Raw genomic sequence first — 72,089 nt, forward strand, 5'->3', positions numbered from 1 at the left:
CAACCAGAACAAATTTAAAAGCAGATTTTAGTATAACTGATGTTTTATCACCACTCATTTACCCACAACAAATTCAGTTGGAGTTTAATAATTAAGCTTTTTGTTTAATCATTTAAATTGAAACATGAAATGGCAACACCACAGCATAATGTTGTTCTATGGGTCTACTCCAATGACTTAAAATTGTTTTAACTATGTGTATATGTAAAAATAACTGCCACGAGAAGTCCATTTTATTAGTTTTTTTTCCACTCTTAGCAATTGTTTAAGTCATTTTTAAAAAATATGGTGTCTTCCTAAATAACAACTTTTTGCAGACTTTAGTATTGCAGATAGCAAAAACCAGTCTGATGTTAAATCTGTGTTCAAAGATAATGATGCCAAGGGAAGTATTAATACGGTTGAGATGAACATAATTAGTATCGACTCACTTCATATTCTTAAAGCAAGATTAAATTAATCATTTGTTTGCGTGATCACTATATGCCAGGCACTGACCTGTTGCAATTTCATGGTCTAGAATTATTATCTTTTAACTACATAGTAAAGTGTATACAGTACTATGGGAATACAGGGGAAGAAGACATTAAATTGTCAGAGAAATCTCTCTGAAGGAGGCGCTGCTAGCATTAAGCTGAGAAATAGCAAGAGGTGATCTTATCATACTGATGTGGTATTCCACTACTTATGGGAAGAGGGAACTGGAAGGAAGGTTTTATTTACTAAATGTTCCACAACACTAGAGTTTTTTGAACTTAGGAGAAAAGGAGAGTTTTTGTTTTGTGGTGCTCAGTTCGCTTAGTTGCTTAACTAGCTAGAACAAGATGTAAATATCCCTGATTGTGGTTGTGGAAGAATCCCTGAGCCATTAATATGTCTTGAATGAATTTCAAGACTGGACTTCATCAGTTAAGAGTCATCCTTATGATCCTGCAAGTACCTTATGTTTTTAAACTTCTAACTTGTGAAATGACAATCAAGTAGTTTCTGATGCAGTGTTTTGTTGTGTATTTTGTTTTTCTGCCATACCTAGATGAAGGCTAAATAGGGATACTGGGTCTAAGATGAAATAATGCAAGAGTCAGGTACTGTGCAGGTGTTAGGGATGAAAAAGTGAATGAGACATGGACCTTTTCCTCAAAGTTTATATCCACGTGGACGTAGAACTATTAAGACATTATGCAATAGAGCTGATTGAAGGCATGAAAAAGTTGTTGGTTCTAACTTAACAGGACAAAATTATAGGGACTGAGACTTGGCAAAATGAGGTGTTTTCCCGGGGGGGGGGCAGATTTGGGCAGGACATTCGACACAATGGGAACGGCATGAGCAAATGCGTGAAAACTGCCCACAAGTGCCTGGCACATAAGTGCAAGGCACCTACTGTTCGTTGATTGAAAGCATGAAACTCTGTTGGGCATTCAGGCAAATGCAAGTGGTTCAGAGGCTAGAGCAGAGCAAGGCTGATGAGGAGAGATGTCGGAAAAGGAAAGCAGCGGTCATGTGATGCAAATCTTGTGTAGACCAAGAAGTGTGCACTTAATGAACAGGCGATGGAGATTTGGGATTCAGAAAGGCTAACTCCCAAAAGTAGGGAGGAAGGGTGGGGACACGGGGCAAGACAGAATAAGGGGATCTAGTATGGAGACTAGCTATGGTCCTCAGTCTCTCAAAACAGGATCTGTAATTGTGAGTGTGGAGCGCAGACATGTCAAGGAAGTGTCAAAAGACTTTAGCCAAATCCTTATGTGTGAGTAACTCTTGGTGGGATGTCAGGGAGGAATCATTCATCTTCTTCGCTGCCAGCAAGTTGGTTTCTGAAAAACAAGTGACTATGGCGACTGTGTGTATATTGGGTACTCCATATCTTTGTTCTGCTAGATATATTTCTTTCTAAGGACAAGCGAAGAAGTAGAAAAATAGAGTAAAAAATGTTTACTTGTTTAAAAAATATATTGTTTTTCAGAATATATATTTCTTAGTTTTCCATTTTCTATTTCATACTATTACTGTCAAAAAGAAAAAAAATGTTTTTCCAGCAATATCAAAGTTATACCAATGGCAAAGCTCTTTTGTCATAGATGAGAAGCATATAAGAAGTGATAGTTGCCAATCTTCTGTTTTATATGATTTATTTAGAGAATTTTACCAAACCAAGATCTGTTAGCTCAACTAATTTTATATTTGGTATACGTATATGTTAAATAAAATCAATTTTACATACTGTCCTCTGTTGTCTTTGAATTTGAAATACATAAAAGTAACTCACACACATGTGTTTTGAGCCTGGTAGCCTGAAGAATTATGCCTCTCAAAGCTCCCTTACTGAACATAGTTTTATATATTTGAAATTAAAACTTTATGTGGATCTGCCTTCAGACTGATATGGTCTGTGTTATCCACGTCTTGAAGCCTACCTTGATTATGTAGAAAAGGGTTCTGTGTAATATTGAATGACAAATCCCTTCTCTATTCCACAAAATTAAGCAACAACAACAAATACTTAGAGCCCTGGGCATGAACTCTCTAACCAGGTGTGTAATGCAATCATGCCTGCAGCTTTACTCTGGCCATGGGTGGGGTACAGATGAGGTATAGGTAGGAGCAAGTCCCAAGGTCAATCTTCAAGGGCATTCGTAACATTGCAAAGGACCATAGAAGTCACTGAGCCAGACTCTTATACATCTAACTGTATTTCAGATGTGGAAAATCTGGCACAGAGTTTGAGCTATTCTGTGGTTATGCAAATAAGTCAGCCAGATCCAGAACTTGACTCCAGCTTTCTTTCCACTATACGACATTGGCTCCCTGAGGTCTCCCATGAATTGGACATGCTTTCCTCCAATGAATTTATTAATTTCTTGCAGACTTTCTGTGTCCTCCAAGCAGAATACACAAGAATGAACCAGTTAGACTCTTAGTAGAGTAGTTGCTAAATCTAATGAGAAAAAAATGGTAAGTAAATATATTTCAAAATGATAAGTGGGTGTCAGAAAAGAAGAGAGACAGGCTCTTACCTGTCTGTAGGTGGCCAGTAAAGGAGAGGGATGTCAAAGAAGTTTTCATTGATACCTTAGTTGTAAAGAATACAAAATCGCTCTTTTCCAGGCCATTGCAGGCACTGGAACAGTAAATATAAACCCACATCACAGTTGGATTCCTGCTAGTCATTAAGAACAATTACTCGTGTTTATGTCCTTACTTTGAGAGAAGAGTGCCCAGACCTGTTATAAAGAACTCACAATTCCTTTAAGAAGAACAACTCTGGATGCTGGAGACAATAGGCAGGATCATGGAGGATTTTAAACTGTAAAAGTCTGAAGCAGAAAGAAAGCACCTCCTAAATTTTCTAAGTGCTTTGGCTGAGTCTTATGAGCATGCAATTTTGTGAAACATGACAAATAGGGATTTAATTAGGTTGTGAGGAAAAGAAACACATTTTATGGATGGAGGCTTAAGGATACATGGAGAAGTGGGAAGTACAGGAATCACCTCAGCAGGTCACTTCTGTTCAGCTCAAAACTGCTCCTGAATCCCAACAATAACCCTAGCGCTATCTCTTCTTGACCTCAGACTCTGTTCCAGATATTTCTTTCCACTGAGCTTATAACTGCTGCTCCTATGGCTGTTTACCTACTGTTACTACTACTTAGTGTTCATTGCTTCTGCTGCTTCCTAACTAGCCTTACATCTTCGTATTTCTTTTATTTATGCTCCACTCTACAGGGTCTCCTCTATCCCTCATTTAAAACTGCCAGAGGATTTAATTAGGCTGACTAGTCATTATGTGATATTAGTGGTTACAGTGAACAAAGTTGTCTAACCAGGCTGCCTCATGGGCCATTGGTCCCTCTCATATCCTTTAGGTTTGCTACTTTCAGATGAGGTGGTATCCTTGGGACAATCAGTTGTTGCCAAGTTGCACAAACACAGGACCCAAAGCATGACCATCTATTCTAAAGGAGCTACTTGTAACTGATTTTCCTTCGAAAGGAGACCAGTTTTAGGTTATCAGTTTTGGTTAAATGAGAGCATAATAACTGATTATCACCTTAGAGAGCTCATTTTGCAACACTGTGGAGAACAGACTGGATGAGAAGACAGAACTTAAAGGATACCAATCAATTCTATTAGCAAAATGTGGGAGAGAAATGAAGAAGACTAGCTGTAAGTCAGTGGCAGTGGGCATGGAGAGAATGGACTGATTTGAGGGGTGATAAAGAAGGAGGCTGTTTCATATGGGATCCAACCAAGAAAACAGAAACCAATCTAAGTATTGTCTGGTGGGATGTGTGTGTGTATGTGTGTAATACCCCAGTTTCTCCTTTCCTTTCACTCTACAATCTCCAGTGAGGGCCTCACACTGGCCATCTAAGCCAGAAGCCAGCTGACAGGAGGGCGTGGGAAACAGACTGCTGGGAAAGACAAGAAATGTACCTCAGAGATAACAGGCCAAGACTAGGCACAAGGGTAAGTGTACTGGTTGCACTGGGCCATACTGGCGAATTTAGGAGAGTAGACCCTGGGAGAAGTAGGATGAACCTGGCTTTGGGTATATAAAGTTTGAGTAGCCTAGGGTTCTACAAGTAGAAATATAGAGCAGACAACTAGAAATTGGAGTATCACATGCAAGATAGAGCTTAGAAATGGGGATATATTTGCGATTTGTAATAGTGGTGCTTGAAGCCAAGCATATGAATTAGACCATTTTGGGGGAGTCCATTAAGATTAAAAAACAAGCCTGTAAAGATGGAAGACTAGGGTTATAAATAAGAGGGAGGAAGAAATACCAAGAATAGTTCCAGAAGAAGAATGAAGAATAACAGTACAAAAGGTTAGTGCAGACCAGGAGACACTTCGACAAAGCCACGGAGGAGTGAGTTTTATAAGGTAAGAGTATGGAGAACATCTAGATATAGAAGAGAGATAAGGGCTGAATAGTGTTAAATTTGGATTTGACAACTAAGGCGACTGAGTGATCTTGATTAATAAGCACCCCGCTAATGCTAAGTACGGGGGTGTTAAAAAGGTTGGGGGAGAAGGCAGATAATGGGTTGAAATGGAAGTGGAAATGAGGGTGGACCTCTATTTATAACGTTTTGTGGAAGAAGGGGAAAAATGAAGCTGAAAGACTCAGAAAGCAGAGTATATATCTAACATCTGTTTACACTTCAGCATTCTTTGGGATGGAACATCCTGTAAACTGCTTTATCCCTCATTTAAGAAGCATAAATAATAAGTTAATTTTCACAATTCTTTTAGGAGGGGCAAACAGTCTTTCTATGGTATTATCAGAACTGTACTTTTCTTTCAGAACAGTGATTACTACCAGAGGGTCAGTCAAATCAATGACTGACTCAATTCCCATTTCTATTGGCTTCTTTGAAAAGAACACATATTCAGATGGTAATTCTAATAGTGTCAGGGGAAGTGGGAATGGGTAGAGATTTAAAAAGGAAAAAGAAAAAGAAAAAAAGACCAGTGCATAGGACTCTAGAGTCAGGCTTTCATTTGAACAATCTGTTGAGAGAAGTCCATTACCATTTCTTCCCTTTCAATGATGATGGAGCAGAGAGATCAAGACAATGCAAGACTCAGATTCAAACGCTTCTGGGACGTTTTGGGCAGCGTGACCTCATAAGTATTTCACATTCTCTACAGTTAAAATATTCACGAAGAAATTATACTAGAAGATTAAAAAATCCAAGTGACTAACATGTCCAATGAAAACTGCACAAAATAATGGTTTCTTCTTTCTTTGTCCTATATTGACCCCAATACATGTAAAAGTTTGAGACCATTTTATCTGATACTTGACTGAATCACCTATCTTTTGAAGAATGTTAGTATTTCTGAGAAAATCTCCTGGTTTATATTGAGTCAATGAGACATAATTCCAAAATTTGTGATAAACAGCTCTTGGCTTGGCCTGCGGCTGCCCACAAGGATCTGCTCAGGCAGAAGAACCAGACCTTTAAATTCCGTATTTGTCCAGAAACCTGATCTGAGCAGGTGTGTCACTGCTGGATGGAAACCAAAAAGTAATTGCTTGTAGTTATCCTGACTAGTACTGTCATTCACAGCAGTGGGATGGGAGCTCAACATTCTTGGAAAGCCATAGATGCCCAAGGGTAGGGGAGAATCTTCAGGTTGTGAACACTTCTGAACTCTGGTAAAGTGTCATCAATCAGAAGTGATGGCCATGGCATCTTTTGGTGGGATGATCTGCTGAATCAGAGATGACAACACGTTCAGAGCTCCTGGATGGCTGGGCAGGAAGAGCGTGAACAGGAGCCAATCCAATCTTCTCAGTTTATATGCAAGTTAGAGGTTGAGAATAACAGATCCCATGGGGATTCTGTGATAGAACCATAATGAAAACTGCATTCTCCTGACACTTACTTCCTGTTCTGCTCTGGGGATTCCATGTGGATGAATTGCTTGCAAGCTTGCCAGCTGGTTACAGTAGTCTTCTATGTTGCTACCATTAATTGATAATTTGGAAGAAAATATATTTCGAAATAGTATGGTTGACCCAAAACCTTTGATCCCAAAGTTATCTTCCCACCCAGATAGCAGGGCAGACTCTTAGAAAAGGTCAACTTTTATCTGACCCATGCCACTCCTTGCTTGGTTCTTTCCCTAGCCAGGCTCAAATAACTTTTACTGATTTGTGTTCCTAAGTCAGCACATTAGCATGTGCTCGTTCGCACAAATTTTGCCCGGTATAAGGGACACATAGTAGATCAGGAAGGTCCCTCCTTGGAAGCCAGAATCTGTGGGGCTCACTTACCAACCACATTTGTTCTCACAGGCTTAGGATACTAACTACTTCCTGGAAGGGCAAGAAGGCAACTTATCCTTATGGCAGAGAATTTAGATTCTGCTTTATTCCACTCCTTTATCTCACATGTACTAGGTGTCCATTATATCCTAGGCATTGAACTTGGTGGAAGGGCTAGAGAGGTGAAAGTTAAAAGTTTCTACTCTCAAGGAGAAGGTACGTTGTGACCATAGTGGCTTTAGAAAATATCTAATATTTTCACATTTATTATTTTATAAGGAATTTTCACATACATTAACTCACTTAATAAATATTACCCTATAAAGCAAAGAACAAATGGAGCCTATAAATATTAATTGACTTAATTTTTAACCAGTTAGGTGTTGTTCTTGTTTTATAGTCAAGGAAACTGAGGCTCAGCAGGTTAAATGTGCAAGAGCCTACATTCATAAATGCAGTATCAAGACTCAAACCTTGATATTTTTACTCTGAATTGTGTGTTATTTCCTCTTTGTGGGCAACCAAGTAAATGAGGTCATCAGTTTCTTTCCAAGATCATACTGCTACATCCAGCCAGTTGTCACGCAATATTAGAAAGGGACACATTGACTTCTATGGTCCTAACCTATGCTTTTTGGTTGTAATTTTAAAGTTCAGTGTGATGTGAAAGTTCTTAAAATTTTAAATCTTCACCCAAGGAAGTGATATGGAAAGGAAAGGTGGTCCCTGCCCCCGGAATCTGAGTTTAGTTGACATCGCTAATGTCTGCTTTTAGTTTTGTTAAGGGTATCCATGCAAATTTCACCCAGTTACATCAGACACTGTTCACGCTCAGTGGTCCTCTGATGAGGGCAATATGGTATTCATGAGCTGACATCAAGGTGAACACTCTTTATTCCATAGTAAACTGTTTACAAAGCAGCTTCCTTTTGTGAAGCAATGCCAAGACAGACACAACACAACACAAAGCCAATAATAATAACAATAATAGGTGTGTCACTCTACCATCTGTTTGTTAGTATATACACAGATGCACACACAGTCCCTAAACTGGGCTTCTTGGTGTTTGGGACTTACCCATCAGGTATATGAGAAGGCATTTCTGGGTGAAGGAATTCACATTCCAAGTTCTAGCACTGCAACTCAACTGGGAGAATACTGAAAAGCTGAGACACAGGGTTAGCAAATGGAGCATCCTGGCTCTTCACCAATGGGGAATGGTGCAAATCCTTCCCAAACAAAACTTCCAGGCCTATTGTGAGTGGTAGAATCAAAAACCACGACAGCATGGGTTACAGATTGAAGGACACTACATATTTACAAGTGAGATATATACGTATGTATAGTGTCTATTCAGCAGAAATCTGACATTCTGAGAAGAGACACGTTGAATATCCTCTTCTAGTACTAAAAATGTTCCTTCCAGTCTCTATCACTTGTGAGCCAAGCCCTGGAATCCTTGCTGATGGGGTCCTTGAGAAGCCAAGACAGGGGTGTCAGTCAGGTCTGAAGGGTGAGGCCTAGGAGATGGGACATGTGTCAGAGGGCAAAATGGGAGATAGGCAGGGTAAATGGTTCTGGATGTGCCTGTCAGAAAGCTAGAACTAACCTAGTCTCATAAAGACAGGCCTCCCATCTTCGTGTAGTTCCATTGGGCACCTGTGACATGCCACCCGAATGTTTGCAGAGGTGAGGAAACAAACACAAAGACCACAGCTGCAGCATTCTATCCTGAGTCGGGGTGAATTGGTAGATGCAGGCCCAGCAGCTTCCATTATCTGTGACTCTAAAATGGAAGCTGGGGCTGAGCTCAAAGGCTAAACTGACCTGAAACATCTCATGCTTCAGGTTTAAAATCCATGGATTTGCCTGTTGACAGCTGGCTTGTTCTGCTTCCCAATTAAACTACGAGCTCTTTTAAAGGGTTTCTAAGTGTCTAGTACAGTGCTTAATGAATTCTACAGAATGAGTACGATTTTACTGTCTTCCATGTTTTTTTTTTCTATAGACCAACAATCAAAGTAAGAAAGGTCTCTTCTTTTTAGTTCCTCAGCAGATTTACTCAAATATCTAACCATCCTTTTGTTTGTTTTTTCGTTTTATGCCCCTCCCTTCAACATACACTGAGTACTTGAGAGCAAGGGAGGCACTCTGTCCTTATTTGCTGTGGATGTGAAAGGTGAGGCACCAGATCTTCCCGACTACCTGATGCCAAGGGTGGCTCTGTGTTACCTCTCATAATCTCTGCCTGACAGTGTTAATGGTGATATTCAGGCTGTGGTTTATGTGCATAACATTATTTTGATAATTTCCCATTAAATTAGATGGTAGACAAAAAGAAAAGCTCGGAAGACAGAACAGGTTGTTTTGCAAAAATGAGAGTAATAGGAAAGGCATCACGTAACCAACCTGAGAGCCTACACATAGCACTAACAGGAGTGTCTGCCATGGCAGCGAGGTAGGCAGCGGGCCCACATCCTGGAAAGAGATTGTACTCTCAGAGTGAGTCAAAATCACTTCCAGTTGGTGTATCCCAAAACTTTTCTTTGCAAGTCAGTTAGCTGGGTAACAGAAGAAATTTAGTAAGACAGGAAAGAAAGACCTTTTATGCCTTAAGCACAGAGCCAAGTCCTAAGGAGGACTTTAAACTATGAGATGAGATAGTATGGGGAGATAAGCAAAGGATTAAACAGAAAATTTACAGGGCATAGTGATAAGTTTCTGAAATATGGTGGCTGTTCTGCCTCTGGAGTCCCTTCCAGAGTTTGTTACCAGGATAGATGAGTCCCAGGGTCCTACTCAGTCTTTCAGTGCTACTAGCCTGATGGAGGAATATATTCAGCTCTAAACACAAAGCAAGGAAGTTCTTCTTAATGATCTGTGTCTATATCTATGTGTGTGTGGTTTTGTGTGTGTGTGTGTGTATAGAAAATATGGATACACATACCATTTCATGAACAAAATAAACTTCCAACATCCTGGGCATTATGTCCTCCAACATTATGGCAGTTAATAACTGGGCTAATTATGCTAATGCATGCTAATTACTTCAATGAAAAGTTATGTTCTTCCTTTAGAACTGTGGTCCTCAGAAGTGAAGGATGATATATGGTAATCATCTATGGGATTCTCACTGCGCATATTGGAAATAACCCACTTGCATGCTTTGAGACATTGATTATCCAACATTTCTAAAAGGGTGTAAAAAATCTAGCTGTTTGCATTTACGAGTACATAATTCTCACAGAATAAAACTGCTTTTGTTTTTTAGTCATAAGGGTTTAGTAATTCAGTGGTGCTAAGACACAGGTTGAAATGGAAACATATCTTATTTTTTAAGAATGAGAATTGGAATAGAATAGTAACAACTGGCAAAACATAAAAGGCCAGTGATTTCAGACATGTCCTGGAGATTGTACATACAAGTGGATCAATGCAAATTAAAACAGATATAATGATTTATTAGAAAGATCTGAAGCTTTAAAACACAGACTGCATTGTGGATTATAATGAATGACATTCTACTTTCCCATTTGAGAGCTTACATCTTTATCTTGGGAGCTTACATCCCAGGGTCATGAAAAATTCAAATTAGCTTGTCAGGAAGAAAGCATGAAATCAGGGTGAGAAAGTAGGGGTCAGTGAATTGGAATAAATACATTTGGAATAATTATTCCAAACATATTTGGAATAAACACAATTGGAATAAACACATATACTATAAGTATAAAAAAAGGTCCCATACTTCTGAAAGGGTTTTGAGATATCATTTAGATTGGAGAGTCACCAGATTAAAAAAGGGTCTTTTGGTCCCTAACTGTGTTCTGTATGTCCTTAATTCTTTAACAAATGCAAGTAGTTGCTATGTGTGGATCTGTGCCTTCACTGCCAAATATGGATAGAGGAAGTTCCAACAAATGGAAAACAAAGCAGACCAATGCATGATGCTCTTTTATACATAACTATTCACTTTTCCTTTCTTGTACTAGGACCAAGTTAGATTTTAAACATTTAAACATTGCTTTTCTATCCTTTTGGGAGTTTGTATTTTATGGACAATATATGAAGATAACCTTAATCCAAAAGCTTGCATTTCATATGGAAAAAAACCCACATTTACACGGTATCCAGACTACTTTATCCAACTGTATTTGGTATGTCCCCTCCAATTTTTTTATTGGTAACTTTTTCCATACCCCACAGTCAGTATTTATCTTTCTGGTGTTTGCAGAGCTCCGTTTCTATTTTCTCCCTCACCAACTAGGGTCTTCCAACTTTTGGTGTCCTTTCAGTCAAAGACAACTCATATAGCTTATCTTCTTTCTTTTTATTCATTTGGATCACCTGTTCCCATAAACTTGTAAATAAACTTATAGCAAACCCTAATTAGAGATTTAATTCTAGAAAATAATTCTAGTTGGTATAAGTATTTTAGATCTTCTTTTCCAGGAGCCTTGAGAAATAAAGTTAAAGAGAATATAATTTTTACAGCATTTGAAAAATAAATCTATTTATAGACTTTGGATAATAAAAGTTTCAGAAGGAATCTGACTAAAAGCACATATAACGTTCAGTACTGGAAGGGTCTTCAAATAACTGTCTTATCTCAAGCAAAGTTCTATGGCGTGACTTTAATGCCTGTTAGGAAGCCTTTGTGAGGGGGGAAAAACGAAAACTGGAAATGTAAAACAACCCTTTAGGCTCCTTTCAAGAACATCTTTTGCACTTCAGAAGATGACATCTCTACCTAGTGCTGTTTTAAGGATCTCACAGCAACTCCTAAAAATTGTTTAGTTGAACTTTTCAGAATATGTCTGACACAATTTCAGCTAGTTCAAATGTGTATTTAGAATTAATTACTGGGCATTGAGACAGCACCAACATGAAAATTAAGGGCATGGGAAATCTTTTTTGGGAGAAATATATGAGCAGGCATGAATAATATTCGAGATGAGAGAACGATGATCATCCGTGTAGTTCTTGAGGTGAAGAAAGGACATGTTAAAAAAAAAAAAAAGAAGCTAGGTAGGTATATTCTATCATTCTAGATTTTCTAGCTGCTTTATTTTGAATGCATGCAGCCTATTTACATAAATGAGATGGTATTCACTGACTGAAGGGCAGAACGTTTAGGAAAGAGTGTTTGTTGAGCTTCATGTGTGCATTGGGTATTATGCCACTTGTTTCTAGACACATTTTGATACAGTTGTAGTGGTTATGTCTGCAGGTTTCAAAGCCAAACGGGCTACTGACTTGTACGACCTTGAGTAAATTACTTAAGCTCTTTATGTCTCAGTTTCCCCATTTGTAACAGGAGGCTACATGGGGCTAGTACTTTTGCCAAAGTTATTGTGACAATTAAGTGAATATTGGAAAACCCCTTAAAGTTGTTTCTGGCACATAATAAATGTTCATTATTCGTTAACATTATTTATCATTTAGTCCTCACAATCCCCATTTTTAACTGGGGCTCCAAGAAGTTATTTGCACAAGGTATCACAACCACAAAATAGTAATATAGGAATTTGAGCTCACATCTGTCTGACCCAAAGTCTTTGCTAAGTTCCACACTGTTGGAGTATGTTAAATAAAAAGACATTCATTAGAGTCTTGAACATATAGAGACAACAAACTGAAATCACGAGTTATTGCGGAAAAAAAGCACCTTGAAGTTGGGAGTAAGGGAACCTATGTTACTGTGTAACCCAGTGGATTATTCTGGGCACCAAATCCCTCATTTGTTAAAGGAGGTTCTTTAACAAACATGATCTAGATTCTTTCTAGTTCTAATATTCTGTAAGTTTATGAGAATACAGAGTTGGTTCTTAAAGCCGTATTTTTCTTTCTTTGTCTATCATTTAATCCTGAGCTCAATCTTTAAATGAAGCAAAATTCTAGGTATATGTGCAGAATGTTACACAAGCGTATCCGTGAAAGTTAGTTTTACACAAGCATGGCACCTGATTCTTCAGCTCCACCGCGGCCAGATCTCTCCCCAAACCAATTAGAGGTAGAGTCGGGTCTATTATCGGTCTCCTGATTCAGCTCATCCTAGGCATTTAAACCATTACCCTTTATACATCTAGTACTATTTGCAAATCAGCCTTTTTGCCTTATTTCAAGTCTTTATTTTAAAAAGTCCATAGTTACTCCAGGACATATGGCTGTTTTGGGTCAAATTAGCAGTTTAAGACTTGAAAAGTCCATCAAACGAGAAAAAGAACCTTTACGACGCACCTATACTTTCCCTCAAGTTAAGAGAAGTACGGGTTAAAATCATAACCCTTGGTTTTAAACAAAACACGCCTTAACAAAACACGCAGGATCTGTTTTCGGCATCGCTCCATGCCTACCCGGTCCCAAACTCGTTTTCCTTTCCCCAAATGGCTAAAGTGCCTGTCACTCCAGGCACTTTTACTCCCCTCCCCAGAGCCTTCTCCGGATTTAAACCGTGGTCCCGCCCACTCCCCTTGCACTGATTGGCCAAGGTGCCCCTCCGCGTGGGGCTGCTTAGGCCGCCGCGCGCAACGCCCGCTGGGAGCCGAGCCTAGGCGCGAGGACAGCGCGAGGTCGTCCCAGTGGGCGTCACTCCCCCCCTGCGACGACCCCCTCCACTCCCCGCTCCGACCGACTGATCCCCGAAACGGTGGCGGCGGTTTGTGGTCGTTGGTCCCAGGGATTTAGGACCAACATTTGAAGACCCGACGGGGTGAGAAGGGGATGGGGACAACGGGGTCGGTGCCAAACCGCTGGTAACGGCTGGCGACCCTGCCGCCTGGCCGCAAACAGCCTTACCGTGCTCACTCTCACGTCAAATACGTAGTGAGGACCCACGCCCCGCAGGAGGCGGCGTCTGCGGAATTCGCCCTCCTCAGGCCCCTGCCCCGTCGAGCAGCGGGAGGGCGAGTGCCGTCGGCGCGGCTTCCCCACCCCAGGGGCCGGACGGCTTTGGGCCGGACAGCGTCTGCGGTCGGCGCTCGCGCCGCGCCGTCCGGCCGTCGGGGCGGTCGGGGGCTCCTTCCGCCCCGGGGCGCCCTGCCCTCTCGCCCCCTGATTTCCGCTCCCTCCCCGCCCCGCTTTCCGGCCTCTTCCCACCTGCTGCCCTCCATGTTATTCTAACGCGCTCCTCGCTCGACCGCCGCAGGTCCGGCCACCCGCCTTACCTCCCGGCTGGACGGCCGTCGTGGCGCCCGCTCGTCCCTTCTAGAGGCTTTGGGACGACGCCCGGTGCGTCCCGACTACTGGGTGAGAGTTGGCGGTCACGTCCTGATTTCCCACCGGAGCCGAGCCTGGAACTTGCCTCTGCCTGTGACTCTCTGCCCGTGTCTACCCCTCGTGCTCCCTTGCGTGCTGGGGTTGGAACATCGGGAGGCTGCGGGTCCGCGGGAAAGAGAACTGGGCCCCTCTCACGCGTGACACGCGGCTGGCAGCTGTGGACGGGAAAACAGGCAGTAGTACCGTCTTTATTGGCTAACGTCAGACAGTTTTCGTTACTAATCTGTACCATGTTTTCTTTGGGTTACTGGGACACTGCACCTGGCGTCAGAAGACCTCGGGTTTAATCCTGGCATTGATACTAATTCTGAGAGCTTTGACAAGCCCTTTGATTTATTTGGGCACCCGTTAGGAGAATTCAGTTTAGCTCATGTTGGAGTCTCTCTGAGCTCTCTCTCTTACATTCTTGGTCAATACTCCACAGCCTTTATCATATATGGTGATCCTAATAAGGCCAAAGTCATAGAGGGAATATTAGCAGGAGCTTTTTAAGACTTAGCTTCTCTTACACATTTGTCCCACTTTGTGTTTTGAGGATGGCGATAGAATTAGGAAGCAGGATATGTTGCATGGATAATACTGATATATAAATAATATTTGCATGTCGGTACAATTTTGCTTATTTAAATAAGGGGAAGATATTGACAAACTGCCATTTGGAGCCTTTCAGAATTAAAACTCATTAGATTAAATCTAGTGATAGATTCCTTTCCAGGGTACATTTAAAACATTCTATTTTAAAATTAGCTTGTTTGCAACTGTGTACCGTTGTAGACAGGAAGATGACTACTGGTGCTGCAATTACTAAATTTTAGTGTTGCTAAATATAAGTTTTTGCTTAAGGCACTGCTTTAATTGCTAATTTCACCTAAGATTAGGGTGGAGTATTGGACTTGAATATTATTGCCCATGATTATAATACGTATAAACACTTGAAATGTAAACATACATTACTGAATATATTATGAGATAGGAGTTATTCATAAGAATATGCCTGATTTATGAACTGAAATTAAGCCTTATTATTATTTTTTTAAAGTGTGTTTTTCTACGACCCATCAGCTCCAAATCAAGTAGTTGTTTCAATGTAGTTGTGGAGGGCGCAGCTCAGTGTCCTGTGCAGGGATCGAACTGGTAACCTTGTTAAGAGCACCGCTCTCTAACCAACGGAGCTAACTGGCTGTCCCACGCCTGGTGTTTTTAATGGTGTCACTTTTGTTATTAGAAAACTTAGACATGTGGGTTTAAGGAGGGTTTGTGAAAAGAAATCAAATAGTTGATGTAAAATCTGGCCTGATTTTCATGTTAATGCTTGGTGTTGTTTCCCATTTTATTTACTACTTGATGGTTGGTGAAGCAAGAAAAAGAGGGAAGAAAAAAATGTCATCTCTGTGTTCAAATTTTAACAGATTTCAGATGACAGATTACAGAATACTTTGTGTAAGGAATAGTAATATGTACTATTTTGTAGTAGAATTTTGGTTCTATTTTGGATATCTTTATCTTAAGTTTAAAGAGCATAACACTTTTGTGTCCAAAGCAATATTTAAAAAAATATTATTAGTTACAATTATTTTTTTAAATAATTCAATTTTTAAATCTTTCTAAATTTAAACCTGCCCTTCCCCCACCCCCACAGTATTACTAGAGGTTGTGAAACATCTAGTACTAAAACTTTTTGTACGTTATATATTTAACTTATAGGAATAAATATATGCTCTCATTCTTTAATAAAAAGTTTGAAATGGAATTGAACTGATCCATCTATACCGTTTTATTTTGAAATGTTAGACTTAAATATCAATATATTTTTGACTAATTCTTTCCATTTTCCAACTATGTTGCTATAATGCAGTCTTTCACTGAAATGAGTTGCCACTAAAAAATTTTCATGACCTGTCAACCATGGTCTAAGTGTACCATACTCAATAACAACTAACAAATCTGGAATTTAATACCATGTAATTTAAGGAACACCATAAAGAGCTATTGTGCTTTCTATAAAAGTATTTTTGATACCTTAAAAATTAATGTTTTTTTCACAACTACATTCAGTTTTTAAAAATCATAGTAAAACTTACAAAATGTTCATTTCCACAGCTTAATAAATTTTTATAGTAATTCAGAAGATGAAATTTCAATTTAAGTAGTTTAAACTAACTGACACAAATTCCTTCAGATAAATGATTAATTTTCATTTCTATTTTGCTAGACTTGTACTTATCTTTTTTATTATAATATAATTTCTATTTTGAAAGGCAGTACAAATTTGAAAATTTATATTTTTGTTAACTTAAGGTGCTTAAAATTAATGAAGATATAATTAGCATTTAAAGCTAAAGGCTTGATTGAAATTGCTGCTTGAATATCTACCCTGTAATTAGCTATGCTGTCTTGGCCTTCTGTGTTATAGCTTAGTAGGTTTTTTGCGGGGGCAGGGGGTTATTTTTTTGTTTTTTTTCTTTTACTTTTGAAACTGAGCTGGAGAGTAATCTGAAAGTCTGAAGTTTAGGAAGAAAAGATTTATCTGTGAAAACGAGAGTTTATAGATGGTAGTACAACTTTTAGTGTCTACCCTTTCCACTTTCTATTCCATAAATGTTTTATTCCATTTATGTCATTCTCTTGCTCAGGGACCTCCTTCCCTTACTCAGATTCCTTAGGTCAGCAGGGTAAGGAAAAAAGTTTATAGAACACTTTGGAATGTGAATCTACAGCTGAAAGTGTCAGAGGATTAATTGAGACTGGAAGCTTCAGTTGGTATGTCAGCTTTACCATAAATGTATATGATTGTTGTGCTTCCTTGGAATTTTGATAATTCTCAGATTGATTTCTAAAATATTTTAGAATGAGTATAAAAATATTGTATGCCTCTTTTGCACTTGATTTATAATTCTCTGGTTGAGGTTCTTGATTTCTGGCTCTTTTAGAAATGTATTTTGGTTAAATTAAGTATGGTGTTAAAATTGGTATTTTTAAACTTAATTGTAAATTAGATAAGTGTATCTGTTACTTTTTGCTTTTGAGGTTTTAAGATAAGAATATACTCTCTTCTAAAGAGAAAATGAGATTGGTGACTCTCCAGTGTGTTTTATGCTTCTGTGATTTCAAGTTTTTATAATATTTTTATTGAGATTTCCTGACAGGAGTCTAGCATAAGTTTATGGTCATTCCCTAGTAAAAGAATCTTTAATGTGGGGACTGACCTATTATTTCAACATGAGACCCTAGATATATTTTTAAAACTACAACTTTAGAGACATGGATTAGCCCAAAGTATATGTCTGTAAGGTAGTTGCAGGACTGGCTTGGGTAGATGGGAATCTCTGCCCTCATGCGACCCAGAGTTTAAACCATGGAATGTTTGCAGGTGTTTGTACAGTTTTTATTATTGTTTTTATAATTGAATTTTTAGTTTAGTGTGTGTGTGTGTGTGTGTGTGTGAGAGAGAGAGAGAGAGAGAGAGAGAGAGACTATGCAGTTTACTCTTCCTTATGATACCATGCTGCTCTTTTTATTTTTAGGAAATTAGTCTTTTATTTTGTGTATTGCAGATCATTTGTCCTTGTTTGTAATTTTCTGTCTTAGTTTTGTGGTATTTCTTTGCCTTCTGAAAGTTAATATTTATATAGTAAAAATAATCTGGTAATTTTTTCCTTTGGGTTTGTTTTTTTATGTTTTAGAAGGACCTTCTTGATTCTAAAATTTAAAAAATAAATTTAATCATTTTTCCCCTTAGTTTTGATTTGTAGTAAAAGCTTAAGGTAATCAGACATATATTTTATATCATTGACTCAGTTGTGGAGATTTTGTTAGAAGATGACAAGACTGAAACCTGGAACAACAGTTAGGAAACTAGTATTTTAAGTAAGAAATAATTTTCTGAAAACAGGCTGTAGGGATGGACTGGAAAAGATTGATTTCAAGAGATATTTAGACAGTAAAATATGCAGGTTTTTGTGAATTATTAGCTGTGAGTCAAAGGAAGGACTCAGGGTTAACTCCCAAGTTTTTGGTTGTGACAATTGGAGGAGAGGGAGTATGTTTGTTGTGCCATTTATTGGTTGAGTGGATGAATTGGTAGAGATAAGGTACAACTGGAAGGAGTAGGTTTGGAAGATAAAATGGCATTTAGTATTGTATATGTTGAATTCAGGATGCCTATTGAACATTTCATTCTCAATACTTATGTTCATTATGCAGTTTTATAAATGAATCTTAGCTTAATAAAGAAAACTGGGCTTCCAAGTTTAAGGAAATGAGGTGGATGGCAGGTAGAAACTATATGTAAGCATGAGCTTTGTTTTCTTCAGAATTACTTCATTGGATTCAATATAATAGCTTGGAAGAAGCTTTAAAGACTAAAAAGGTTGAGTGTGTGGTATGTATGAGATGAATGTATTTGTAGCTATGTTAATCATCATTCAGAAATATTCAGATGTTTTAAAACTAGGAAAGACTTTAGAGGGCACCTAATTTTAGCTATATCAATTTATAATTTCTGACTGGGTGGTGAACACGCGTATATAGAAATGTACACTTGAAATCTATATAATTTTACTAACATTGTCATCCCAGTAAATTTAATAAAATAAAATAAATTATAATTTCTTAATATTTTATTTGCATAAGTCAGTTTGGGGTCTTCTTTGTTCCTTGAGGGACTTTCTAAGGTAAAGCTGTGGCAAAAGGTTTGTCAAAATCATTTTCTTGGCAGGAGGGGATGTTTGTGATTAAGTAGACCTTGGTTTGAATTCAGTCTGTGCCACTTTCTGGCTCTGTGATCTTGGATAATTTATTTTTCTTAACCTCAGTGTTTTCATCTGGAAATAATAATAATTTTTGTTTAGCAAGATTGAGACTCCCTTTTAGTTATTGTAGAGCCTAGAGATAATGTGTAGGTAATTCCCTGGCATTTATAACAGGTCTTCTAAATAAACTGAACCTCTTATGATTGTATTCTCAGCCTATTTCTATCTGGTTTTACAGTTTAGTTCTGGAATCCATTATTATAAAGATAAATTGAATGTCTAGGGTGTAAGCTATAGTTATTTGCATATGATTAGCTATAGTTAATCAATTGAAGAGTCCAGTATATGCTTAACAATTAGTATTTGTGTTCAAGGCCAAAAAATGAGCCCCAGAGGTTTTTGTTTTTATATTTTTAACAATAGTTAAATGATTTAATATTAACAAAAACTATGAGATAGCATGATTATTTGCGTTTTACAGATGAGGAAATTGAGGTACAGAGGGGCTATATATCTTATCCAAAATTATATAGCTGGTAAATGTAAAGAAAGGAATTTGAATCTAGGAAGTCTGGCTCTAGAGCCATTGTGCTATAGTAGGTACAAGTGAGTATAACTGCAGTGACAGTTTCACTTACTGTAGAGCAGTGATTCTTTCGTGATGTCCTCTCCACTCCCACTTTCTATCCACTTTAGAGATGCTGATACTCTTCCCTAGGCATGTGTCTACTAGATCATACTCACCCCTACACCTTTGAGAAATGAGTGTTTCTCAAAACAAAACAAAACAAACCAAACCCCACCAAAATGTGCTGCCTGTGCCAACATTGCAGGTGCATGAAAAATTAAGATTTATTGCTCTTTACTATTTATCAAACCTCACCTTGACTTAGCCTTAATATAATTTCAGCAAGCCTTTTACATACAATTGCCTTGTTTAATCCTAACCTTGTGATGATTTGTAGTGGTACTCCCATTGTACACATGAAAAGATGTAAAGAAACTGAATAACTTGCTCAAGGTTGCACGGCTAGGGAGTGACAGCTAAGTATAAAGTTGAGGTGCTGTGGCTGAAGATATTTCATGCTTTTTAAAGTGCTGCACTACAATGACTTGGTTTCTATTCCTAATTAGAAAATTTCTATTGAAAGCCAGAACAGCTTTTCCATTGCGTTTCCCATATTGTGGATTTTAATTTTTGTGTTTGTTCATGGTAACACCAAATGAGAGAAACATAAAATCAAGAAACAAAATAAATGAAAGTACTGATCGTTAGGATCAATGTGCTCTTTATGACAACCCAAGGCTATGGTAATTAAGTTTATTTAAAAAAATTAAAAACATTTTATATACGGCGGCCAACATAGATCCTAGCTCCTCTTCCCTAGCTCCTGCCCATCCATTGATGTAAGTTTCTTGAGCCGCTGCTAAATTAGAGCTGCTGTTTCTGCTCAGAGGGCCAGTAGCTGTGATCTTGCTCTCTCCAGTAGCTCCTTCTGGTAGATAGGGTCCGATTGAAAGCTCAGTTTACTTCAAGCATCTGTTCAGTTTCGGATACCTGCTGGAGCTCCTCAGGATAGTCAACTACAGAAGCAGTACTGACACTGGGTACAGTTGTCTGACAAGTGTAAGGCACAAAACATCCAGTTGGCCTATATGATAAAATACTTTAAACCTTGGGCTGTGTAGATCAACAGTGATCAGATACTTATTGACAGCATTGTACTTATTTTGTTATTCCTGCTTTCTTTTTTCTAACTCTCACTTCTGTTTTCCCACTCTTGTTTTTGTTGCTTGTTTTGTTGTTCGCTTTTCCACTTTTGCCTCTTTTTTGTAGCTTAGGCCTTGTAAAGCTACTGTTTAATTGATCAGGGATGTTAAAAGTTTTCAGCCTCTACTGTGGAGAAGAATTTTGGGGGCAGGACTGCAGTGATCACCAAATGTATCAGTACAGCGATCCTTGATTTGTTGCAACCCAAAGAAATGCTTCATAGATTCCTGGTGTTCCATGTCTTGAACATTGTTTTTATACTTTGTTTTAGGAACTGCAACCATGAATGAAGAAAACATAGATGGAACAAATGGGTGCAGTAAAGTCCGGACTGGTACTCAGAATGAAGCAGCATTACTTGCATTGATGGAAAAGACTGGTTACAACATGGTTCAAGAAAATGGGCAAAGAAAATTTGGTGGTCCTCCTCCAGGTGTGGATTTGTTTATGTTAAAAATACTGAATCTTTAGTGTGGTCATTTACAATTCTGTGTATATCTCCACAAGTATCCAGAATAGTAGCTCTTTTCTTTGTAACTGATACAAGACCTTAGCAATCATTTTTACAGTTGTTAGGGAAAAGAGGTCGATTTTATGATGTTATGCATGTCTTACCCTTAAATTTTTCAATTCTGCTCTTGGTTTAAGAAGCATTTGAAAAACAAATTGGGTTGGGTTTAGAAAGAAGTCAAGATTGGGTCAATGGAGGAAAAGGGTACTCTAGCTATAATATTAAAGAAGAGGAATTTGAAAGAGCAGTTAGTAGAAGAGTGGTGTCTATGCTAGATGCAAATGAGATGTAAACAGGTAAGTAGATGTAATGCTTTGTTTTTCTACCAATAGCCAGTGCAGTTTCTTAAAACCTCCAGTTAACTTTCTGTCAGACTTAAAATGAAATCTTGGCCTCTAGCTACATTAATGGTCACATTACCTACCTCTTTACCTGTCCCTCAAATACATGTTAGCCATACAGGTCTGCGTGCTCTGAGTTATTCTTGCTTTTTCTTCTTCCTGATATATCCTCAAGGCTTATTCCCTCATTTTATTCAGGACTCTGCTTAAACTTCATATTCTCAGAGAAGATGTACCTGAATACCAAAAACACCAACCCTTCTGTGGCTTTATTTTTCTTCATAGCACTTATCACTCATTGTCTTCTCTATTGAATATAAGCTTTGTGAGGGGAGGGGCTTCTATTTTGTTCATTATTGTATCCCCCAACACCTAGAATCGTGCATGACACAAAGAAGGATCACAGTAAATTTGTGGAATGAATGACTGATTGCTTAGTGAATATAAATACCAGAACTTATCTATATTTATTTTTGTTTTTTAGGTTGGGAAGGTCCACCTCCACCTAGAGGCTGTGAAGTTTTTGTAGGAAAAATACCTCGTGATATGTATGAAGATGAGTTAGTTCCTGTTTTTGAAAGAGCAGGGAAAATATATGAATTTCGACTTATGATGGAATTTAGTGGTGAAAATCGAGGTTATGCTTTTGTGATGTATACTACAAAAGAAGAAGCCCAGTTAGCTATCAGAATTCTTAATAATTATGAGATTCGACCAGGGAAGTTTATTGGTGTATGTGTAAGCTTAGATAATTGCAGATTATTTATTGGAGCTATTCCCAAGGAAAAGAAGAAAGAAGAAATTTTAGATGAAATGAAGAAAGTTACAGAAGGAGTTGTGGATGTCATCGTTTATCCAAGTGCAACTGATAAGACTAAAAATCGCGGTTTTGCATTTGTCGAATACGAATCTCATAGAGCTGCTGCTATGGCTCGGAGAAAACTAATTCCAGGTAAGCCTATCCCTTTAACAGTTATTTTTTTTCGTATTCACTGTATTATATATAAATATGGAAAAATGATGGTACCTCACAGATCAAATATTAGAAAAACATCCCTTAAAGAGGAATAAAAATTGTTTAAGGAAGTAAAATAAACTATCCTAAAAGACAAGAAGTTCCTATAAAATAAAACGTCATAATTTATAATTTACTGATTTGCTGAATGTATATACTTACATTGAGCTTGTTAATTTTTGCTTGATAAAAATCCAAAAGATAACGTCTAATTGTTCTAATAAAGATATGTCCTTGAAGTATATTTTTTCTGTTGACTCTTAAAATTAATTCCACCATAAGTTCTGGTTAGGTTTGCCTTTGTAAACTCTCATGTGAATAGGAAATTATAATGCTTAATCAAATATAATGATATGTATTTGAGTTTTTGCTTCTTTGGAGAAACAGTTTTACTTACAATATTTGACTTTTGTTTTAACTGTCTTTAGATTAATTTATTCTTTTTTTTTACAGGCACATTCCAACTATGGGGCCATACCATTCAGGTAGATTGGGCTGACCCAGAGAAAGAGGTTGATGAGGAAACCATGCAGAGAGTTAAAGTTCTCTATGTAAGAAATTTAATGATCTCAACTACAGAGGAAACAATTAAAGCAGAATTCAATAAATTCAAACCTGGTGCAGTTGAACGGGTAAAAAAACTTAGAGATTATGCTTTTGTTCACTTTTTCAACCGAGATGATGCAGTGGCTGCTATGTCTGTTATGAATGGAAAATGCATTGATGGAGCAAGTATTGAGGTAACACTGGCAAAACCAGTAAATAAAGAAAACACCTGGAAACAGCATCTTAATGGTCAGATTAGCCCTAATTCTGAAAATTTGATTGTGTTCGCTAACAAAGAAGAGAGCCATCCGAAAACTCTAGGCAAGTCACCAGCTCTTCAAGCCCGTCTCAATGGTCAGCATAGCCCTAGCCCTCCTGAAATCGAAAGATGCACTTATCCATTTTTTCCTGGAACAAAGCTTACTCCAATTAGTATGTATTCTTTAAAATCAAATCATTTCAATTCTGCAGTAATGCATTTGGATTATTACTGCAATAAAAATAATTGGACACCACCAGAATATTATTTATATTCAACAACAAGTCAAGATGGCAAAGTACTCTTGGTATATAAAATCGTTATTCCTGCTATTGCAAATGGATCCCAGAGTTATTTCATGCCGGACAAACTCTGTACTACGTTAGAAGATGCAAAGGAACTAGCAGCCCAGTTTACATTACTTCATTTGGGTAAGTTTCAAAATACTTTAAACAATGTAGAATATGAAATATTATAGATTATTTATGAATTCATTTATGTTGAACTCAACATGAGTGGTGAGTATTTAACATAAACTTTAGCTCAGTTTTATGAATTCATGGTACATTTTGTTGAGACTTTTCTCCTATAGAATCTTATTGTATTTAACTTTTTAAACATTACTTATGGGGAAATTTGGTTTTGATTTCTTTAGAGTTTGTGGTCCTGTTTCATTAATTTATTGTTTTGTAATGATTCATCCTCATTTGAAATAATAATTTCTGTACAAGTTACAAGATTATTTAAACCAATTTATAAGAGTGTCCCTACATCTTTGGTGAAGTCTACACAGTTAGCTTTTTTTGGGGTCGGGTAGGAAATTGATAATATCAGAAAGGCATTTCTGATATGGGGTCATGTGTAGACACAGCCTTATGCTCACCAATCTGGAAATTTGTCATTATTATTCATGAAAAACAAAAAGCGTCATTAAAAGGTATTTATGACCATTCTCTTCTTTGTGCTTAATAAAATGCAAGTTTCTCTAAAACATTTGAGGGATAATTAAGACAGGCTTTGGGCCATATGCTAACTAAATATTTGGCATTGTAAAGGAATAAATGTAATATCACTCTGGTATTTTATTACTTCCTATTTTTTACTGTGTTAGGGATGTTAGCTACTCTCTCCTTACCAGTTCGTCTCATTTTTTAATGCAGTAACAGATTTCAGTTAGTGATGACTTTGTGCCCCAAATGATATTTATTAGAAGAATAGTGGTTTCTTGAAAATCAATAATAAAAAGGGAAGGTCTCCAACTAAGTATTATAATTGTTTCTTGATTATAATGGTCAAACTCTTAACCTAAAATTGATTTGTTATATGGTTGCAGAACCATACTCCTGAAGCTTATATCTATTGAAAATTGATATTCTCAAATTTGTTAAGAGAAGGCAGTCAAAAGGAAAACATTGTTAAAAGGGAAAATAATTTGTGTGTGTGTGTGTGTATTTTTTTTTTTTTTTTTGTCCATCATAGCCACTCCCATGATGTTATGAATATTTTCAGGAGATTCTGGTTTGGAGATCTTGTCATAATTTTAGGGTTGAAGGTAGGGTTTCCTTCAAAGAAACTTTTCAGTAGTGTCCTCAATTATTGGTTTGGAAATATTTGGTAATTTTACAGTCATCTAATAAGTTAATAAATTCTTTGGTATGATTTCCACTAATGTATAAAATAGGAGCATTTTTCTTTTAATAAAGACAACCTAAGTTAAATATAAAATTAGAAGGATAGCAAATAATTCAAATTAGCGATTTTACAGAAAAATGGCTCGAGTTATTTTTTGGGAATGGAATATGGAAAATTAGTTGCTGAGCAAGATTTTCCGAGGGTACTTGTGTCTGATCTAATTCATGGTAATCCTGAAATATATTTATTTCTACCCCCACTCATTTACCTTACAGATTTAACTTAGATTTCCAAGATTCTTAAAACATGGTCTATTTTATGTCAGATTTTCTATTAAGACATGGTTTGCCTATCTGCTTATAAAGAAGATCAGATGTTATATGGAGCCACAAGTTTTTCATCAGCTTTGAATTTAATATTAAGATGTGTTTTTATTTGAGTCCTAGGGCCATAGTTAAGTCGTTATAACATTTAATTTCCAAAGAAAACCCCCGTTCAGGTATAGTATTCCCAATCTGATTATGTTAATTAGGGGTAAAATTAGCTTCAATAAATGAAATGCTTAGAGGGCACAGGCAGTTTGCCTTATAGTCATCTATTTCACATTTTACCAACTTTATATTAAAGATGCTCATAGTAAAAAATTGAAAAATTTGTGTTTTATGTTATTTTTTCAGTTTGTATTCATTTAGAAAAAAAGAGCTAAGATCCAAATGTAAGCCAGAAATTTTAGTTAAACACTAGGGCTTATTTGGATGCAGTATATAAAGCTAAAGGCCTTGTGTGCAGACAGTGACAGAAAAATCCTGTGGTCGACTAGAAACATGAGTGAAGGTTGAGTTTGAGGCAGCTGAGGACAGAGAGAATTCAGGGAAATGGAAAAGTCAGAGATGAGGGGTCTAGGAAACTGATTAGAAAACAAATGTCAGACTTTCAGAGGTCATCAAAGTTGAGACAGGTGCTCAGGTGCTGTAGACAGGAAGTTACATATTGCCACATGGCAGGTCAGGAATAGAGTTAATGTCATTGTGGCCGTGTTCTGGCTTTTTCCTTCTATTCATATGGGAGCCTCTGGGCTTGAAAGAGTTGATGCTTTTTTGGGTGCAGTTTCCTTTAGATTAAGGTTTCAGGCTTTCATGGGATGGTTCCAGATTGAGAACATAGTGGTAGTGGTGTGTTCGAGGGGATGGGGTGTTGTTATATCTTGCTAAATATTGACATGTTCCAAGCATTGGATTTTTCTGAAATCTTGGGAGGTTATTGGTTTGTTCCTGGAGTCCCTTAAATGGAGTTCATTAAGTATTAAATCATCTCTTGGCTTTATTTTCTTAAAGAATTTGAATCTAATTTCCTAGATAATGAATTTAACTACTATTTAAAGATGTTTTCTTTGGATGTAGTAATTTAAAAAAAATGCTTTGATACTCTTAACCTTTTCAGTTTGAACATTATTATCCAGTCTTACCTTGACGATCTTTGACTATTATATGTGATATAAACAGTCGTTTACCTTTTTATTTCAGAAGTCTTGAAGAATATACTTTTAATGTCAGTAGTTTTGGCATTACCATGCCTATTTTTCAAGTTTGAAAAATAAGGGAGAAAAAAATTAGACTTTATTTAGTTTAATGACTATCATTGGTATTATGAGGAAAACGGAATTTTTTTTTAAAGGGGTGACAGGCATCTAAATGAGTGCTACAAATCAGAGAGTTTACTTCTGGTGATCATTTAGTGCTGTTACCAGAATCCCAGAAGTTCTTGCGTGTATAGTCCCTTAAAATGAATTTTCAAAATGTTGGGTTTTTTTTGTTTTGTTTTGTTTTGTTTTTTTGGTTTAAAGTGAACTCTATTTTAAGCAAAATGCTCCTTATAGAAGAACAACTGAACGCTGGAGTTAATGCCAAAATTGAACCCTTGTATGTTTTTTCAATTTATTTCGAAGTTAGAGACTATCTTCATCTTTATAATGTCAGAGAAGAACCTCCCTAGAAATTCCTCACCCAACCATTAGGATAAGAAATTATGTATTACCTGGTTATTTTTAGGAACTTCTAATAAGGGGGATTCTCAGTGGGTTTAATGGGTAGAATACAGACTGGGGGGCTAGGAGATAGATAGGTTTTATACCAAATATTTGATGTGTGGAGATACCTTGGGTCATTCATATCACAACTTTTTAAATAAGCCTCTTCTATTTCATAGTTTTGTATCTTTGATAAGGGATCAGACTATCAGTGTGAATAATCCTGCTTTTCCTAAAACTTTGCATGTATTTTGAATCTGGGCCTTCCAATATTGCCACTGCTTTCTCTTGGAGGATTCTTCTCAACCTAGGACAATCAAGGAGATAAAGGAAAGTTCTGGAGACTTATAGTTTTGAAGAAGAAAGTCATGGAGAATATTTACTAGAAAGAGGGAGGTAGCCTCAGTGTGTGTTGATAATTCACCTTGTTAAATAATTTATTAACTGATTATTGGCAAAGCATTTTTCATTTCTATGTTTGTATAATACTGATAAAGTAGGAACTTTTTACTTATATGACCACCTAAAGGTTTAAAACGGGTGAAGAAACTGTCACAAACCAGCTTGTGCCAGTGATTTAATTTCATCTGAGTTTTCCCTTGTTTTGGCCATGACTGGTGACGTTTAATTAAAGAACAAATCTTTTTTGAATGCTTCTCATGTGCTTACTGTATTTTCCTAAGCAATTGGGAGCTAAAGATAAATGAAACATTGTTTTTGCTTTTAAGGAGTCACAGTCTACTGAAGAAGGCAGAGACACAAACTCTATGCATAATGATTTGGGGAGTACAAAGGAAGGGCATACCTTCTACCTGATCTGAGTTGTAAATCATGAGTGTATGGCCAGAGAGAGGCACACCATAAGCAAACACTGATTAGAAAAACAACATGGTGGTGGGTTAATAGCAAACAGTTCTGTATAGTGTTTGCTTTGCTGATTTCAGTCAGATTTTAAGAAATAGAAAATTGAAAGGAAGTAGTCTTTTAAATTTGTCAGTCCTACTTTTTAAAACTTTGCAAGTATTTTTTTAGTACAACTATGTTGACATTACTTGCTTTTCCTCTGAGGAAGTAATTTTTTTCTAGATGAATCTGTGCTGATCTGTGTGGACCATTTTATATGTAAATATTCTTCTTTTTAACATCTTCTGTACTTTGTTTTTTCAGTATTCATTTTTGTGGCTGACTTGTATATTGCTTCTTGTATTTGACTTTGTAATGACATATATCGTTAGAATCTTTAATTCTTCCTGGTCATTGAAAGGTAAAATATTTAGTATATAAATATATTCTAAGCATGATAGCCACTGTGCTTGCTAGGCCTTTAATATTTACGTTAGGTTTTTATTTCTGTTATCACTTACGACTCGGTTGAAACTTATGAAATAGAAGACACAGTAGGATAAATGTATACTATTACGAGAAGTTTTGATGTGAAAAATAGGGTGCTTTTTTTCTTATGAGCTGTCATTTCCAGATTGATGGGCAGAAGTGCAAAAATCAAATTTCAATTTAAAGAATTTGCCGATAAATTGCTTTGAAACAAAGAGAAACATTCAGTTTTTTTTAAATTTAAGAAATAATTTTAGGAAACACTTAAGCTAGATACAACATAATGGTGATATATTATAATGAAAAATTTAATTATCAGTAATTAGAAGTAAAATAGTATTACAGAAAGTTATTCTTTTCCAGTTTTAATTATAGATCTAACTGATACTATTTCAAACTGATAATTTAAAGAACAAAATTTGCTGAATTTGCTTTACAATTCACTTAGGTAAATAAGTAGAATCAGCATCAACATTTTATGCATTGGTTTCATATAATCAAGTGGTGAAATGAAAATTCCATTAACTCAACTATGTCTTTGACCCTCCATGAGGGCCCAGTGTTCATGAAAATATATTTCTGTTCCTTTTGAAAGTTAACTATTTCTTTGTGAAAGACCATCATGTAGCATTACTCATAATTCTTATCTTAATGACACTCATATTAATAGACCATAATTATGTAGTACTATGAGAGAAGTAGCTTAATACAGTAATGAGTAACCAAGTAAAAGTATAAGAACCTGTAGTTTCAGCCACCAACAAACTGACTTTCGAGTGGCAAATGAATCATTTACTCTTTGTGGACCTCAGTGCCTTCACTCTAAAATATGAGGGTTTTATTTGGTGACCACTAAGGATTCTTTTGTCCCTCCAATTTATGGTTTTATTTAAAATATGGTCAAAAATCTTATGAAGGACCAAAAATAATACTTGAATTTTTTTATGTCTACCAAGATAATATACTTAAGTTCAAATAGTTTAAAATTACAAGCTGCTTTTGCAAGAGTTAACTATCAATTTAATGTCCCCTCCTTTAAACAATTCAAAGCTTATATCTGTCTACTTCACAGCAGAACAACTGGATCAAAAAAATGAAAAGAGTCATTATTATTTGCATGATGACAAGTAATTGCTTTTTGGTTATTTCCTTATCTGAATTTAATTATAATCAAAACCAAGATTTTATAAAACAATTTAATTACTTGAAGTTTAGAAATTAGTTTTCTTTTTGTAACAGAACCTAGAAAAATGATGTGTATTAAAACGTATCATCTAACCAGTATTTGTTCTATAGTTATGTTAACTGGCTAACGTGATCATGTGATTTAATTTACTTTATATTTTTGTTTACTCATGCTTGATCATCCTGTAATTTCTTAGTATCGTTGGTTAATGCATTCCTAAAATACTTATTTTAATACACTAGTTTTTTTTTAATTAATTAAATTTATTGGGGTGACAATTGTTAGTAAATTTACATAGATTTCAGGTGTACAATTCTGTATTACATCATCTATAAATCCCATTGTGTGTTCACCACCCAGAGTCAGTTCTCCTTCCATCACCATATATTTGATCCCCCTTACCCTCATCACCCCCCCCACCCCCTTACCCTCTTGTAACCACTAAATTACTGTCTGTGTCTATGAGTTTTTGTTTCTCATTTGTTTGTCTTGTTCTTTTGTTGTTTTTGGTTTATATACCACATATCAGTGAAATCATAGGGTTCTCTGCTTTTTCTGTCTGACTTACTTCACTTAGCATTATACTCTCAAGATCCATCCATGTTGTCACAAATGCTCCTATATCATCTTTCCTTAACGCCGAATAGTATCTAATACACTAGTTTTAACAGTAGCTACTGCTTTATTAATTTATAAATGTAACATATGGTTTCATCATTTAATATTTTTAAAAATAATGTATAAAATTTCTCCTCTTGAATCATTGCCTGTTATGTTCCATTCTTAGGTGTCAGCAGCAATTCATAAGTCTGCCACATGGTGTCACTTAAATATATCTCTTAACCTGGCTTTAAAAGGATTTCAATGTTGATTTTTCTCTCCTCTATGGCTAACTTCATTTATGGATTTAGAATCAGCAAAGTCTGTGTGAGAAGCTGCATGTAGTCTTCAGCCTGTCATGCCTTTATTTATGCTTCCTATTTAATATTTAGTAGTCAGTAATTGCTTATGCTGTAGCAGTATAATTTAGTGAATGGACTAGTAAATATAGACAGAAGATGTTCTGGGAAATTACTAGCTTTACTGTGATGAATTTTTTCAAGGGATCACCTGTGCTTTTAACCATTTTAAAATTATTTAGTGTCAGTTGCTTCTAGACTTTTTGGTTAAAATTAGATACAGTATTTGTTCTTTATTAGTTAATTTTGGATATATTATCTATCCTAGATAATACATCGTCTGTCTAAGACCTGGTAGTGCATTACCTGGAAGAATAGTGTACTTCCCTCTGGGGATTTAAAACAAAATAAACAAAATAAAAAATTTTAGTTTCCCTAACTAATTAAAAGCTTTAAATCACCAGAATATTAATAACTACTTGGTTTTTCTTGCTCCTTAAATTTATAGTTTTGGTTTATGATATATTAGTTGCATGTGTGCCATTATTTATCTCACGACAAGTGACATTTGAGCTATAAAAATGGCCTGTATGTGGATTTTTATATGCACGGTAGTTCATACCGTAGTTTTATGACAGTGGTTCATTTGGATAGCTATATACTTTCCTGCATTGCTTTAATTCAGTAAATGTAATTTATATACCACATTGAATGATTTCTACTATAATTGTATCTATAACTTTGGTTAAAAAGTATATAGGAATGCAATCATTAGGAAATATCAAACTGTTATAATTGTACCACATAATAATTTGGTGAATGTACTCTGAAAACCCTCTTTTGTTGTGTGTTTAAACAGTATAGCTTGATTTTTATACACAAATTAATTCAAGGTACTGACACTTGAATAAAAAATGTAAACTAGGACGTACAACTCCAGCTTCTTCCGTACAGTAGATATCTATATTGACTTTTACTTAACAATGCTTTGCTATTATAGTATAACCAAGTCCTCTGACTCTCATTCTCCTGTTCAGAATGTTCTATTGTTTGGCCCCATTTCACCTGACCATAGGTAAATCTTTCTTTAGAAAACTTGAGTCAATTTATTTTAGTTCTTTCTTTTGTAACTATTACAACACTTTTGAGAATATTGATACAGGAAAATTCCAATTGGGAAATACCACATATAAATCATTTCCCCTGAAAGATATAGTGCAGTTTTCATCTCTCCTTGACATCAGTGCTATTGTACTTTTGTTATTCTAGAAATTGCTCTGTGATTTGTTGTTTCATTTAGTGAGCAACAGCAATGTTATTTTAACAGAAAGACCTAAATCAGGCTACAAATAAACTCATTTGTTAGGTGACTTTTAATCAACTTTTTGATCTTTATTAGCTGGAGTTAATGAGTCTAAGGCTGGAATGCACTGAAGTAGGGCACAGCCGCCTCCCAGAACAATGCCTTCTTCAACAACAGCTCAGGAGCACTGAGGGCATCTGTTCTTCTGTCTTTTCATTCACTTCAACATCACTTTCCCACCAACTTTCTACACAGCTACTCCTTCTGAGAGTTTTGCCAGAAGTTCATTTAGGTGGTTTTCTTTTTTCCTCCATATTCACTAGTTGTGACATCTAACTGCTCAATAATTTCTTGAATACGTTTTTCAGTTTGAGCTTCGTCACCCTTTTCTTTCAAGAGCATGGCATCATTTGTGCTCAATGACCCTTAACTTTTCCTAAGTCATGAGGCTGACTCTATTCAAGATTTAGAGTCAATCCTTCTCTGAACACTGAACCACCAGTAGTAATAGCCATGTCTTTAAATTGGTTCTTTATATTGTCGCTCAAACCTGGAGCTTTGACAACTATAACCAGAAGACCAACATTTAGCCTATTCAAAACAAGTGTACTTAGAGCTTCTCCATCAGCATCTTCAGCAACTATGGCCAAGAGCTTATGGTGAACATTGGCAGTTTCAAGAGCAGGTACAATTGACTGAATGCTCGAAATTTTCTTATCACTGAATAGAACATAGGCATCTTGGAATTCACATTTCTGATTTTTCAGTGCATTAACGAAGTATGGAGAAATAAACCTCAATCAGATTTCATGCCTTCAGTGTTTTCTAATTCGTTATTCAGTGTTCTTTTCATCTTTTATGTGATGGCTCCGATTTTGCCAACCCTTTTCATTGCCGCAGAAATGATGTTGCCAATTTTTTTGTCTCCATTTGCAGAAATCGTAGCAACCTGAGCAATTTCTTCAGAAGTTATCACAGGTTTAAGACTGCTGAAGTTCAGCAATTACAGCATCAAGAACTAACATCACACATCTGATACCACTGGATTAGCACCTTTACTAATCTTCTCAAAGCCTTCCTTTTCAAGAGCGTGCTAATACAGTAGCAGTTGTGCCATCCCGAGTTTCTTCTTTTGTATTATTGGCAGCCTCTTCAACAAGTTTAGTGCCAATATTTTTATATTTATCTTTCAAGTCAATGGACTTTGCAACAATCACACTATCTTTTGTTACTTTGACTTCCCCAGCTCTGTTCAGTAATCACTGTTTTTCCCTTTGGCGCCATAGTGACAGCTCATAGTGTCAGACAGCTCCAGCATTGGCTGAAAGGACTACACCTCGAAGCATTAAGGCTTGAAGCATCTGCACCAAATTTTAAATCTTTGGCATAAGCCCAAGTGAGATGAGAAGCCAGTGCCCTGGACACTGGCCTAATCTGGCAAAGGACTTGGTGTAATTGAAGCATTTCTGCAGGACAGTGGCAGGGTGTTTGAGAGGCGAGGTGGGCCTTGGGTGGCAAATGAGGGCTAGATAAGTAATCTCTTGCTTTGATCATCTGAAGAACTTGTCGTGCCCGTTGGTACTTCCAGGCTCTTCCTAGTGCTGCTCGCTCTGCTTGGAATAGTCTTCTACTTGCTCTCATCTACTTAATCTCTTATATTGAGCTTTTCTTGGACATAGTAACCGAGAATGACTTGTTCCTTATCATAGTACTCAGCAATTTAGTAATTTTTATAGTACTGTTTATTTACTATTATAAATTTTGATCCATCAGGTTTATAACGCCAAGAGACTTTGTAGATACATGTTTTTTGTTGTTGTTATGTCCTCCACTGTATAGGTCAGTACTGTCTCCTCCTTTAGTACTCAGCATGTAGTACTTTTCAGATAATGGAAAGTGGTCTACATGCTATAAGGTTAAAAGATAAAGACTCTGAGGAAAGATCAATTTTGGCTGTGCTTTGAACTGAAAGAAGAATGGGTTGGAAAAGAAATATATGAGATATGGAAATGGTAGGTACAGATACAGAATGATTAAATTATACATTGTGGTTAACAGGTTGATACATATTTATATTTTACTGAAGTAGAAATACCGGGGGTGCCAAAAAAATGTATACACATGACTTGTATTCAACTAGCTTATTGTATGATATTTCTAAACTTAGTTGACACTACCATTGCATTTCTTCGTCATTCTTCTGCACAGGTATAGACTGATAAAAATGGCATTTCATTCTTCCTTCCAGATTAGTTTCCTAAAGGAAACTAATTCAGGATGCTAAGATAGTAGTCTTACTATCTGCAAATTCAGGATGCTAAGATAGTAGTCTTACTTGGAATATACTGGAATTCTGTACATTCGGTTATTTTCTGTTTTCAAAAGGGGAAATAACAGCATGACATATCTGAGAATCTATTGAAAAATAGTTTTTCATCTTTCATACAGGTTACTTTAAAATTTATATGGACTTGTTCTTTAAACTGAAAATCAATAAAATCTTCAGATATAAAATATGCTTATATGTACAATTAGTGTACATATAAGTAGCTTTTAAAACTTTTCATCATATCTTTATAGACCAAGACTCTACAATGTTATGTCTCAATGACTATAATGAAAATTAGTATCCTAATTAGTGGGAATTTGGCTCTTATTCTTATATAACAGAAGACTAGAAATAACGCATCTAATTCTAGTTTGATAGAAAACAAGATTCTATCTCTTTGTTTAGAAGATCTTTGTTTAGAAGATTCTTGTTCTTGACTTTTTGTCTTTTCCCTATTTCTTTCTTGCATCTTGATTACCTGAATAATCCCTTTTGAGATAATTCCTCAGAATATGTTAACAATCAGTGCTTTTTAAAAGGAATGACACTAATAAATGGCAAATCAAACTGGACTAAAGTAATGGTAATAACCTTGTGTTCGACATTAAATTGAGATTCTGCTGCTAGTTTTTACTTTTTCTTTGAGGGACATCACCATCTATCATGTATTTTAGCAGAAATGTAATTGTCCTAGATTGATAATTTAAATTCCAGCATTTTTCTTGTTAAACTTGATTTTATTCAAATTAAAGATTAATAAAAAACTAATTGTAAAACTCCAAGTGATAGTATGTGAAGGCATTATGGAGGGAAGACTATCATTTCTATTGAAAATCACCATTAAATTACTCTGAATCATTTTTCTTTCCTGTGTTATTCTATTTTGATAGTAACTTGTTTATAATCAGTGTCTTTTTTGAATCATAATTATAAATGATCAACTTACTGTTTATGTATATCACTACGGTAACTATTGTACTTCCCTCTTTTATTCTTAAGTTATTACATTACATACAAACAGAAAAGTGCACAAATCATGACTATAAGCTTTGCACACCACAGAAGGACCACATCTGTGTAACCACCATATGAAGACTTAAAATATCTACCACACCAGAAGGCTCTTTCATACCCCTCGGCTAGATATTACCCGTCAGCCAGATATTACCCTTTTTCTTTCCAAAGAATAGCTTCTGACTTTTTCTATGTTTTTTTGAAATTTACACATTTTATATACTTTGTCTGGCTTCCTTCAACACGATGAGATTGGTCCATGTTGTTTCATGTAGCAGTATTATTTATTTGCTCTCATTGATGTGAGTATTGCATTGAAATGATAATTTATTTGTTGTTTCTATTGTTGATAGAGATTTGAGGTACTTTCAGTTTGGGCTTTTTGAATAATGATGATGTGAAGTTTCTTGTACTTTATTTTTGGTGCTCAGTTGCATGTGTTTGTTTTGAATATAGAGGAATAACATGTGGAGCGAGTCGTATTTTAAAAATTTAGTAGATAATGCCAGTTTTCCAAAGTGATTATATAAATTTACACTTCGGTAGCAGTGTATGGGGTTCATGGGGTTCAGTTGTTTTTCTTGGATATTATCAGTCTTTTAAAATGTTGAATATTCTGGTTAGTATATTTTGTGTTCATTGAGGTTATAACATATTACTGTTTACCAGTGATATCGAGCATCTTTCGATAGGATTATATGGCATTAAGATATTCTCTTAATGAAGTGTCTTTCTTGTTTAAATCTCTTCTCCCTTTATTGTATTGGGTTATCTTTCTTTTCTTTATTATTTCAGATACAAGCCCTTTTTTGGATATATATTTTACAAATACCTTCTTTCTTCTAGTGTGTGGCTTAACCTTTCTACTGTTTTCATAATATGAGAAAAATGCAAATTCTTAATTTTAGTATGGTTCAATTTATCAATCCTTTAAAGTTTGTGTCCTGCTTAACAAATTTTTGCTTACATTCTCCTAACATTCTCCTATATTATCTTTTAGAAACTTATCTTTTAAATTTAGTGAGGGTGTGTCCAAGTGTTTTTCCCCCCATTATGGATAATCATTTATCCAGCACCATTTATTGAAAAGACCATCCTTTTCCCATGGCTCTGCAGTGCTGCTGTTAGTATAAATCAAGTATGTATGTACATAAACACACACACACACCTATATACACATATACACCTTATTCTGGATTCTGTATTCTATTGCGTTGATCTATTTTACTACATTGTCTTAATTACATAACTTTATGAAAAGTCTTAATATTCGGTAGAGAGTATTTCCCACTTTTTTTTCTTTACAATTATCTTGGCTCTTCTCAGCCCTTATATTTACATATGAATTTTCGAATCAAATTGTAAATTTACAGCAAAAAAATCCTACTGGGAATTTGATTGGAATCAAATTGAATGTGCAGATCAATTTGTAAAGAACTGACATTTTTATAATATTAGGCCTTCTGATTCATGAGCATTATAGATCTCTCCATCTATTTAGGCTTTCTTTAATTTCTCTAAACATAATAGCAGTTTACTGTGTAAATTATTTCTTGCATCTTTCATTAGATTTATTTGTAAGTATTTAATATTTTTCAATGCCATTGTAAAAAATGCCTCTTAATGTCAATTTCTAATTGTTCCTTTGCATATAAATATAATTTATTTTTTGTATATTGAATAAAACTATTTGATTCTAATGATTTGAATCTAATGGTTTGATTCTATTTAAAATTTTCTACATAGGCAATTTTCTACATGTCAGCTGCATATAATGAGCTTTTTTTTTTCCTTTCTGTCTTTATACTTTTCTTTTTTCTCTTACCTTATTGCTCTGGCCAGAACCACTTGTCCAGCATTGAATGCAAATTATGATAAACTTTGTAAACTTTTAATATTTCTCCATTAAGGTATGATGTTTTTCGTAGATTTTAAATGAAATTCCTTTATCACATTAAGGATATTCCTCACAGTTCCTCATTTGCTAAGAATTTTTATCTGGAATGGGTGATGAATTTTATCAAGCGCTTTTCTTCTGCGTCTATTTAAATAATTGTATCATTTTTGTCTGCTCTTTTCACGTGAAGTACATTGATGTTTGAATGTGACATCAACTTTGTTTCTGAATTAAATCAGTTTCATCATGGTATATGATTTTTTTATGTATTGCTAAATTTGATTTTTTTTCTTTTAGAATTTTTACATCTGTGCTCATTAGTGAGATAAGCACATAGTTTTTATCATAAAAACAGTTTGGAAGTTTTTCCTCTTTCACTGTTCTGTGGAAGAGTGTATAAATTGGTGTTATATATTTTTAGACTATGTGGAATATCATTTAAGAAGCAATCTTAGTTTAGAGTTTTCAGCCTTTCTTGTGTAAGGTTATAGCTGCATCACATTCATTTTGATATATTTTATTGTTATCATTATTTATTTCAAAATACTTTGTTTTGATTTCTTCTTGAACATGAGTATAAATTTCTAAACCTATGGAGATTTTTGTAGTTATTTTTGTTTTCTATTTCGCTATGATCAGAAAGTTTGTATCATTTCAGTCCTGTGTTTTTCATTTTTAAATGACCAATTAAAGTAAATATTCCACACCTGCCTTAGAATTTGTATGCAGTTGTAAACTGACAGTGTATTAGTTTGCTAGGGTTGCTGTGGCAAAGTATGACAATCGGGGTGACTTAAGCAACAAAAATTTATTTTCCCATAGTTCTATTAGAACTCAAAAATTAAGGTGTTAGCGGGGCCATGTTCTTTCTGAAGCTGGTAGGGGGGAATTTCCTTGCCTCTCTTAGCTTCTGATATTTGCTAGCAGTCATTGAGTTTGCTTATAGATGCATTATTCTAACCTCTGCCTCTCATAACATGGTCATCTTCTCCCTATGTGTCTCTGTGTCTTCACATGGCATACTTCTCTGTGTTTTTCTATTGTAAGGATACCAGTCATATTAAAGGGTCCACCCTACTCTAGTATGACCTCATCTTAAATAATTACATTTGCAATGAGCCTGTTTCCAAATAAGGTCACATTCTGAGGTACTAGGGGTTAGGACTTCAACATATATTTTTGGGCACACAAGTTAACTCATTTTATATATATATATATGTATATTTTATATATATACACACACATACATATGTATATGTATATAGTACACACACATGTATAGCTATATATGCATATATGTGTATATATACACACATACACACATGTATATACTATATATCTTAATAGGTCAAATTTGTTAATCATTTAAATTTCTTTATTTTTCATGATTTTTGGTCTGTTTATTCTATTACTTTGAGATGGTCAAGAAAATCACCCATTATGAATATAGATTTATATTTTCCTCCTTTGGTTTTTCAACTTTTGTATATTTTGAGATTATGTGTTAGGTACTTAGAAATCTAGAATTGTTATATTTTTCTGGTGAAGTGTACCTTTTATCACTATACTGTGTCATTCTATCTTTATCATGCATTTCTGTCTTAAAGTGTACTTCCTCTGATATTAACATTTTTAGGCTTTTTTTGTTGTTAGAGTTTGCATGTTATATATTTCTCCATTTTTAACTTACTTTTCCTGCATCTTAGCTTTAACACGAGCCCATTATGTAGTTAGGTGTTTTTGTTGTTGTTGCTGTTTGTTTTCGTCGAAAATCTGTCTTTTGAGTGGTCAGCTTGCATTTTTTTTTAACTTATTAATATGCTTGAAATTAGGTTTCTCATTTTCCATTTGCTTTTTATTCCTTGTTCTATTTTCCTGTTCTATTTCCTTTTTCTTCTTTCTTGCCTTTTTTTGATAGATTATTTCTTTGCTCTCATTCCTCTTCTTCTTCTAGCTGTAATAAGAGTCTTCATTATTCTTTTAGTGAAACACTGTACACTCCAGCATGCATTCTTAACTTATTGAAGCCTAATGTTAATTAATGCTTTTATCACATTCCAGACAGTGCAAGGACCTTAGTACACTTCTCTCATTTCTTCTTCTAGTTTACATAGCATCTTGGTATTTCCATGTTTTAAACCTATCTTTTAATCCTATATACCCAATTATAATAGTTTTTAGTTAATATATATTTGCATTCGTTTACCATTATACATATTTGTCATTTCCTTTCTTCTTCATGTTCTCCTACATCTCCAGCTTTCCACTACAATTGTTTCTTTCTTCTGCCTAAAGAATATTCATTTGTAATTTCCTTTGGTGTGGATATGCTTATGACAAATCACCTATTTAATTTACCTGCATGTGTCTTTTGAAAGGGTATTTTTACTAGATAAGCAGTTACTTTTCCTTTAGCCCTTTGAGGTTATAATTCCACTTAACTGTCTTCTGGCTTCCATCTTTCCTCTTGAGAAGTCAGCTGTAATGATCACTCCTTTGAATGTAAACATTTTTCCCCCATCTGCTATTTTTAATGTTTTCTCCTTTGATTTTTTTTTTCAGAAGTGTTACTATGATGGACTTAATGCTGTTTTCTTAGTTTTTATTTTAATTGGGACTTTTACTACTTCTAAAATCTGTGGATCAGTGTTTTTTACTCATTTACTAAGTTGTTTTCAAATACTGATTTTGTTCCATTATCTCTCCTTTTTATATGGTATTCCAATTACACGTTAGACCTTTTTACTGTATATTTCATATATCGTATTCTTTCTGTATTTTTTATTCTCGTGTGTTTAGTCTGCATACTTTCTTCAGATCTACCTTTTGATTCATGCCTTCTTTTTCCATCTGTGCCTTACATGCTGATAAAACCATTCATTTGGATTTATTTCTCAGTTCTAGAATTTCATTTGACTCTTTTTTAAATGATTTCCATTTTTTCTCCCAAACTTTCAGCCCTGTCCTTTTATTTCCTTGAGCATATTAGGCATAGTTATTTTAATATCAAATTCTGAAAACTTGATCTAATTTTTTTCTGGCTCTGTTACTGCTGACTGTTGTTATTGTTGATTTTAGGTCACATTGTTTCATCTCCTTGTGTGACTGGCTGTTTTTTTTAATTGAATGTCAGATATTGTATGTGAAAAAAAAGTACAGATAACTTGAAAGCTAACATGCTGTTATTTTTATTCAGAGAGGATTTATTTTTGCTTCAGAATGAAAGGTGGCCAAGTGATTGGCAATCCCAGATTACCTTAATATAGGCAGGAATTGAGAAGATTTGAATTTAGTCTCAACTGTTAAAGTTGGCTTACTTCTAGTTCAGTTTTACTCAGGATTCCAAGCATACCTCGTTATTGGCTCCTCAGCTTCAATTTTTGTCCTCCTATCCTAGAAATTGTCTGTCTCTTCCCTTCAGAATCCCTCAGAATTCTGAATTCAGATCCCTCTTTAGAATTTTCTAGGCCTTCTAGGGAAACACACCTCTTAAAGATATGTACACCTCTCTGAGTTTCCTTCTTGTCTAGGATCACGATTCCATAATTCTTTACTGCCTTGGTCATTCTTGGTGCTTTCAGATAGATATTTTTGCTTTTAATATTGTCTACATTTTCTAGTTTTCACTGGAAGGGTTGATTAGTTACCTATTTGATCATGTAAAAATCAGAAAATATTGTGACTTTTTTCTACTGAGTTGTTATATGTAAGATGGCTATTTATAAAAATCTAGTTTTATGTGGACCACCAGACATTTTCCATTTGTTCATTCTTTTATGCACAAATTCTTAGCATAGAGCTGGATATACATTTATCAGAAAGCTTTAAGGCATGTAAAGATATAAACACTAAAATGGATGAATGTCCAGAGTTACTGTATATATGGTTAAATTAGGCTTCAAGTTTAATTAAACATAAAGTTTAATTAACAGAGTTTAGTTGTTAATAAGCAAAATGTTTTTTAAGCTTAGTGTTATTTTGGCCACCTATTTCTTTTTAAGACAGAAGGAAAGGATATTGATACTTTTCAAATTCACTTAGATTCTTTGGCTTATGAGAAAATGGGTAATTTCATTTGCCTTTTAAATCCTTTGTTTTATTAATAGAGTACTTCTTGGAAAAACGAACTAAGAAGGACTTAATTTGTATAGAAACATTAGGCTTTTTTCTGATAATGTATTAACTCAATTTTCATTCAAATAGTGAAATGCTGTTCTCTTTGTTCATCTTTGCAGAACTTTAGAAATTATAACTATTAATATTTGTCACTTGTTTCTTTTTCTTTAAATTTATTATTTACTGATCAAAAAGTTTTTAACTAAAGTTATCAAGGATTCCATGCACTTCCAAGATAGGGATAAAACATCAGTCTAAAGACTCAATTCTTTTCTGTCTCCACTGCTTACAGACAGGGAACACAATCTCTTCAGCCTGGACCTATGTAGAAGAATTTGGAGAAAATAAACAGGTAAGAAAAAGTCTCTTAGGAGTATTAAGTTATATGTTTAGTTTTCAGAAAGCCAGTTATAAATTATTATTGTTATAAGAAATAACTAAAATTATCCAATAAAACCTTGCGAAATAGTTTATTATATTTTTGTTAATTATAGATCATTAAGCGAAGTTTTAAAAAGTTAAACTGGTTTCCGTATTTCAAGTCTTCTCAAAACTTTCAACATGATAGTGTTCATTGTGAAACACCAAGATGGTAAAAAGTATTTTAAGGTAGATGTAGTTGGAGTATGTTATGTGTAGATTATCCAGCATTTCTCAAATTTATCTGAAAATGGAAGTCTAATTTTTTTCATATTTATTAATTCAAAATTATTGGTACAATTTAGAATATGTTTATGAGGATTCACTGTTTAGTTTTTTTTAACATGGTACTAAGAAGGATACGTTTTAGTAGGAAGTTAAAGGTAGTTTATAGTTCGAGTAAAGATTATGTCTAAACTCCTTTTTACATGTAGAGGCAAAAAGAATGTTGTGGTTCCCTGGGTACCAGTCTATGTACTAGTTCTGTGTTTTTAAGTAAATTACTTTACCTTTCTGTGTCTCAGTTACTTTGTTGTTAAAGAAGAAAATAATAATACTTATATCTTGTGAGGAGTAAATAGTGCAGATAGTGTATAGTTATTTTTGGCACTTAGTAAGTGCTCAATAAAAGTTAGCTTTTAGTAATATAACTTATGCTGCAGATACAGAGATAGGTATTTGTTATGCTTGAAACTTATGACTTTATAGGTCTCAATCTTAGCATAAAAAAATCAAATACAAGTATGTGATGCTATTCTCAGAAATATCTTTTCCTACAAGTTTTTATTTTTGAAATTTTGAATTAGGACTAATTTTACTGATAGAAATGAAACTTGAAAAGAGTTATCTTTTCTAAGGCTTTCATCTTCTCTTTGCTTTTGCCCAGATAGTGAGCTACAATTTTTGAGCTCTAGTGAAGCCTATATTGCTGTAGCTCAGATCATAATTTTCCTCTTACAGGCCTGCTGTTCTTTACTCTGTTTCTGAGTGGTTTAGAAACTAGCATTAAAAGAAATTTGACATAATTTCTTAATACAAAGCTAGCAAACTGGTAGCTCTAGATTTGGTTTGTTTGGTCTCTCTAGCTTTTTGAAAGGAAAGCAACTGGGCTTAATTTCAATACAAATAGCTAATCTGATTCTCTTTGAGTTCTATTTTTGTTTGTTACATCTTGGCCTCTGAAGGCATTTTAGTTTGTAATCGATTTGTTTAATATATTTCATCAATTTTTCTGTTTTTAAAGTTTCCCTACTACATATTATCACCATTAAAAGTTCCCAAACTGATTTGTAAAGTTGTTCAGTGAAATAACTGTCTCTAAGGTCAAACTACTCTCTACTCCCCTTGGGAGATCATAATGCATATTAGCATATTAAATAATGGTAGTAGCAAACTGTTTAACTGTGTTAAACTCATCTTTCCTAAATTCTTCTCAAGATTTTTTTGGCTACGGGATTCTTGTTTTGAGGTACTTCAATTGTATAGGATGTAGTTTGGGAAACACTGAAACTAACTCAAACACCTAGGTTTGTTTATAGCTATATTGAGTTATAACTGAAATACAATAAAATACACACATTTAAAATTATACTTTGGCCAGTTTTTATTTATTTATTTTTCTGTTAAACAACACTGCAAATCAAGAAAACATTTTCATCACCCCTAATGGAATCTATTCCTCCTCCTACGTTTTTTCTCAGGCAACTACTGATCTGATTGCTTTCACTATAGACTAATTTGCATTTTCTATAATTTCAAACTCTTGTTTTTGAAGGTTTAAATTCTAATCTTCAGATAATTTAGAATGAAACAACTAATTTCTGAAAAATAAAAGTACAGATATCAGACAGATTTTTTTTATGATAATTGTTATACACTATCAAAATTTCACAGTAAAAGTTTAAAACCCAAATCATACTTTCAAAATTATGTGGGAAAATACATTGTAAACTTAAAAATGACTTAGTTAAAAACAAAAGCAGATTTCCCCCAAAAAATTGAATCTGAAAAATATCATTACTGTAGTAAAAATAGAGAATTAATCAACTAGAAATGTATAAAAAAGCAGTTCTAGACAATAACATTCTTATCCAGCCATCCATTACTAAGATTAGCATACTCCTAGCCTCCTATGAATCATCTAAAACAGAAATACTGACCTAAGCTACTCGGAGGGCCTACTCTTAGAAAAAAAACATGGGCCACTTCATGTCTACTTCTTGCCCTTTGCTGTCAGTTGCCTGATAGGAAAAATTAGTAGAGGACAAAATACCGATTTTTGATTTTGTCAAAATGTAATTGTAATAGGGAAAGTAAATGAGATAAAAATACCAGTGAATTTGATAATACTAATGTGTTTCAGCCAAAAGTATCACTTAAAAATTTCTAGTTAGTGATTTTTAAATATTTCATAGGTTTTAAGTTCCTTAATTACTAGCAATTCTGAAAATTCTTCTACTTTACACTTAGCTTTTGGTTTTCTGTACTAGGATAGAAAATACAAAATAATGATAAATGTTATTTATATTTTAATGTGGATGATTTTTTTTTTTTTAATCTGTGTGGTTGAACCTCGTCAGCTGTATTTTTATGTTTTGGTATATCCAGTGCTGTAAAAAACCATTGTTTTGCAGATAAAATTCAGTGGTTCAGTGAAGGAAAGTTATTGAGTTATTTCAGTTATGGCTATTTGAATGTTAGCAATTGAAATAATAAAATGGTGAAATGAGGACTTTTAAAGAATTTTAGTAAGTAGCCCATAAAAATCTAAAGAAATGCTTAAAATATGTATTAAAGTTAAGGAAGATGTATTTTATATGTCAAAATATCAGGTGTTTCACTCTCATACATTGCTGTTGGGAGTGTGAAATGGTATAAGCTGCCTTGGAAAGTAATTGGTAGGACCTCAAAAAGCTAAACAGAGTTATGCATACGTACCAGCAATTCCCTTCCTAGGTATTTACTCAGGAGAACTGAAAACATAGCCACACAAAATCTTGCACACATTATTTCTTAGCAGCCATTATTCCTAATAGCCAAAAGGTGGAAACAGCCTAAATGTCCATTGACTGATGAATAGATAAACAAAATGTGTTATGTGTATACAATGAATATAAAAAGGAAAGATGTTCTGATACATACTACAATATGGATGAACCTTGAAAACATTATGCTGAGAAACCAGTTAAAAAAGACCACATAAATTGTATGATTCAGTTTATATGAAAAATCCAGACTAGGCAAATTTATAAAAAAACAGAAAAATTACTGGTTGCTGGGGCTAGGGGAAAAGGAATGGGGAGTGACTGCTAATAGGTACCGAGTTTTGTTTGGAGTGATGAAAGTATTCTGAATCGTGGCTTTAGTTGCACAACTTTATAAAATCTTAAAAACATCTGAAGCTTTTCGTGTCTTATTCTTTGTAGTCTTTGGGAAAATTTTTCTTCTCTTGATTTATCCTGTGTGAATAAAGTCATCAATGTCAACTTTTAATTTTGTATTTTAGTCTTCTTAAAAATGTGAGAATACATCAGTTGATTATTGCATTTTTAAATTAAAGGCTTACAGTAGGGTACTATTAATTAGCAAGGCACATTTTCAGAACTGAGCACTATGCCCTTAGTCAGTTGTCTGGCTATCTTTGTGAAGTCTTCCTCTGAAGATAGCTCTTCTATCTACATGTCATGAATAGGCCGCATCCGCTCTTGAATGATAAACCTAAAGTGAAAGTGATTTCTCTGAAAAACATTTCTCCACCTACAGAAATGTAACTGTTTAAAGATCTGCTCTTCTAAATCATGTTGTCTATGACTACATTGTTAAACTTTGAAAGGGTTAGTTGTGTCACATATACATGGCTAAAAAGGAATGGACTGTATTTGTGTAATCATCTTTAGGAGAAAAGAATCAGACCTTTTTTTTTAAAGCAATTATTTGAATTATAGGAGCACTAAGGTTTCTGTTTATACTCAATGGTATACTGTTTATACCATAACCATTCAGACAAAGTGGATATTTTAAGAGAAGAATTCTGTAGGAGTTAGCCTACTTTGGTGTCAAAGTAATTCCTTATCCAATTTCAGGGTACTGAAAAGATTTTCTACTGGATGCTTTCAATGTATTTATGTCTTCTTGGAACAAACTGTTTTTATTAATATTATGGTACCATTAATAAAAATACAATCGTTATAAATTTTTTTTAATTGGAGTTTTACAATGCTAGAAATTAACCTATATTTAATTGATTTTCATTTTTTTCCATTTTTTTTTTTTTTAACTAGGTCCTTTCTGATGTTGCTTGAACTTATTCTTCTGCAGTTGATCTTATTCCTGCTGGCTAAATATTAAGTCACATGACAACATTAACTTAATGTTTGTATGTTTTAGGCCTCTTATATAGTTACAGGAAAATATTGGAAAAAACCTTACCTGTGCATTAGATGACCTAATGGTCCTTTTTGACCGTTCTTAGAAACATCATAACTTTTATAAATAATCATTTATAGTATTGTCACATCCTTGGCTTATTTTACACTAAAGAACATAGTTGAGTTTTTGGAAAATACAGGATTTGCAAATTTGGTCTTTAATAGTCACACACACCTATAAACATTACAATTAATGAAGCAGGAAATTATTGCTGCATTAGGTGAATGTTTATTGTGGAACAGTAATATTTCAAGTATAATTGTTTTATTTTTTAAATTTGGCTTAATTTTTAGATTTTTCTATATTATAAGTTGATAATGGTTTCTTAAAGTTTATTTTATAAAGATGATTCAGTTTACTGTTTTATGGTACAAGTAATGTTAAATTGTATGTTGAGTTGTAAAAATGTTTATATTAGTATTTAAATAATGAAATACTGGACAGTTAAGTTTTTGCAGTCCAGGGGTGAATGTTTCTGCTGGCTTGATGCCTGATACAGTTTCAAAAAAAGAAGCAAATATGAATTTGCTGTTTATTTCTTTTCTTCATGGACTAACCCTTAGCATCAGAACCAAATTTAAAAGGAGCTTCATTGTGGAGCAAGAGAAATCAGAGATTTTCTTTTTCTGTGATAAAAAAAAAAAAGATGCTAAATAACGAATAGATATCCAGGAAATAGATATCCGAGAATGCATTTTATTAAGATCTCTGAAGCATTGTCAGTGAAAGAAACATAATACTGACCGATAAAAATGTCAAGATTTGCTGTGCAGTAAATGCTGAAACAGTCTTTATCAACAATAAGTATTATCAGGATTTTGAGTGTGAGAAAATTATATTAAACTGTGATTGTAGTTTTAATGCTTTGTCTCTTTGAATTAAATTTGTATCCACAAAGATATGCAGCATAATTCTTCATGTATTTATTTACAGACTACAATTTTCGTCGCAGCTCAATAAATAGTCTTTCCCCCGTTAGTGCTACCCTCTGTTCTGGGACTCCCAGCGTGCTTCCTTATACTTCAAGGCCTTATTCTTATCCAAGCTATCCCTTGTCACCAACAATATCACTTGCTAATGGCGGCCATGTTGGACAGCGACTATATATCTCCAATCAGGCCTCATTCTTCTGAAGAAAATACTGTAAACATGAGTATGAAAGTTTCTTTGTAAAACATGCAAATTAAAATACTGTTTTATTTTAGAATCGGGTTTGCATATTTGGTTTTAAAATGTGTATACATATATATGTATGTATACAAATATATATATGTATATAAATGATATATACATATATATGTCTATACATACATATACATATACATATATATATACATATACACACATATATATATATATTTCAACATAGTAAAATAAACATCACCCATAATTCAGAATAACCCACAGTTAATAGAACTTGTAAAACATGGTAAGTTTAAAAGTTACTCAGTGGTTTCTTTTGATAATGGTATAACAAACAACTATTCTTTTTTTAAACTTTTGGGATTTTAAATACTTCTGATTCCTGAGTGGGCAATAGAACTCAGTAGTTTATGTTAAATATTTGCTACATAGCATTTTACAATATTGAAGCACTTGCAGACGATAGTTACACTGGATATGATTACCAAGGATCACTATCTGTATTAGAGATTAGAACAGTTATATAACAGAAGCGTCTAACTATTATGTAGAAAGAAATGACGGGCAAAAAGATTAAGATGCAAATTTTATGCAGTACTAAAGAAGAAAATCTACCATTGTGGTCCTTAAAAATAACTATAAATATTTTAGTTAATAATTATTTGTTATAGAAATAAATTATAATTTTGCTGTTAATGTATTTAAGATTTTTATAGTTATGCTTCCTTTGTGTTTTTGATATTCACTGTATAGTTATTTGAGTAATAAGTGTTATATGGTTTTTTAATGTTGAAATCATGTGTTGTTTAATTTTTGTACTTGAATTCAAATTTTTGACATTAAATATGTGATGCTTCTAACATGTATGTGTTTTATTTTTGATTATTATTATAATTAGCACAAAAAAATTAGCTTTCACAATCAGCTTGACCTTTTCTTGAGAACAGTTTTCTTTACTGGTACAGTCCTTGGTTGAGTGTCTTCATGGGACCAAAACAAAGGGCATTGCAGAAAACTGTTAATTTTATGAAACATAGTAACAAAAAATGCTTTTTAAGGACCGAGAGAAATATTTTGTTGATGAACCCAGTGAAATTTTCCCCTTTTACTTATGAATAATTAATGAATACACGTCATTTTGATTGTTTAATAATTCAGTAAGTGTACCTTTATAATGAATTTCTAATGATGGTTTATATAATTGATAGAGACAAAAATCTTTCCACTCTTTGATACTGACATTAACTTTGCTGATCAGCTCATTGTGTAGCTGTATGAAAGGTTATGAGGAAAGTTTAACTTCACCTTTCTTCTCTAGTTTTTCTTTTACAATGTTGGAGTAGGAATGATTTCTGTAACTATGACTCAAAATCTAGAAGCCAAAATAGAAAAGGTTGGTAGGTCCAATTTAAAAAGAAAAGCCTGAATGGGAAGAAGGTACCAAGGGTATCAAAAGACAAATGATAAACTTGAACAATAGTTGCAAATAATTTCAAAGAGGGCTAATATTTAATATTTCCAGATATCAATAAGGAAAAGACCATCTATCCACTCAAGAAAAAAAGGGATGAAGTATATAAATAGGCAGACCGATGGCCCTTAAAAATATAAAAAGATGCTGTATCTCATTCATAAGAGAAATATAAATTAAAAGTTTAGACTTGCAGAAATTCAAAAGTTTTACAAACTTTTGGTAAGGTTCTTAGGAAATGAGCATTCTCATACATTGCCAGTGGAATTAAAAATGGGTTAAGTAATGTAGAGAGTAATTTGGCACCCATCATCCAAAATTACAAATAATTAAGTCTTCTGAACAGCAATCCTTCTGGGTATATTTGCATGGCGTGTGTGTGTGAAATTAAGTATGTAAAAAGGCTATTAAAACATGGTTTGTAACCTGAATACCCATCATTAGCGGACTGATTAAATAAAAATACATTTATTGGTGCATAACTAAGGTGTTACACAAAAGAATAAAGATGTTTGCTCTTTATTCCTAATATAGAAAGATAATATAAAGTGGAAAAGAGCAAGGTTCAGAAATATATGTGTAAGATACTATGCTGTATTTTGGATAAAGAGGGAGACAACATTTATATGTATATATAGTTGCAAACAAAACGAAGGATATACAGAAAACTAAGAGATTATGAGGAAAGCAGATGACATCACACTTAAAAGTTCCCTTTACTCCAAACACAGTGCAATGATAAATTTGTATCTATCCATCTATCTGTCATGACCAATCTAATTTTTTTTTAAATAAAAAGACGTATAACTTCTCAGAAACAAAGATCTCTAGTGAACCATAATCTAAACAAACACATTAGGGAAACCTACCCTGATTTCTTTACTCAGTGACCAGAGGTTAATGGGTTTTGGGTAGGGATCCAGGGCAAAATAAACCCAAGTACTAAATGCAGCAATGCAAGCAGCTAGTCACTTCACCCCTTTTGACTCAATGGGTCCAATGTATTTGGAATGTGTCATTAATTGTGATATGTGTGTGTAAAGCGTGTACAATCTCATAGGAAAAACATAGTGAAGACCTCTAAGATTTGGGACAAAGCCATGTTCTCTTAGGTAAGTAATTCACCTCCTTCTGAGAAATAGCTCTTAACTAGTGATTATGATTGATGGAGACTGACCCCCTTGAATTGTGTTACTTGATTGCCAAATAAAGTTGAGCTCGTCCAGCAGCATCACTAACAAGTGGAAATGGTGTATGACAGTCTAGAGGACTCTGTGCTATGCTGCCGTCCCTCACTTGACCTTTTGTATTATGGAGGGTTCCTAAAATCAGTTGGCTAAGGGGGAAAAAAACGTGGAACCTAGTATTACAAAGATAATGGAGGTCACCCAAAATTAAATCTACACATTTTTCTAGAAAGTACAGAACAATAAAAACAAAGCAACACATGATCCACAACTTCAGCATAACTAGCAACACTACAATTTGCAAACTGCCTTAAAAATAAATATGGACATCAAATTCCAGAAGAGATTTTTTAATGAGATATATTTCACATATGTTGTATTTGTTTCAGGTGTACAACATAACCATTCGATATTTGTATATTGTGAAAGGATTAACAAATCTAGTTAAAATCCATCACTACTCATAGTTAATGTTTTTCTTGTGATGAGGACTTTTAAGATTTACTCTTAGCAACTTTCAAATATACAATAGAGTATTACTATAGTCATTATGCTGTACATTCCATTTCATAATGTCCTTATTTTATAGCTGAACGATTGTATTTTTTGACCCCTTTACCCATTTTGTTCACCCCCAACCCCCACCTCTGGCAAACACCAACTTATTCCCCTGGATCTGTGAGTTCAAGTTTTGTTTTCGGGTTACACACATAAGTGTGATTATAACAGTATTTGTCTTTGTCTAACTTATTTCACTTAGCTCAATGCCCTCAAGTTCTATCCATGTTGCAAATGCACAAATGGGAAGATTTGCTTTTTTATGGTTGAATAGTATTCCGTGTGTGTGTGTGTGTGTGTGTGTGCGCGCGCACACACACTTTATCCATTCATCCATTGATGGACACTTAGGTTGCTTCCATGTCTTGGAGGTTGTAAACAATGCTGCAGTTAAATGGAGTGCATATATTTTTCCAAGTTAGTATTTTCATTTCCTTCATGTAAATACTTAGAGGACTTCTGGATGATATGGTAGTTCTATTTTTAATTTTTTGGTAACCTCCTTACTGTTTTTATAGTGATTGCACCAATTTACGTTCCTGTCAACAGTGTACAAAGGTTCCCTTTTCTCTACATCCTCACCAATACTTGTTACCTTTTATCTTTTTTATGATAGCTACTCTAACAGGCATGAGGCAGTATTATGGTTTTGATTTACATTTCCCTGATCATGACTGATGTTAAGCACCTTTTCATGTACCTGTTAGCCATTTGTATGTTGTCTTTAAAAATGTCTATTCAGATCCTCTGCTCATTTTTAAATCACCTCGTTTTTCTATTGATTTGTATGTGTACATAGGTTGCCTTTTTATTTTGTTGAATATTTCCGTTGTTGTATAGAAGCTTTGTAATAATAGTTTGAGGTAGTCCCACTTGTCTGTGATTTTGCTGCCTTTGCTTTTGGCATCATATCCTAAATATTACTGCCAAGATTGAAGTCTAGAAGATTACCTCTTCTAGAAGTTTTATTATTTCATGTCTTATATACAAGTTTTTACTCCATTTTGTGTGTGTTGTAAGGTAGGGACCCAGTTTCATTATGCATGTGGCTATTCAGATTTTCCAGCCCATTTATTGAAGACACTGTCCCTTCCCCACTGTATAATTCTGGGTCCTTTGTTGTAAATTAATTGCCCCTATATGCATGAGTTTTTTTCTGTGTTCTCCATTCTTTTCCATTGACCTGTTTTTTTTTTAATGCCAATACCATACTCTCTTGATTGCTGTAGCTTTGGAACATAGTTTGAAACCAGGAAGTGTGCTGTCTCCAGCTTTGTTCTTCTTTCTCCAGATAGCTTTGGCTATTCTTGGTCTTTTATGGCTCCATATAAATTATAGGATTGTTTTCTCTATTTCTGTAAAAAGTGCCATTGGAATTGTGATAGAATTACATAGAATCTGCATATTGTTTTGGGGAGTACCAGCATTTTAACAATATTTGTTCTTCCAATCCATGAGACAGGATGTCTTTTCATTTATTTGTGTCTTCAGTTTCTTTTATCAATGTCTTAATTTTCAGTGTAGAGGTCTTCCACTTCCTTGGTTATGCTTATTCCTAGGTATTTCATTTTTTTGATGCGTTTATAAATAATATTGTTTTATTAATTACTCTTTCTGATAATTTGTTACTAGTGTATTGAAATGCAATAATTTTTGTATATTTGTTTTGTAATTCTGCAGCTTTTCTGAATTTATTAGATCTAACAGTTTTGGGTGGTGTCTTTAGGGTTTTCTATAATATCATGTCATCTGTAAATAGAAACAATTTTACTTCTTTCTCTCCAATTTGAATGACATTTTTTTTTCTTGCCTAATTGCTCTGGCTAGGACTTCCAATACTATGTTGAATAAAAGTGATGCAAGTGGGCATCCTTGTCTTATTCCTGATCTTAGTTCCTTATCTTAAGTTACTAGTCCAGTTTCATTCTTTTTCTTGTGGCTGTCTGGTTTTCTCAGCACCATTTATTGGGGAAACTGTCCTTTCCCCATTTTTTTCTTCTTAGCTCTTTTGTTATAAATTAATTGATGACATATGTGTTGGTTTCATTCTGGGCTGTCTATTCTGTTTCATTGATCTATATGTCTGTTTTTATGCTAATACTGTACATCTTGATCACTATAACTTTGTAATATAGTTGAAATCAGGAAGTGTGATGTTTCCAATTTTGTTTTTCCAGAAGGGTTATTTTTTGAGCTCTTGATGCAAACCTCTCTTGAGAGCAAGGAATTTTTGAGGGATCTAGAAAACTGTGTAGAAAAATGGGGGTAGAGACTGAAGTATATACACGCAATCTTTTCATGGAGAGGAGGGTCAAAGGATTCTGAGTGGTGAAGGGAAAAATATGCAAAAGGAGAAATTTAGGATCCTGCAAGACAAATGAGAACCCCCAAAGAAAAGACAACCCATGTCACCCATAAAGAAAAAAATCCATTAAAGAAATGGTACTTGACTACACTGAGCAGAGGGCATTCTTGAACATAGAATCGTGTGAACCACTCAAAACTTCCAACCCTATCTTTGAAATAGACAGATGCAGTCTATTTTTTTTTTACAAAACCACTATAAAAAGAAAACAAATGAAAAAAATCTGATGAAAATTCTCTCAAAAAATGAAACACTAGCAGAAAGCTGTTACACGATACTGTAAACTGAAATATCTTCAAACATTTGGCAATATGAAAAAACCCAAAACAAAACCCACTTAATAATAACTTGTAAGGAATATCTTCCTGAGGCTTCTTAAGGGATCTACTAGATGATGAGCTTTTACCTAAGATATGACCAGAAAACTTTAACAAAAACAATGATGGTGAGCATTTCAGTAACTATTTAATTGTAGATCTAAGGCTAAAAGGTGGGGCTGATGGTAGCAATATAATATATAAATGTATGTTGTAACAAAGTAGAAAAATGCAACTAAAATTGGGAGAAAAAGAGAGGGAAAGAGGAATGTGGAGTTAGCTCTTTGTTTTGTAAATGGTAGGTAGCAGTCAGAGGATGCCATTAATAACTGAGAATCCAGATTGTAAAATGTCAAGAAAACAGGGACTAAAAATTTATCAATGATGTAAGTCAAACGGTAATCACGAGCAAAATTACAAACTTGCTAAAATATTAAAGACAAGCAAAAAGTACAAAGACAAGTCTTATAGAGAAAAAAGAAGCATAACTATAACTTAATACACATAGTAATTAGATCGTAGGATAGTAAGATTGTGAATGGGCTTACCTCACATTGGCTCACAAAACAGATTCCGACCCCGATCTACAGAAGAGACAGACTCAAAGCAAAGCAATTCATAAAGGCAAAATATAAATGGATGGCAAATGTATACCAGGCAAATGGAAATAAAAGTATATATGAACAACTCTATTCATTGCAGCATAATTTGTAATTGTAAAATATGGCAAACAACCTAAATGTTCATACATGGGAAACTGTTCGAATAAACTGGCACATCCACACCACAGACACAGAGTATTATGCAACTGTAAGGAAAGAAAAAACACCCAACTAATAACTGGTACGAAGTAATTTCTATGATATGTTGTAAGTGAAAAACCAGTTTATAAGAGTACCCCATTTGCTACCTTTTGTAGGTGAAGAAATAGCCCCTGTATGAACCAGTGATTCATATCTACACTTGCATTCACTTTTTATAAGCATCTCAGCCCCATCTTCTGCTTAGCCAAGACAGGGTGTTACATAAGTTTGGAGAGCATTATACCAAAAGCCATGTTTACAAAATAATCTCCTGGTTGTGCCAAGCTGTTAGGCCAACAAAAGGCTCTTACAGATAAAACACTAATGAAAGTCTCAATTGCTTCATTGTTTCAGTAATGTAGAGCACTTATGACTAGCTGGAAAGAGTATAATAACCCAAAGAGACATTTATATTCAAGTCAACAAGCATTTATTGAACACATCCTTTGTGCTGTGTACTAGAAAGATGCATGTGAATATGGTCCCTAACCTGAAGGAAATCACAATACTGTAGAGGAAACAAAGAAATAAAATATAATGTGGTGTGGCCAGAAAATTTTAAGAAGCATGTAGATGTTACTGGAACTAGAATTCCAGGGTCATGTAGTAAAAACAAGTTAGTTTGGTGCCTGTGGGGACAAAACCCCAAAAAAACAGTTTCCAGGCTCTCGGCCTCACATAGAAAGGTGCTGGCTCGGGTAGTAAATGGCCATCAACTGTGATCAGATGCCAGCAGCTGTGGCTAGTTGGCCGTCAGCTGTAACCTGTAAGCCATTGGCCACTAATATAACGGCTGTGGCTATGCTAGCAGGAAAAATGGGAGCTAGCAAGAAGGTGGTGGCTGGCAAGCGCGGACTGCTGTTAGGCAGATTATGTAGATCCTGCTTCCTGTGTCTCCAGCCCAGCCGCCAGCGAGAATATATTGGTTTGACTCCCCTATCTATGGCTCCGTGGGTGTTCCTGTTTGGCCTTACCGTGTCCTGCATTCTTGGGCGGGGAGTGGGAGCTGAGACCCTGCATGACAAATGGCGCAGCGAGCAGGGTCCCCTGCGTGACACATGGCGTAGTCGGCAGGATACGGTGCTGGCCAAAGCTTTCCGAAGGGCAGTGGAGCAGTTTGTGCGTAAGCGAGCTCAGTCTGAGGAAGACCAGGAGGAGCAGCTGCCGGAGAGCTCGATCCCCGTGGAGGGGTGGGAAGATGTGGATGGTTCCCCAACCAGCAGAGGCCGGAGAAAGCGGAGAAAGCGAAGGTTGTTGCCGCCCTGTGGGCTGGGAACTGCTTGCTGAGGCAGCCCGGATGCAGGACTTTTAGTCCCAGGAGGAAACGCTTGCTGAGTCCTCCGTGGGACATGAGGGTGAGGTCAAGGTCATCCCTCACCCCCAGGACAGCCCTGGCAAATGACTATGGACTATGGGTAATTGTCTTCTATCCCTAATTTAATGGACGCTTGACTGTTTGGGAACATACCACCATGTAGTGGGACTGGCGAGAATGTTTGCTTCTGTGTCTTGACTGGTCGCCATTGATAATATGTAAGCACCTTGATGTGAGCCGCTGTTGTTCCAGCACAGTACCCCGAGAGGCCCAGAGAGAGAGTGCAGTGCCCTGAGGCCCTGGCTGTGTCCAGGAAGTCTGGCTGTGCCCAGAGAGAGTGGCAGTGCCCTGAGGCCCTGGCTGTGTCCAGGAAGTCTGGCTGTGCCCAGAGAGAGTGGCAGTGCCCTGAGGCCCTGGCTGTGTCCAGGAAGTCTGGCTGTGCCCAGAGAGAGTGGCAGTGCCCTGAGGCCCTGGCTGTGTCCAGGAAGTCTGGCTGTGTCCAGAGAGTGGCAGTGCCCTGAGAGGCCCTGGCTGAGTCCAGGAAGTCTGGCTGTGCCCAGAGAGAGTGGCAGTGCCCTGTGAGCCCTGGCTGTGTCCAGGAAGTCTGGCTGTGTCCAGAGAGTGGCAGTGCCCTGAGGCCCTGGCTGTGTCCAGGAAGTCTGGCTGTGCCCAGAGAGAGTGGCAGTGCCCTGAGGCCCTGGCTGTGTCCAGGAAGTCTGGCTGTGTCCAGAGAGTGGCAGTGCCCTGAGAGGCCCTGGCTGAGTCCAGGAAGTCTGGCTGTGCCCAGAGAGAGTGGCAGTGCCCTGTGAGCCCTGGCTGTGTCCAGGAAGTCTGGCTGTGTCCAGAGAGTGGCAGTGCCCTGAGAGCCCTGGCTGTGTCCAGGAAGTCTGGCTGTGCCCAGAGAGAGTGGCAGTGCCCTGAGGCCCTGGCTGTGTCCAGGAAGTCTGGCTGTGTCCAGAGAGAGTGGCAATGCCCTGAGAGGCCCTGGCTGAGTCCAGGAAGTCTGGCTGTGTCCAGAGAGAGTGGCAGTGCCCTGAGAAACTCTGGCTGTGCCCGGGGAGACAGGTGGTACCCTAAGAAGCCCAGGAAGTCTGGCTGTGCCCAGAAGTACTGTGGTGGTGCCCTGAGAAAACCTGGCTGTGCCCGGGGAAACAGGTGGTACCCTAAGAAGCCCAGGAAGTCTGGCTGTGCCCAGAAGTACTGGGGTGGTGCCCTGAGAAATCCTGGCTGTGCCCGGGGAGACTGGTGGTACCTTAAGAAGCCCAGGAAGTCTGGCTGTGCCCAGAAGTACTGGTGGTGCCCTGAGAAACCCTGGCTGTGCCCAGAGAGCCTGGCTGTGTCCAGGATATTGCATTCACCTCCAGGCTCCTTGCACAGGGCCCCTCGCAGAAGACGCTTGTCGCGTAGATTGTGAGGCGAGACCCTGTAGGGGTGGAGTGTGGGGACAAAACCCCAAAAAAACAGTTTCCAGGCTCTCGGCCTCACATAGAAAGGTGCTGGCTCGGGTAGTAAATGGCCATCAACTGTGATCAGATGCCAGCAGCTGTGGCTAGTTGGCCGTCAGCTGTAACCCGTAGGCCATTGGCCACTAATATAACGGCTGTGGCTATGCTAGCAAAAAAGGAATGGGGGCTAGCAAGAAGATGGTGGCTGGCAAGCGCGGACTGCTGTTAGGCAGATTATGTAGATCCTGCTTCCTGTGTCTCCAGCCCAGCCGCCAGCGAGAATATATTGGTTTGACTCCCCTAGCTATGGCTCTGTGGGTGTTCCTGTTTGGCCTCACCATGTCCTGCATTCTTGGGCGGGGAGTGGGAGCTGAGACCCTGCATGACAGTGCCTCTTGGCACATTTAAACGTTCTTCACAATCACCTTTTCTACCATGATATTGATGTTCTAAAGTATGCAATAGAAACCATTCTTGGTAAAGATAGGAGAAGTAGGTTACAAGTCACCTTCCCCTCCTATTCTGAGGATCTCATGTATTCAATATGTAGACCCCTTATATTCATTCATTCAGCCGATATTTTTTTTATTCCTACTCATTCCTGTTGTTGCAGTTAGTGTTGGGTTTACAGCAATGAGCATACATTGTCCCTCTTCTCTTGCAGCTGATGTAACTAGACAGTACTGACTGACCAATACGTAAAAGCCCTCTCTAGGTCAAAGCTTCTAGATTGCTTGATGAAAGAGATCTTAGCAAGAACCCTAAGGGTCCACACTAATGTCCAGTCCTCACTAGATAAGATGAATATCGGGAGTCTGTGAAATTCTATATAACACAAATGTTAAGGTAAGGCCCCTCAGCTCCGATTACGTAACTGTACTCATTGCAAAAGGGTTCTTTAGAACATACTTCAACAATAGATGATACTTAAAAGGCACCAGTCAGAGAACATTACTTCAACAATAGATTATACTTAAAAAGCAACAGTCAGAGAACATTAGCAAGAGGAATGCAAACCAAATTGTTAACTGTGAAGGTGCCCAGTTAATGCCAGTCCCACTTGAGTAGCTGGTATCTGGCCTTTAAATTCCCCAACACAATCACTGAAGTCATGCACAGTGATTAATGATCGTGAGTGTCACATAAATAATAGGTTGTGTGAACTAGGAAAAACTGTTTTGTAAGCAGAGATGGGGGTGGCACAGTATTTCAGCTAGAAAAATATATGCAAAGATGGCATTGATTGTGAGACAGCATATTGTGCAGAGAATTTCCTGTATTAAATCCCTTTCTGCTTGAAATACATAAAATGGTCTTTGTTTCTTACACTACCAGGGTGGGGAGCATATCCTTTGCTGTCCTTGGCATAGGGCAGCTGAGCCGCCTCTACTGAGTTGCTGGTGACCTTCATCACTCACTATCTGAAATTTTCATCTTGCTAGACAAGTGAGCTGTCAGATTGAAACCTGTGTAGGTCAATGTAGATGAAATGTCAAACACATCTAGGAAAAATGCTTCAAGTTTTGGAAAATAAATGACTAGATTCTTACCTTGTATGACCCATCAAAACAAAACAAAACAAAAACCCAGTGGATGAACAAGTAACATCTTAAAAGTTGATGGGACAATAATGATAATAAAATGAGCCTCAAATCATCACAGCATTATAGGAATCAGGTACAAGCTAGCTCACCTTCTCAGCCTCTCCTTAAATATTTCTGCTCCATAACAATCAGAGATCCCATGGCTGTTCTAAGGGCAAACCAGAAGGCGGAATTTTATGCTTTGTGCTTCGTTTTGTTTGAGTTATGTTGGATGGAGGAAACAGTAACATGTCCTCTTCACCTAGATTTGTCAAAATATATGCAGAAGAATGTACATAAACTTCTTTGGCCACTTCCTGCAAGCCTTTTCTCAGAAGTCCTTTTCAGGTGTGGCCTATGTTTTCTCCCCAACAAATACAACCATTGCTAATATATCTATAACTGTGAAATTACCTGAGTTTTCCTGCAGGGGGAAACATCCTCTAGTTTATGATGAAAAAAAAAAAAAAAAAAAGTAAAAACCTGCAGTAATCAGCAATCTGGCTTAGTAAAGATTTTAAGTGCTTTTTAAAAATCAAAGTTGCAAATGTGTTTGCTTGATTCCTTTTTTTTTTTTTTTGCAGGGGGGAGGGAGGATAATTCCTCATTTCTTTTAAATAAAAAGGACTTTAAATGATTATGTATTGTCTTACGTAAATCTTAGTTGATCATTGTATGATATCGATTGCATGTACAGTTCTTGGTGGCCCACATAATCTAAAAGGATAGCTACCTGCTATAATTTGTTTGCATGTCTCTAGAGCTACCAGTGGAAGTAAAGTCTAAACTATAGAAAAAAGTCTAAACTTTAGACTCTAAAGGAATAAGTAAGATATTCAGGAAGGAATAGAATGGGATTGCTGTTCCTTCATGCAGCTCATCAATCAAAATTTATTGACTGCCTCTCATGTGTGAGACATGGTGCTACATGCTAGGGACACAAAAGTGAAAAAAGGTGGTGTTCATGACTTTGAGTTCAAAGAGAAAAAAATAACCTTTGGCAATAAAGCATTTAAGTTTTCTTTCAATGTGATTTTTTGAATGTTTTTCAGATATATAAATGGGGCATATTTTTTTCATCTTACTTAATCTCTGGACCTAGAGAGGAAAGGTTGCTTTTACTCTTTACATAATATTTCACCTGGTCCACAGCCACCTAATGGCAGCACCCAGAGGCCTTTGCCAGATCCTCAGTTTCCTTGACTTTCCAGTATCAGTTGATGCCATCTCTTAGAAAGCTTTACTTGTATGTGATTTGTAAGATATTTGCATGCGTATTATTTTCTTTAATCCTCCTTCAAACCCTATAATGTTAGCAGTACAATGAGTCACTGCAGTACAGTGAAATTAAGTAAATTGATAAATATCTTTTCTTCCTTGCTAAACCTAAATGTATTATCAAATGTTTTATTATTATTATTATTTAGATCTTTTTATTTTTCTTTATAATCTCCCTCTAGATATCCTGTGTATATCTAAAATTGAACATGTCTATCATCTAACTAACCATATCTCTTATTTCCTAAGCCAATTATTATTTTTGTAGGCTTCTCTGTTACCATGAAATTACCTTTATTCTTCAGGTCATTGAGATTTAAAATACTGATGCTGTTACTCCCATCAGTTTCAAAGTCTTCCCTTTGTACTTCCAAATGTATCTTGCTTTATTTCTATCCTGTTCCCCTGCCACTGACACTCCCTAGATCCTGAACGAAGATTTTTTTCTTGTCTGGGCTATTACAGTAGCCTTCCAATTGAGCTCTGTGTTGAAGATTTTTCTCCCACAGACAAAGTTTGCCATTATATATTATTGACATAAGTATTTGTTTATCACCTATTTTCTTGAGGGCAAAGACCCAAGTATGTGTAATGCTTAGAATGATATATTGAAGTTTCTCAGTAACTATTAATTGAATGAATGTTAGATTGATGAATGCTGCTGTAATAATCGTCCCAAAACCCACTTCGGATTATGTCAATCTTGCCCCAAAGCTTCCAGGGCTAAATTCCACTGTTATTTTCTGGCCTACACTATCTTTTCCAGTTGTCTTTGACAGGTTTCCTTTGGTTGTAAGACACTTACATTTGGGAAAATCAGCTTAAATAGAGGATGTTTATTTTTGAAGGATACAGGTATATGCATCTCACAGGGCGTATAATACAATTTGAGCTCATGAGGAATTATAAGCTTCCAAAGCCAAGGTACCATCTCTCTTTCTCATGGTCCCTCATCTATGCTTTTTTTTTGGTGTCTAATTAATTAACTTCTATGTGGACAGACTTTTATTAATTAATGAATTCAGTCAATACTTATGGAGTGATACTATGTGCTGGACACTCTTATACACTGTTCTGGATATAGGTAAATGGCAGAAATCCCTGGCCTCATGGAGCTTATGTTCTAGATGGGGAGAGAGATAATTAACAGCAATGTAAATATACTGTCAGATAAATGCTATGAAGAAAAAGGGATACGGGAAAGTACCTAAAGGGCCACTTTATATAGGGAGGAAGGGGACATTTGGGAAGATAATTGTATACGGCAGTACTGAGATCCAGTGCCCGATCAAGAAGGCAGGAGTATAAATGCACAAACATTGATCCCAAAGAACGATCACGGTGAGGGGCCATTTGTAGCATGAGAACTTGCCATGGGGTTGTCTGAGGATGGCAGGCCAGTGTTACACAGATCAGCGCCCTGCTACCTTTCCTTCCCTTCCATAGGTGTTGATCCCTAGGGCACTCCTTAATAAATATTGTGAACATGAAACCCTACCTCAGAGTCTGCTTTCCAGAGAATTCTGCCTGTAACAATTGGTGCCAAGACTTTACACAGGAAGCAAGTGACAAGGTGGAGTTTTGGAGACAGGTCACTCACTGTTGGGCCAGAAACAAAGATCTCATCTCTGGTAGGTAGAGTGCAGATAGGTCCTGTTAAAACTTACACTCGTGGTGAATTGGGATGTTATGCTGGTGAAAGGGGATACAGTGCAGTGCATTGTCTCAGGTATTTGAAAGGGGTGAAGGAATATAACTTTAAGAAGAGTGGAATTTGATATCTCCATGTAAGTTTGATTGATGTTCTAAAAAGATGATGATGAAAGGCTGAGAGAATTTTAATAGGCAATGAAAACCAAGTGTGAAAGATAGAGGACCTAGATATCTTACAAAGAAGCTCTCATCTTCTGAAGAGGGAAGTCAGAGAAAGCTGTGGAGACCTGCCTGGGACTTAAATTGTCAGAGTAGCTCAGCTCCAGAGAGGATTCAACTCCTCACCAAGGCAGGTGGGTTCTGGTTAGTGCCCTGGTTGAGAAAGAATGAGACCTTGACACGTAAACTGAGTGATTCCCCTATCCCCAATTGTTGATTTCCCAGATCCCTCTGAATTTTCTGAGCCTGAATTAGCCCTTTGTACGGACGGAGTCCCAGAGAGCAGTTTCCAGGCTCTCTACCTCACGTGGAAAGGTGCTGGCTTGGGTAGTAGATGGCCGTCAGCTGTTACCAGTTAGCCATTAGCCACTAATATAACTGCTGTGGCTAGGCTGGCAAGTGCGGATTGTGGCTAGCAAGTGCGGTTAGCAAGCGGATTGTGGATTGCAGATCATGTTGATCTGACTTCCTGTGTCTCGCCCGGCTGCCAGCGAGACTGGCGCAGGAAGACCTCTTGTTGGGGTACTGGTGGGTGTTTGCTTTTGTGTCTCCACCAGCTGCCATCGAGAATATAGTGGTATGAACCCCCCACCCGTGGCTCCGTTGGTGTTCCTTTTTGGCCTCGCCATATTCTGTGTCCAGCTGCTGGGAGTGGGACCAGAGACACTGCATTACACCCTCCTGTCCCTATGAATAGCTAGCACTCTCCCTTGGTTGGAGATGATCAGAAGCACCCCCTTGGTATCTTCCCGTATTTCTCCTTTGGCCACGAGGCCCACAACCAGGATGAAGTCTCAGCATAACCCAGTTGGACGTGCTGGGCCTGATAAAGGTAATATACCTCGAATGTGCTGCAAAATTGAGCACATACTGGCAGGAGTCAGGAGAGCCCATGAATGGGACAGGACTCTGAGGGTGCTTAGATAAGAAGGCCAGCATGTGAGATTGATTAATGGAGACTCTACTGTTTGTGGGCAGTCTTCAGTGATACCAGATTTAATACTCCGGCAAGGATCCCAGAAGATGGCCCCTGGATTCTGGCGGAGTGATGCCCAAGCAGAAATGTGAAGAAGGGATGGTACGTAGCCAAGGCAGGGAGGTTGGGGATGGGTGGCATTGGGACCAGGCAGTGTTAAGAGGCTTCGCTTGGGCTGCTGGGCCAGTCCTTCTTGGCTGCAATTGCTGCTGCTGCAGCTGAACCATCACTGCAGACCTTTCTGCATGCTTCAGAGACTGTTCTTTAAACCCCTACTCACAAAGTCATAGCCTCTAAACTTTGAATAGCTATTTAACTCTCACTTTATTTGAATGTGACAGAAGTCAATATAAACCTGCTTTGGGCTTGCATGTGAAGTGTTTCTTTAAGACACATTTCCCTGAATCCCCCTTAGCAGATGTCCAGGTAGGAATTCAGACTTGAGCATCAGAAGATTGTCATAAAAATCATGTTCTGTTGCCTCTTCCTGTATCAGCTCATTCTCAAATGATTATCTTAAAACTGAACTTCTTATCACCGCTATGTATATTTTCAATGAGAGAATGGAAGAAGGTTTTAAGTTGGTAGGAAATATCAGGCAATGTGAACAGTCCCTGAAAATATAAGAAAAGGGCCTAGAAATAAAAGGTTTGAGGAACTCCGTAGCTGGAGCAGAGACTGTGATGATAGGAAAGGTGATGTATGAAGCAGAAGAGCTAAGCAGAGGCAGGTTACACAGGGCTTTATAAACCAGGCTAAGAAGTTTGGGCCATAACCTGAGGACAGTGGGACACAAAGGAGAACTTTGTTCAGGGTGAAACCTTATTGTAATTAATTATATCAATATCAAATTACAGCATATTATAGTCTGGAGAATGATTTGAAAGGGAGCATTGTATTAAGCAACTTTTTGTTTATTATTTTATTTAATATCAATTTAATTTCAATTAATATTTAGTTAATTTTAAACCGTACAAAAGTGTGGTTTAAAAGGTTAAAAATGATTGCAAAAAACCGCCATTACTTTTGCACCAACCTAACATTAAACAAATATATTTAAGTAAATAAAAAGAAATAAATACATATTTATAACGTGTTTAATATATAATAAATTATATTTTTACAAATAAAAAATAAATAATTTATTGATTTTTTTGATAGTAAGGGTGTGTTAAGGAGTGGTGGATGGGGGGTGTCTCTATAGCAGACAGGTCCCTGCCCTAGGAGACTTTGCCATTGTTAAAGCTGAGAATCGGACCTCTACTTTTAGGTGACAGAAGTGGCAACAAACATCACGACCCAGAGGTTGTGGCGATCAGAAGATGAGCTATAGTGGTAGGCAGGATTCATGGGGAGGTGGGAACTGGGTATGGTTAGAGCCTTGGAGTTGAGAAGGAACCTGGGCAGCAGGAGGATTATCAGCAGGTGTCAGTGGTTGGTAGTGGAGCAGTTGTGGTCCCACATAGCACTGTGGGCAAGAAAGGGTCCTGCTGTCTCTTCAACCTGGAGTGCCATTTTCTTTCCTCACTTTCCTGTCAAAATTCTGTCTTGTAAAGCTTTGCTCAGATAACACTTTCTCCTGATTCTCTGAAAGCCCTTCCTGATTCCAAGTTGGAATTGGTTTCTCTTCTGAATTCATTTGCATGTCTGTTTTCCTACTGACCTCTTTCTACTTGGTGTGGATGGAGCCAGCCGTGAACATGCCAGTCTTCTCTACTAGACTAATAAGCAGGAATCATAGTTTTGCATCTTCCATTTTTGAGTACAGCCCCTAATACATAGAAAGTGCACAAGAAGGATTTATGTATTTAATCGGAAAGTGTCATTAGTGGTAGACTTGAGAACAGAGTCAAGGGCTCTTGTTCTTCCTAGTGCTTTGTAAAGTCCTAACTAACGTGTGATCCTACACATTTTTGCGAGGTCAGTTACTAGTGTCTGCTTGCTTTGCCTTTTCCTCCTGGCCTTGGTTTTCTATTTTTATTTTTATCTTCTGATTGTAATAACCAATTTTTGGTACGTTTTTCCATCTTTTGTGGAATGAAGCATAATACAAATAAATTTTGAAAAAACAACTGCTTATAATAAATAATGGGTATGCAAAACTTTATCATTAAATATTCAGCGCTGTGAAAAGGGCCATTATAAAGGAAAATGATTGGTACTAGATACTCCAAGTTGTAGGAATAGACTCTAAGTGTTCAGAATGTGTCTTGAGAAAACTTTAGAAGAAAAGCGAGACCTGCTATGTATGTTCTGAAGGTTGGTAACCAGTAAGGAGTGTGTTAGGAATGTTTTGCAGAACACTTCTTTCATGTTTATGCTGGTTATGTTTTGAACAGGTCGTTCTGAGATTTGTTCTTAGAGCTGTGGATGGGACAGAAGCCTGTGAGTTCAATACGGATGAACAATGAAGTAATTAAACTCAACTGATTTCCATAAGTAAAATTAAAGGCAGTCTACGCAAAATAAACATATATTTAAGGAGGTTCAAGTTGGCATATGTAGTGATATTGGGCTCCAGTAGGTACATAAATACAAAATTTCATTGATTCGTTCATTTGGTTAACATGAGTTTCTTTTATACATCTTCATAAGTTGATTTTTTTTTTTTCAAGAAAGCAGAAAAAATCCTGACAGCTGGTCTGAAATTGCAAACCAACAGCCATTTTTCATAGTCATGAGTGAAGCTTTAATTATCTAATGGTAATTAATAATTATGTCAATACAAGCAGATGCTACACCTCAGTGAAAGTGGTTCTCTTTCTTGCTAGAACATGTTTGTGCATACACAATTTTAAAAAGCAATTAGTTTAATTTAATTTTTTTAAAGTAAAATCCGTTTTGGTGAACTTCTCACTCTTAAAAAGTTTAACAGGTAAAAACATAGCTGCATTGGCTTTTACTTTACCAAAGTTGTGTGTAGCAGGTCTCTAAACTGCAGTCTCTACAAACAAAATATGACAATAAAATCATGAATGATTATTGTAAGCAAATATTTCAAAAGTTGTTTTCAGATCTACTGAATGGGCCATACAAGAAAATTAACCTCATTATTTCAGTCACTTATCTATAGCCTCAAACATTCAAGTTTGTTCAACTCATCCATCCCATTACTTCTAATACATCCAATTACCACACCCATTCCAGGTTCATTTCTCCTCTTTAAACTCTTCTCATAAGTATTGTTTCCTGCTGAGATACCATTCATCTCATCTATACGTTTCATAGAACATTTCTTCTTTTCTTTTAATGGTCCGGCTCAAAATTCCACATTCCTGTGAAACCTTTACTGACTCTTTCTGGTCATTGTGATGGACTTTTTAAAAAAAAATTATAGTTGACATACAATATGATGTTAGTTCAGGTGTACAACATACACCTGAAATAATTCAACATTTATGTACCTTACAAAGTGATCCCCACGATAAGTCTAGTAACCATCTGTCACGGCACAAAGTTAATACCATATTATTATTGACTACGTTCCCTGTGCTGTACATTACATCCCTTCACTGGAGTATTAAGGCCCTTATGTATAAAAAAAAGCTTTTGATTATACACACATGTCCCTGACACTGTTCATTGTGTGATTTAGACACAACTTAATTAAGGAACAAGATCACTATTAAATGGATCCCAGTTAATGATTACGCCAATCACAACTGGGAACCATTTCTTTGTTGCAAATGAGAAAGCGGCATTGTTGCTTTGCTCTCAGGCATCTCTCTGCTCTGTCCATCCCTCGTGCTTTATTTATCATTGTTCTTTTGTTCTGTTGTTTTCCTTTTGATATTTTCAACTTTGACAGAAGCAAAATTACAAAGTAAAGACTAAAGGTGATAGAGAAAAAACAGTTACTGAATATGTAGATTAATGATCAAAGTAGGAAGATTTACATTTGTTTTTGCCAGTTTTAATCCACTAATTTATTATTTTTAACTTGCAATAACAGCATGTACTTGAGTATTCTGCTATAAAAACCATGTTTTTTGCTGAAGTTCTTGTGAGGAAAACAATTTTGTATGATGAGGCTGAAGTCATATAGCTCCACTCCCTTCTCTTTAAATTAATAGTTTGTATACATTTTTTTTTAAAACGTAGGAACGAGGCTGACCCGGTGGCTCAGGTGGTTGGAGTACCATTCTCCTAATGCTGAGGTCACCTGTCCTACACACCTAGATTGAGAAACAACGGCTTGAACCGGATTGAGGGGGTGGAGGGAAGAGGAAGAAGGGGGGAAAATAAAAAGAAAACTTAGAAACATTGTTTTATATATATAATTATAAAGGTATATAGTTTTTAATATGCTATATTACATAAATAGAATTTTATTATATACAATATATACTTATACATTTTGTAATTATTTGTGTAATTGCATTAGAAAAGACCACATACCATTGTGATGAAGTATTTAATGGTTTAATGGTTGAAACACTGTCTATTCAGCGGGATTAAAAGGTCCTCAAAGGATAGGAACCTGCTGAGCACTTGTTTGGATTTTCCTTATGCTTAACCCAACCCTAGACACACCAGAGGAAGAGGCAGGGGAATAGGACAGGAAGGGGTCCAGTCTCACATGTTGACTGATATAAAGTACACCTAGCATTATGAGTAAATTCACTGGCAGAAAATCAACTTCGTATGTATAATTATTCTTTTAAACATTTTATAAACCTGAGAATTCTTAACAGGATTGCTCACAGCAACTCATGCGAACACTGAGAACTTGGGAACATGTAGAAAGAAAACTTTCTGTACAACACAGCCAGGTCAAACAATAGATTCAGGTAATAGAATTAAAAAATATATGTATAAGCAGAGGGCAGGTTTTCCAAGATGTCACAGTTATTGTGGGGTCAAGTACTTTACCAGAAAGAGCCCATTTATTTGTTTTACCTGATTTCATGAATGAGTGTGTTGTTCCTACTTATAGCTTGACCTAATGAAAAACAAACAAACAAACATAGTTGTAATATTTACCAGCTGGGTGATGTAGGCTAAATTACTGAATATCGGGGGTGCCAAAAATTGTCTACACGTTTTAAGACATGTTATCTATGCTCGAGCAGTAGTTCACCATAGTCAGAAGTGTCTGGACACTGATGGTAACCACTTTGAGCACCTCTTGTAATAGCAGAAGTCAAACGTGACTTGTATTCATCTTTTGTTATTGGGATATATTGAATATGAAAGCACAGTTTTTTTTCCTGTCTTAAAATGTGTGTGTGTATATATATACATATATATATATATGTATATATATACACATGTATATATATAAATAGTTTGTGACACCCTCTGTATCTGTAGGTTCCACTTTCCACATTTATAAAATGGAACACCAATATTCCATGAGCTATTACATGTGAAAGCAGCAAGCACTATGCCTGGCACCTAACTGGGAAACAAGCTGAAATAACTTCTTAAGAGAGCTTTCCTTAAGTTTTATCAGACAATCAATTATTGAATGTTAATGAGAGGCAGCATTACAAGATGGTGAAGGTGCGAACTTGATCATATCCACATAGCAGTGACCTTGGGCAAAGCACTTAAACTTTCTGTACCTCAATTTCATCACTTATGAAATGGAGATAACATAACCTACCTTGTATTGAGGGTTAAATTATTTGATGTATGGAAAGCATTAATCAGGGCTTGGCAATGGCAAACACTCAATAAGTTTCAGTGAATATTAAATTGTATTCTCTTGCACACGAGAATTTTATTGGCGAGTTTTGTTAAGTGGTACACAGCGGTTCTGCTCACATTCCATTGAATAAAAACTCAATCACAAGGCCACATTAACTGCAAGGGAGGCTGGAAAATATAGTCTGTCTATGGTCCAAGAATAAGCATCGTAATGGATTTAGTGAACTGCTAGCCAGTCTGCCACAACCCCCTTCCAAGTTTCATCATTTCCCCATAATTCCTAGCATCTATCAAGTCTTTTGTTAATTCAACTTCCACAAGTACCTTCTACATCTATTTCCTCCTTCCCATTCTCTTTTCGACACTCCTGAATTAATCATTCATGATGCATCCACTCATTCATTCATTTAACAAACACTTTCCAGCACCTACAATAGACTGAATGCTTTATTAACAAAAGTACAAAATGAAATGACAGAACCACTACCCAGCAGGAACTTACAATCTAAAAGGGAGGTAGATGGGAAGGTATACAAGTAAATAGACATTTACAGAACCACGTGAGGTAAGCACAGAAGACCCAGGGTTCTGGGACAAATTACCTTTGGAAGGGTCAGGGAACGCTTCTTGGAGAGGAGGACCCTGGAGCCAAATTTGAAATAATAAGTGCTGGGAACACAAGAAAGGCAGAGGGCATTGTAAGCAAAGGCAAAAGAATTTCAAAAGCATTAATCCTGGTAGTCATCCTATGTTTCCAAATGTATAATATGTATTGATTGCTGTTGGCTTCAAGTAACAAAAAATATAAGTTAAATGTAGTTTAAATGAGCAGTCTTGAAACTGGTATTTTATAATTCTGGGAGTACACGGAGACTTTCCAAGGACTACTGGAACATGCTTTGTACTATGGTCTTGGTGACCAGGTTCTTAATTTCTTTATGTATTTTTTTTCCCTAAAATGTATCAGCCTTAGCACACACCTGAATTTCAGGCATAATCTGCTTTTTCTCTCCCACCAACTTTCCCTTTTTCATAATGCCTCTCCCACTCCCTACTCCCCCCCAAAAAAACCCCCAAAACAAAACATTTCTTTCACCAATTGGAATTTGTCCTCTGCAAAAACAAAATAAAAAACAACAAGGGGACAGTTGGAAGTGTTAGTTTCCAGTTAAGAAAGTGAATAACTCTGCATTATAATTATTTTCTATATTTATATAGCTTTCAATTCTTTGCTTTCAAAAAAATTAAAGGAGGACCTTATGTCAGCTGATGGATTATTAAAATTAATTTTTGTTATTAAAGCAATAATTTAAAAGAGTTTAAAGACATGAGATACTGTTAAAACATCTTTCACTCCCTTCTATTCAAATAAATAAGTTTCTCAGGGCTTAAATCTATAAGAGTGAATAATATGAATTGGTCTTAAGGAAAGTCTACATTCAAGGAGCTAGGAAATTAAAAAGTCACATCCAAAGAGAGTGAGAAACAGAGAGAGCTGAGAAGTAAACCAACAAGGAAAAGCATTTCAGGAGACTAGGAGAGGAGTATTCAAGGAGGAGGTAGAGAATATGTCAGCTCCCAATGAGGGGGCAGTTTCTTCCTGTAGAAATGGAATAAATCTGTGGATGAGACCACTGCTCTCAGAAGTTTGGCTATGAAGACAACGAGGCAGAGGGAGAAGAGCCTTGAGGGGAAAAGACTGCTGAGGATTTGTTTGCTTTGTTTTGTTTGTTAAGGAAGAGGAGATTTAGGCATATTCATCAGGGAGAAGGAGCTATTGGCGGGGGGACAGGATTGGAATCATGACAGAGAAAAGGAGTAACAGAGAAAGCCAGCTTCTAATAGAATAGCCGCACAATTGCTAATTAATACTTCCTTATGAATTTGAAGCCTCTGCTAATTCACATTAGCAGAAAGGTAAATTTCACAATATTTACCATTTCTAACTTATTTGAATCAGAACAGATGAATCTAGCCTTACTTCTTTTTCTGACCAAATAATCAGAGTTGCTATGAGTCAGAAATACATTTTGTAGCCATGTTTCTTAATAAATGCCATTACTTCTTGTTCCATGTTCTTACGTAAAGCTTATATATATATTTTCGGCTAACTGAATTTAGGAGAATGTATGTTGAAGTCTAGAGCTTTACATCTTTCAAAATACGAGTAGTAGAATTTCTTCTTCTATTTCCAGATCTTTGAAACTTAATCTGTTTTTCATTCCTCAAAGGTGAGAAAAAGAATGACTAACACACTACTGTCTAGGGAAGAGGCAGTGTAGGAAGATGGGAGGGAGGGTTGGAAGAAGAGCGTTATTTCCACAGATTTCTAGTGGTTTCTACTCTATTATTCCAAAACCTGTACACCTATTGTTGAGGAGAAAATTAATTAGCATTCAGTGGCTTTGGAGTCAGTTACACCTACCTTGAATTATCTGTCTCTGCAAAAATGAGGAAAAATGAGATGTAGGTCTCTGTGAAAATTAGGTGCAAAAATTATGTGAGATAACATGAACATCATGTGTGAAACCTCTTAATGCAAGGACTGGCACTTTGTAGGGGATCAGTGGACATTAAATTTCACTTCCATTTTTTCATAATTGTTCTTTGTTTTTTCTAAGTCCATGATTTAAAAAAAAAATGTCCAGTGTCCTGCATGTTAACTATTGCTCTTTGCTAAAATGTTTAATGAAAAATTATTATTCATTTAAATGTATGTTCTAATAGCCCTGACTGCTGTCCTAAAGATATACTTAAAATTAATCCCATCTTGTAAGAAGAGTCTTAAGTTACCAAAAAATTTTCAGCACCTCTAAAAGTCATGGTAGGGGAAAAAGAACTGTCAATAACTTACCTAATATTTAATTAAATCTTGTTTTTTAAACTAAAAATAGCCTAACTCTGATAGCTATCTATTATGTTAAGCAAATTCAATGGATTCAGTCTCACAATGATAGAATTCAGTCTCACAGAGTGATAGAATGCCTATTGTCCAGGAATAATAGATTTTTCTCCTGGTTGTTTGAGACTTAATATAGGGGTTAGATACAGACTTTCTTCCTTCCTTCCTTTCTTTCTTTGTTTTGCTTATCTTTACATCCTAATTTCCATGTATCTGCATAACCATGTTAATGACTTTTTTACTAAATTTATTGTATTGTTAGTTTTTTTTAAATTAAAGTTTATTGGGGTGACAATGGCCAGCAAAATTACATACAGACTTTCAAAGTACTTACAGATCTTTGCAGTTAAAGGCATATCTGTTTCCATCTTCATCTATGTCTTATCTCCACTTCTGTCTCCACAGCCACCTTTATATCTATTTCGAGATCTTTCTATTATACATGTCTGACACATACATGTGGCATTCCTGGTACACTGCCATTTAATATATAAGACATATAGACATAGTACATTTCAGAAAATGGAAATTTGGCAGAGAATTATATTAAAAATCAATCCAAGCTAACATTAACCTTTTCAGGATGATATGTATTTTTTGGCGAGAAATGAAACAAAGCAAGAGAAATGACCACATTACTGAAATGTAATTTAATCAAAAACATACAGGCAGAGACCAAGGTCACGGTCAATTCAATGGTACTCCTAATGCATCAGGACTATATCAACTTGAAAAATTTAAATGGACTGCTTTAGTTTAATATGAATGAAATATCTGGCACCAAATCTATGTTTCAACATTTCTATGTAAATTTCTTCCGTTACATTCCCCTCTAATCAGTATTCAAAAGAATTAGGATTCATCTAACACTAGGAAATTCACTGAAATTATTTTTAAATATCTTGCAGCATTTCTATTTCAGTCTTAAAAGGAACAACTATATCTTTTTTTCTCTGGATACCCACCTTAATGACTCCCTGGACACCCACCCTAATGAATATACTAAGTCTCTGTAGCATTCTTGTTTCTTCACTTTGACCTCATTCTGATGTTTAATGACTCATAACACATGGCTTAGTTATGTGTCTAAACAGGCACATTATCAAAGGGTGATGGTTGAATGGCTTTATAAAGGGTCATGAAACCAAGATATATTTATAGTAAAGGGACCTCTGGGACCACTCCATGTTTTTTTCTGTGAATATCGTTAAGGTTCTCTTTTCCATTTCAGGTTGTAGTTGTAAGTTTAGGTGAAGTCATTTAACCCAATATCTTGATGAAACTAGACTTACTGGGAAACTAAACTAAGACAGATACTAACAATTCCGTTTGGGTCCTATAGATGAAAGCTATGCTAGGTTCCTCAGATTTTCCTTATGTCCTGCAT

At 36.0% G+C, this 72,089-nt stretch overlaps 2 protein-coding genes and 1 pseudogene across 4 annotated transcripts in view; 2 read left to right on the top strand and 1 right to left on the bottom strand.

Moving 5' to 3' along the window:
- Nucleotides 1-2,228, top strand: part of LRAT (lecithin retinol acyltransferase) — an 8,295-nt gene extending 6,067 nt beyond the window's left edge. The window contains exon 2 of the mRNA XM_081076832.1: nt 1-2,228. This exon is cut by the window's left edge and continues 1,537 nt beyond it. The gene's annotated coding sequence lies outside the window, so the exon portion shown is untranslated.
- An 18,635-nt stretch (nt 2,229-20,863) lies between these two features.
- On the top strand, nt 20,864-46,968 carry RBM46 (RNA binding motif protein 46; the record flags this gene model as incomplete). Of its 2 annotated transcripts, none has more annotated exons than XM_081077018.1 (4): nt 20,864-21,014; nt 21,918-22,385; nt 22,902-23,684; nt 46,769-46,968. In XM_081077018.1, the coding sequence occupies 4 exons, from the start codon at nt 20,864-20,866 to the stop codon at nt 46,966-46,968; spliced, it is 1,602 nt and encodes a 533-aa protein (XP_080933144.1). The 2 variants fall into 2 exon arrangements, with proteins under 2 accessions (XP_080933144.1, XP_080933145.1); XM_081077019.1 differs by lacking the exon at nt 46,769-46,968 and adding an exon at nt 41,280-41,335.
- LOC308508952 (60 kDa heat shock protein, mitochondrial-like) lies at nt 31,702-33,095 on the bottom strand (annotated as a pseudogene). The gene has a single exon. The product of its transcript is annotated as a 60 kDa heat shock protein, mitochondrial-like (transcript).
- Nucleotides 46,969-72,089: the final 25,121 nt, after the last annotated feature.

Source organism: Rhinolophus hipposideros, assembly GCF_964194185.1.
Source record: "Rhinolophus hipposideros genome assembly, chromosome: 16".
Taxonomy (NCBI): domain Eukaryota; kingdom Metazoa; phylum Chordata; class Mammalia; order Chiroptera; family Rhinolophidae; genus Rhinolophus; species Rhinolophus hipposideros.